This window comes from Rousettus aegyptiacus, unplaced genomic scaffold (genome assembly GCF_014176215.1).
Source record: "Rousettus aegyptiacus isolate mRouAeg1 unplaced genomic scaffold, mRouAeg1.p scaffold_m13_p_18, whole genome shotgun sequence".
Classification (NCBI taxonomy): Eukaryota; Metazoa; Chordata; class Mammalia; order Chiroptera; family Pteropodidae; genus Rousettus; species Rousettus aegyptiacus.
This window is the reverse complement of record NW_023416293.1, coordinates 8,893,142-8,965,230: the sequence shown is the minus strand read 5'-3', so window position 1 is coordinate 8,965,230 and position 72,089 is coordinate 8,893,142. Positions and strand designations below refer to the sequence as shown.

General features: G+C 38.2%; 2 pseudogenes; one reads left to right on the top strand and one right to left on the bottom strand.

The window, feature by feature from the left end:
* Nucleotides 1-25,476: 25,476 nt before the first annotated feature.
* On the top strand, nucleotides 25,477-25,594 carry LOC118613434 (annotated as a pseudogene).
* A 16,275-nt stretch (nucleotides 25,595-41,869) lies between these two features.
* On the bottom strand, nucleotides 41,870-41,988 carry LOC118613407 (annotated as a pseudogene).
* Between the last annotated feature and the right edge of the window lie 30,101 nt (nucleotides 41,989-72,089).

Below are 72,089 nucleotides of genomic sequence, written 5' to 3'. Positions count from 1 at the left end.
GCTTTAAGCTTGGTGATCTGGAGAAAGGCTATTGTAGCTTAGCAATATATTTACTTAACATAATATTATGTTAAGTAAATATATTGCTGTTACTATTGTAAGAGACATTTTAATTAGTTCCAGAAATCATAGATGTAAGGGGATGTATTCCAGCTCAGCTGTGTTTCATGAAAATGATTACTTTGGAAATTTGTGTAAAACAATGATGATATAGGTCTTTGATTTGAAATCTTCAATAAAATTATGTCATTACAATTAAAAGAAAAAAATAGATCCACAGGAAACTGTTTGGAAATCAGTGCCTGAAAATATTCTGTTTGTATGCGTACCGTTAAGTGTTATTAAAACAAACATTCAGATGATGCTAAGAGATCTTACAAAATGCACCCTGGCATTCGCAAAGGCTTATCTAACTAAAGATTAACTGAAGGTTTTCAGAGATGCGTTGTCTGTTAAGACAGTAGGCACTTAGGCACATGGATAGAGTCATTGGATTGTGCCCACTTGGATGGATGACATTCCCTGGGTAGACGTTGACTGAGGGGTCAATGGAATTGCATTTCTAGTAACTAGGTTTTTAAAAAGACATTAAAATGATGTGGCATGTTCACACATCATTTTCATGACCCATTCCTTCTTCTGACACATGCTCTGGTCACAGGAGAGTCGAGTGCATTAAACATAGTAACCTCAATAAATATTTGCAAAAGCAATTCTAAGCAGACGACAATAGGAACGGGAAAATTTAGAAGGGACTGTCATTAGGCAATATTCTGTCTCCCAAGTGAAATGGTAGTGACAGTGATGTCAGAAATAGGAAGATAAGGATGGTGAGGCGGTTCTGTAGTCATATTGTGCAACATATAATATCGTATATGAAAATTAAAAAAAAAAACTATGGACTGGATCGTCGTATCATGTAACAAGTAACTGTGCAGACTTTGCAAAAAGTAAAGTTTTTGTTGTTTTGTTTTTTGTGTATTTTGGCCCTGAAGGGAAGAATTAAGACTTAGCTAGTGGTACAGCTTAGCTCCAATAACAACTTCCTCTTGCTGGGATTTAATTGGGGATGCTTCCAGATACAGTAGTTACCTTGCCAAATAAGAAATGCGAGTGTTAAATTTACATATTATTTCGAAGTATCTATGTAGTGTGAATATGCAAAAACACTTCTTGGGACTGATGTAAAAGTAAATATCATAAAATATCTTAAGTCAATATGAGTTTATTAATTTATTAGAATATATATTAATTTTAACATCACACATATACGTATGCTTTCTTGCATAGAGAACTGAATGCTCTCCATTCTGCTCTGTATTTTGCTCTATGGAAGAAGTATAAATGATATAAGGGAAAATAGTATCTTTGTCAGAATATATCCTGCAATTATTTGTCTGAAAAATGAATTAATACAGGTTTCAAGATAATAGAATTACTATTGGAATCAAAGAAGAATTTTTTTAGCCTTTAAAAGAAGCAGCTGCTGGAGATTAAATGGCTTCCCCTTCGTCCCAGAATTAGCAAACCGTCGATTAAGCACTCGACAGTAGGTCTCTCCGACTCTAAAACCCATCTGATACCTCCGCTGAAACGGAAGGTTCATAAAAGCAAAGGCAGTGACTGTTGTGTTGTTGTGTTGTGTGTTCACCATTCTACCTGCAGAACCTATTACAGTGCCTGGCCTTTAATCAGTACGTATAAAATGAAGAATGACAGAAGACATAACCTACATGCTAATTTTGGCTAAATAATCTGATTGAAACAAACCGACCCGACTCTGAAATGACCATGCTTTGAAGTTCCGTCTACTGATGCAGGGACATTCTGAGTAGCAGGTACTAGAGACAAATATGCTGATTTCCTGAATAATGTAAAACTAACGAGAGTGGACCAGCCGCCCTCTTCCTAGTGGGATTCTCTACCTGCAGGCTTCCTCCGCTCCAAGTTTCTAGAATGATCACTGATTTGAAGAATGGAAGATGTAACCAGTTTCCGTTCTGTTTTTGGAAACACACTGTCCAGTCACTCTTCTTTTGATGTCCAGAAACACAGGACACTTAATAATAGGGGACTCTCGTATATCCACATATTTATGTTTGTATGTTCACTTTTAATGATCATTGATGATGTGCCAGATGCTTTCTTAGGCGCTGGTGGTACAAAGACCATTGAGAATCACTCAAGGCATTCAGACTAGAACTGGTGGGCATACCACGTGAACATATCCTCATGTGTTTTATCTCCTCATTTCACGAATGGTTTGACGTATCAGTATCTGATTTATAAACAGTATAAAGAACTACTAACTACTGCTTAAGGAACACTGTGTGTGTGTGTGTGTATATATATACACATACACATATGTATATAAACTATATATGTACATATCTATGTATATATGTATATGTGTGTGTATATATATATACGTGTGTGTGTGTGTGTGTGTGTGTAAAACTAGAGGGTTTTTTTAGGCAGAAAAGTGAGTTGGGCTTAAACTATAAAAGTTTTATGCTACTGAGTTAAAATTTCATTTATTTCATAATGAGAGTCAACAAAGTCTTTAAAGATAGAAGAAACTTGCTCAAAATTGGCTTTTAAGTAACATTGGCTTTGACAGAAATTAGGAGGCTGGGGATAGAACCTGGTTGGAAGGGTACAAGATAAATGCTTCTTGTAATAATCCAGATATAGGGAATAAGAACCTTCTAAAGAAATATCAGGAGAACTTGGTTAGGAATAAAATTGTGGCATAAGAAGGAAAATGAATCAAGGTTGCTCTGTAGTTATTTCATTGTGTGGTTTTGTGGAAGACAATAACTAATCTAGGAAGGGAATATAAAAAGGACAGTTTATGTTCCTTTGAAAAGCCCAAATTCGACTAGTTATATATGTGTGCAGAACTACAGATATATACATATGTCTGTCTGTCTGTCTGTCTATCTATCTATCTATCTATCTATCATCTGTCTGTCTGTCTGTCTTTCTGTCTGTCTAGCTAGCTATCTAGATGTATGGGAATTTATCAGAAATGTTAAAGAAATACTTCACCTCGTAAAGCGAAGCCATTGGTTGCGGCTCTCTGGAGTAACACACGGAGAAGAGCTATGAGGCTGGGTGGGGATCGGCAGGAAGGAGCGCATGACCAGCAGCGTCTGCCGCGGTGGGAAGGTGGGACAGGCAGCATTCGTGCCGTTTTGTTTCCCGACCCCGGCGGAGACGGTGGCCTCGGTCGTGGGAGTAAATGGTAGCCCGAAGGGGACGAGGCAGCCCTTCCCCGTGCCCTGTGGCTTTCATCTCGGCCCTTTTCCCAAGTTCCTGTCCTGGTTATTTTTGTATCCCTATCGCTCATCCATATATGCTTCAGATCTCTTAAAAATTCCTTTTCTTGAATTTCCATTCAAGCCATCTAGGAGCACCGTTCCTTGCATGGATTACTTTTTTCCCTCTTTTCGGAGAGCTGTCGCCCTTCCCTCAAAGTCCATCCAGTAGTGTGTACTGGCCACCAGCACGTGTATCTCCAAAATACCGACTGCCTCTCGCACTGTTTTGAACACCTTGAGTATAAGTTCTGTTTTCCCATGACAAAACTTTGATATTTTACCTGGTCCTACCTCGTTTCCAACTATATGCTTGAATAAAACTGAAATCGGCCATGTTTTGGGGCGCCGTGTCAACATTATCAGCTGTTGCAGCTGGGACATCTCTTCCATTGCCGGTCCCCAGTTATAACGAGGGTGTCGAGTGCCTCTGCGCCCATTATTTCTCTTTCAGTAAATTGATGTTGTCCTGTGAACTCTGAGCTCCAAAATTAACTCTATGTGGAAAACAAACATTATCAGGTATTGAGCAACTCTTGCCCTAATGTTTAACCAAATAAGATGTTTTATTAGGATCTGTATCTTTATAGCTTTTAACAGCTCTAATAAACCCTTTCAAAGCAATATGTTATAAGAGATCAAAGAGTTATGCTCAATTAGAGTCATTCCTTATTAACGGTAGTCAGAAAAGGAGTAGGACATACATCAAAGTGTGTCCGATTTGTCCTTCAGTAAACAGAGAGAGCATTGTGTCACTGTGATGTGCGGCTTTACACCAAATTAAAAGCCGTAGGAAGCACTGAAGATTCCCAAGCCGTGACAGGGGACCTGCTACGGCCATCGCGTCCCGGTTTCCCGCAGCAGCGCCACCTGTGAGCCCTTCCTAAGAGTCGAGAGATTGAAGATGAAAAGCACATCAACAAAGTCCTAGAAAACAGCCAGTTTACTGTCGCCGGAGAGATGTGCAGCATAAATTGATTGTGCTGATTTCAGCCTGCACAAAGTAACAGCAGGTTTCTTAGTCGCTGTTGTATATTAGATGAAGTGGGGCTATCAAACACAGTGAGGGCAGAAAACGATTTAAACTGCGATTCCCTGAAAAACAACACATCCCGTGGCCTGGCGTGAACCATAGCGACAGAGCAATGCGGTATGTGGCCTTCATGGGTAGAGTTAATCTCTTTAAAGGGGCTCAAAAAGCTGTGTTAATTGTGCTACCATTCTCTCTCTACCCTCAGTTCAAGTGTCCAGCCATCTTTGACTGCTGGCACTTTTTCATGGTTGTGTGCACATACATCTTCTAGATTATTTGAGCCCGTGAGGGTATAAGTAAATGTCTTTTATACTCCTAAATATCCCTCCCATGTTATATTCATCATATCTTTAATTTCTGTGCATTGATGCTTTAACATCTACCAGATGGCTATTAACTCTTCTCAAGTAACATCTGGCTCACCCAAATGCATCCGAAGACTTTAGATAGCCCAAACCGTAGGCTTGAACAGTCGCAGGGAACACGAGCTTGACAGGGGACCGCTCTCACACATCGCTGGCCAGTCCGAAACCTGCGGAGCCCGTCTCTCCCAGAAAGCACAAGGAAGGCGTCTACCCACATTTGGCCTTTCTCCCTCTGCCTCGTGCTTCTGCTCAGGGCCCCTGTGTGGCCACGGTGTTCTCCGCCCCAGGGGCTGTGGACGTAGCGAAACTGTGACACTCTGCTTCCCCTCTCATGACTCCTGCCCTCACCACACCTCACATGGCAATATGCTTAAAACACCGGGATGCCTTTTCTCCTTAGAACCATTTTAACATTTGTTTCGCTTTTTGAAAAATTATGTTTCCAGACAGCTACCATCTGTTCGAATCATTGAACGCAGATATTAAGGTGAAGTTTTACATTTCACTTTCTATAGGTGAAAACTGTGTGTTGAAAAGGAGAAGGAGTAACAGCCTTAGTTTTCCTAAATAGGAGCTGACACAGTGTTGATGAGAATTTATTGATATTTACTTTGATAAATGCTTTAGAGGCTGTTTTTTCTTTGTTGTTTCATTTTGATTCCTTCCTTCCTTCCTTCCTTCCTTCCTTCCTTCCTTCCTTCCTTCCTTCCTTTTCTTTCGTGATCATTTTTTTCCTCTAGTAGTTTGAATGTTACATGTTAGGGCAAAAATTAACATACCCATCACTTTTTGGGAGGTTGTACATATAAACACAACAGCTGCCTCCAAATGTTAACAGTTATCTTACAAATGGATCTTTTACATAAAGGAAGTCTAGGTACTTCTAAAGATGATGAACTTGGATGTATAATCTCTTTTTACTTTTTTTTAAATAAAGTGTTTTACAATATTTTAAAAGATCAGGTATTGCTATAATTATACCTTACAGGAATTTTATTTTAATAGAGTGTGTGGTAAGTTGGGGCTATCATGATAACTAACCTCTATTGAAAATTTACTATCCGTTTGGGGCAGTTGTAAGGTCTTTTCACATGGTTTAATCCATTGAATATTATTATTTTAATGTGTATAAAACTGAAACACAAGAGTTTAAATTAACTTTCCAATGCCGACACCTAATTAGAATTTCAGGAATTGAAGCCAGTTTTTGACTTGGGAGCTCAAGCTCTTAAGTACTACGAAATGCTGCCTCCTGGGGTAGGTAGGTCATTAGCAGGTCATTAGCAGTGACTTTAATCTCAGCATCTGATTTGATAAGACATTCAAAAATCTTTCAATAAAGAGCAAGGTTTAAACATTTTTGGCTCATATCATACCAATTGCAGGATAATTGTTGAGATGTTCACTTTCTTGGTGTAGACACTGGCACCATTACACATATATATAAGGTTCTGATTTTTGAATATACTGAAAACTTGAATTATTTTGTGTGCTAATGAGTCCTAGAGCTCAGAGTAAGTTATAGGGAGTTGCAAATGACCTTATGAATTCAAGAAAGAAGATGCCCAGTTTGTACTTAGGGTACTGTGACTTATTTAGGTAATCGTTAAGTCTGTATTTCTCTTGGCTTGGGTGTCAGCACCTTTTTTGTTTAGACAAGAGACACGCTAAATAAATTATCTTTGGAAATGCAGAGCTTGGAAGCTCATGCTGGGGAAATTTACAGTGCCATTGCAGAATACTGAATTATAAACCGATGATACTAGAAAGTGTTCTCATTACGTCATGATATGACTTCGTGATATATAAACATCAGGAAGCTGTGGTCGATCATGCAAGAGGTCCATGGACAAGGTTAAGAAGTTAATAGTGGAGGCAGGATGCTATTTAGAACTGAATTATTTGAATTATGATGCAGGTCTTCTTCCTGTATATCGGTTACACCAAGAAAAATCAAAAATAAAATTCAAACAAAAGAAACAGGGAAGTATGTCAGCAGCAGTGGTAGGGAACATCAATTTGGTCATGAGGGACATTATGTAGATCATGTGCGTCTGTGATGGTCACTTGTTAGATTGTTTGTTTTCACTGCAGTGATTAATTTTGAGAGGCTCTTCTGCATCAGGAAGTACACTGGAAGATCCTCTGTTTTGATATATAATTGCTCTTAATTTTATCAAAGTACAGTTGGGAGATTTCTTGTGTATGATAAATTACTATGTTAATGGAATAATTTGGTTTGTTAGCTTGATGCTCTTCGTAAATTTTCTTTTCAATTTTCGCTAAGGATATTTCAATGTCAATATCTACTTGAAACCATGACTATATTTCTTTTTTTTTTTTTAATTAAATTATTGGGGTGACATTTTTTTCTTGCAGTATTTGAACAGATCCAATAACTGTGCCATAAACATTTTATTGAACCGAGACAAGATCTTTCTTTTCACTTATTATTGGCTGTTAACGTTCTTGTTAAATTTAATGTTTCACCTGGGAGTTGGCTTTTAGTCAGAGTTCACTCTTATATGTGTCTACCTTTCAACCTTGATGCAAAATTAATGACTTCTTATTATCTCAGTCATAAATGAATCTTCAAAAGACATAAGGGGCTTTCTGTAATCCTGTTAAGGGTTCCTTTCGAGGTAGGTATGAACCGTGCAATTTGTTCTACTGAGTTTAATGGCTTAAAACATTATTTTAATAGCACTTGCCATTTTTTTTTTAAATGAATCTCAGAAATCCTTTTTAATTGTCTTTCAGTACTATTGAAAGTATGATAGCTTATATGATTGAAGCATTTTATTGGTGGTTTAAGTTGTGGGCTTCAAGGAACCCTTTGAGAAGATTCTCATTGCTTTCATAGCTACCAAGATCCAAGAGGAAAGCCCCGCTCAGTAAGAAGAACTTTATGATATCTCTGTCTCAAAAGATTGAGATATATGTCTTTTGTTCTTCACAGCGTGGTTCCAAACTTTAGGTAAACATTATTGGTTTATTCTATATTTAACTAAAAGAATTGCATTTTTCCAAGATCCCTGATGTTATATAGTTATATAAAGTATAAAACTTGCATGAGAATGACACATACCAGCTTTATTTATTTGAAAGATGTTCTGAAGCAAATATAGCAAAATATTAACATCTGTCAAATCTAACTACGCATATAAGGTGTCCATTTATGTTCTACTTGTGGGATATGACAGATAACACAAAAATAAATGAAGATATAGATTTTAACTTACATCTCTTCCTTCACATTGATTTTTTTCTGCTTTCTTTAATACTTATATGTACCACTTTTTATTACATTTTCAATATTATTTCTTATTAATCATTTCATTCATCTTCCAAAAAGACAGTGCATTTATACTTCTCCTATATCTCCTAATGATTCTAATAATTTGGGATTAATTCATTATGTTTTTTTTTAAATTTTATTTTAACGTGGCTGAATGCAAATCCAAACCTCAAATATCATATTTGAAAATTTTATTTCACCACTTAAGATTTTACCGGAGTCCAGTTATTACGTCGCACGCCTCAAATCTTAAATCACCTATCATCCTGGAGACCACTATTCTTATCATCGTAGTCATCACCTACTTATTTTATTTCATAACTCTCCACATACGCAGGGTGGACTATTGGCAGAGGATAGATGGATACAGGTTTCCCTGTATGTCTTTTCCAGATCTTTACAGAATTTTCTCTTAATGGCAGCCCTCAGTTCCTCTTCTCAATTGCTTAGTCTTTCTTTTCCAATCCTGATGTGCTTTCATCTGGCTGAGGTTTTACATGGAATCCGAAATAACTCTCAACAACAAAACTGTGTTTGTACACAAATGATGTGCCTAGCATTATTCTAAGTGCCGGGATTGTAGCTGAGATGAAGATATGCCCTTGGCCTTGAGAAGGTTACAGTCCTTTATGTCTGTGTTTGTGACAAGGGCATCTGTTGTCTTCTGCCCTTCAGTGCCATGACCTGCTCCTTATTTTCTCTGTAGGTAACTTAGTTTGTGCCTCTGTCCAGGTAGATGACTGATGATGTCAGAGCTTATGAGAGTCCTGGGTGATTTGGGGATTTAGTCTTATTCTTGATAAAGATTGTTCTTTGCATAGGCGTGTTTGTAAACCAAGTTTTACTGAGGTAGAGGTTAATGATCAAGATCTGAAAGTACCAGTCAGTTGTACCCTACACAAGCCAGGAGAATTCTGCACTTCAATTGCGCTTGTATACTTTTGTTGAAATTGTGCCTCTGGTCCAGATACTGATCCTTGGTGTTCACTTTCAGGAAGCCCTTCCCTGAGTTCGGTTCCTGGTCACTGATCCAGGCAGGTCTTCAGCTTCAGAGCCACTCAAAAAACTATAACTTAAAGGGGTTAGGCTTTCCCACATCCAAGAAAAGGAGCATCTTGTCCTAGTCTCCCTCCCCTACATTCCTCTCTAAATCCAGTTTCTATTACTCCATCTCGGCCAAACAGAAGTGTTCCAGTGACGTTTCGGTATAAACTTCAAAGAAATAAGCACCATATATATGAGTACTAAGAAGTTATGTAGGACTGTTATTGGTTATATGAAAGATTCCAGCAAAAATTCTTAGGGATTTTTTTTTTTAAATAAAAATTTAAATATTTTATTTTAGAGATTACTTTAGAACACTAGTTATTGGTATGCATTTTATTTTACTTTTTTATTAAATTTATTGGGGGGTGATATTGGTGGATAAATTTATATAGGTTTCAAGTGTATAATTCAATAATACATTATATACATATTTCATTGTGTCAAATATTTAGTGGCGGAAGGAACCAACTTTGGAAACTCGTTTTTTCAAGGTATTGTCAAGCCTCAGCAATAGGCTTTTGAGAGAGTTTTTTCACATAGGCTTTCGGTATAAACTAAGATATACCATAGAGATATTCTGTGACTTAAAGGAGTATCTTTAAGTTCATAGTGTAAGTTATGCCTTGATTTCTGGCATTGAGTACCTTCTCTGTGCAGAGGACCGTGGTGAGCACCGTGATGCATAAGCAAATAAAGCAGGTACGATTCTGGCCCTCAGTATACCGATGTTCAGGCTAACTCTACAGTTTACCAGTTGTGAGACTTTAGAAAAGTGCTTTACCTATCTCAGTCTCATCTGTTAGAAAAACAAACAAACAGTGATCCTAATGCCTGCTCTGTCAGGTTCAAAGGTTGTTTGGTGAATCATGAGCTAACCCATCTGAAAGTACTTTGCAACTAAAATGTGTTAAAATGATTGGTATCCTTTTTTCTTTTAAAATTGCAGTAAAATGCTTTCTCAGAAAACACTAAGAAATTTACTAAGAAAGAAAATCAAAACATAACTGATCAAAATTGAAATAGGATTGATAATGAACCCCTCCCAGTTTTACCTGCCTATTTCTACAGTACAGCTTGGACATGACTGTTATAAAATGTGCTTACTGTTATTGCATATAAATTATATTTCTACCCTAATAATTAAGAATGTGCTTTCAGAATTGAATGGACTAAGTGTCAAGAAAGAATTCACAACTCACGGAGACAAAGTCGGCAGAAATGCTCAAATCATTGGCAAGTGCAAGAATTGAGTTTTTTTTAAAGAAGAAACTATATGAAATAGACTAAAGGAATTTGAAAGCATGCATGTACCATGGATCACAAGATTTACGGAGTAAGCATGCTTATCGTGGGTTCTGTCATAGGGAATGACAAACTTTTATTGCCCCACCGCTTTCATCCAGGGGATGACTTAACATTTATTGCACAGTTTGTCTCTGAGAGTTATCGGTGAAACAAAAAAGTGACTAGGTAAACATCTAATACAGTTGATGAAGATAACTTTAATTACCTCACTTGGAGGTGTGAAATAGTTCATTATAGGAGTTCTTTTCCTAAGTAAACTTTACATACTAAGATGCCTAGTTGATCTCAAAGGAAATTTAAAATAACTTGTATGAAAGACATAAACAGTGGCAATTTGGGAATGTAAATCAAATTGCAGAACAGATTTCGTAAATGAGAGTATTTTTGGACTCTTTTGTTTTCTTTATATAAATAACCTGCCATTTGTATCCAAGGGCATTTCTGTTCAGCCTTGCGTGGGCGGCATAATTACACAGAATATTTCAAGTAAAAGATCTTCATATGAATATTAGATTACAGTCAGAACTTGATGTCACCTATAGTCAGAATCTGATGCATATCCTTGTATTAAATGTCAAAAATAGGATATAAAGTTCTATTTCTAAAAATAGGACCTGGTAATGTAAAATAATTAAGTTTATAATTAAGAGCAGGCATGCTCCTCATCCTTTGTCTTCTTGCTGGTTAACTAGAGCAGGTGACACTTAAAAGCCTTGAACAGTAACTTTTGAAGGTTGCCTTTTCTCTTTCGCGGTCACGAGGTAAATGGGTGTCACCTACAGAGCATGCTTAGAAAGGATGTCTTTCTTCAGCCTCCAACATTGTCTTCGATACGCATTAAATTCCACATGTTCTACACTTTACATCTTGCTTATCTTCACTTTTATGTTGTTGAAAACACCATTCCTTTTCTGAAGAGATGCCTTATTTTTCATGTCCCCAAAACCAGATGTTTAATTCTCTTTTAGTCTCCGGTCAAGTAAGTCATCAGTATTTACTGTGTGCACATTTTGTTGCCTGATACTGTGGCAGGCACCGGAAAAGACACAAAAACTGTAGGATAGTTTTGGCTCTCAAAAAGCTCTGTGGAGAAAGAAATCCTTGTCTGAACTGGTGTTGAGCCAATACAAATTGATTTGGTTTGACATAAAACCGAGATGTAAGAATATATTTGTGTCAAATTTGATGCCGAGTTTTATAATAAGGTATATTAGAAACTGCATTACATATTAGAAATTGTGTTGATGAGATTATATCTATGTTTTCATATTTTGTTATTTTTCTAATATTGAAATAATGCATATTCTTTTGACAAAATATTAAAATTAAAGAGGGACATAAACATTGGGGAAAAAATTCCCATTTCAGGACATAATTATAATCATTGATAACAATTGCTAACATTCTGGCATATTTTCTCATTTTTCTATGCATAGGTTAAAAATATTATAATCACTCTATATACAGTTTTTCTATTATAAAATATTGCTTTTTCAATTCGCAGTCTCTGTAAATCTTTTTCACATTATTGCCTCTTTTAATCACTAATTTTTTAATATAATTGGTCCTCCCTGTTTTTTGAGAATTTACTGTATGCCAGCCTCTAAGGTCCAGGGCTAGTCTTTGTACTAAAGGAGATTATAGACATGACTAGTAGACAAACAAGTAAGTAAGAAATTTCAATCTGGAAGGCTAGGTTACAAGAAGACTAAATCTATTTCAACAGTTACTTTATAGGCACACAAGCTGACTCTTGAGTGTCACAAAATTTCCATAATTTCCACTATATTTTGTCATATCTAGTACTACCGGTGGTCCAGCAGCTACTCTTACGTAAGGAGTATTATTAATTAATGTCACTTGCAAGTATCCTACTTTGGTATTACCTCCTCTCTACTCTTGCCGTTTTATCTTCTCTTTCCCTGAGATAGCTATTTTCTTAGAAATGTTTTGAACTGATCAGATCATTCTAGATATTGACAGACTTTTCAGATTGAGGAGGTTTTGAGTCTTAAGCATATTGTTGGCCAGCATGGGGTGTTACAGATGGTTGGTAGAAATTCCTCTGTTAGTAGGTCAATTTTTAAGTCTTATCAACCGTTTCTATGTAGGATATTTGGTATTCTATGGACACACAATTGCTGTAGAACCTACCCTTATTTGTCTCATCATGAATGAAGGTGGGACAATTGTGTGAATATACGAGATTCTAACATCTACCATTTTTAAGGTTCCTGTCATGTGACAGTCTGTGTAAAAGGTGTTTTAGTACATTTCCACACTCAATCCCTATGAAAACCATAATCTGTTAGGGATTCACTCTGGTTTATAAGTGAGGAAACTGAGAAAAAGATTCCAAAGTTACAAATGACGTGCATAACATCACGAAACTACTCAGTGGTGGTAACTGTTTTGCCTGATTCTATAAATCCTATGAGTTGGTGTTTTTCATAAAATATGGAATATTTATCCATTTTCTTTTGATCTACTTGCCTCAGATTCATTATGTATTCCATGTCTCTTACCTTGTGTTTTATAGCTCTGCCTTTTTCCTCCTTATAATATACACTGGTTCATTTCTTCTAAATTAGTTTCGAGCTCACCAGTTCTCTATTTTTTTCATTTGATGGCATCTATGTCCAATGTATATATTTTTAATATTAGTTGTATACATCTTATTTCTAAGTCTTTTTTGCTTCTTTTTCAGATCCACTGTTGTTTAAGTGACAGTTACCTATAGATAGTTTAAATCTTGTCATTAATTTAAAATAGAATAAGATGATTTATAGTGTTTGATAATTTCAAAGCTAACGTTTATGTGAATCTGTTTCTAATGTATATTTTTTGTATTTATTCTTTCCCATGGCGCCTTGCATGGTCACCTTTAAGTGTGCCAATGTTTACGCTGGGGTGATTGTGTGCCAGGATTCTTGAAAATGTAAAATGAAAGCACATTGCAGGGAATATATGAATTTGCTTCTGCCAGTAATCTAGGGGCACTACAACACAGAATCCCCCTTCCATCAGATTCAGGGGTCACCTGGCTCTTTGAGCTCTGTGTGTCTTGGCTGCATATACTTCTGTAGTTCACTCAACTGGCACTGTTTATCCAGGAGAGTTTTCATTTGTTTCATTTGCTTTGGTCTTCCATGCTATTTCCGCAGCCCCTCAAATGTCTGTGTCATGCACAGTTGTGGTAATCGTGTGGGAGACCAGTTCTGGTTTACTTCTCTTCCGATAGTGTAGATTTGGGGGAATTCCCAGTTTTAGGAGGGCAACAACCTCTCCATGGCTTCTTTCCTACAGTAGCCCACTGAGGCCACAGATCAAAGCCCCAGTTTACCAGATAGACAAGTCAATCTCCTCAGGACATAAAGCACTTTTAGTATTCTGAATATATCCCTGCCTGCTCTGGATTTAGGTTTTAGTTCTCAGAATTTAGCCAGGCAGTTATTCCACTGTCTTTTCAGTTCCTCTATGCTTTAATCTTCCCCCAAAATATATATTTATCTAGTATATTGGTGCCTTTCACAGTACCCCACTCTTCATTCCAGAAAAGAAATTGTCCTTGCTAAGCCCTCGGCTGGGACTCATAACCGTCTCCAGGTTACAGCAGATATCCTCTTATTTTCCTCGAATGTTGCATTCCACCCACCGCAACTGTTTGCTGTCTTTTACTGATAGATTCACATGTTCTTCTTATAAGGGTCAACTGGACACAGCCGTCTACAAGAAGTTAGCGTGAATGATGCGTTCTCCAGCAAACCTAGTTAAAACTTCATGTTCAAAAATCTTTGCAAGTTGCACAGAAGCACGGTTTCACACTTGAAAATTTAAGGCTGCAATGTGTTCTCACCTTTCGGGACCTTGCATTCCTTTTAAATCACAAGATGCGAGAATTTATTAGAGTTTGATGTGCCAGTGATGGCGTGCTTAATATGTTATATGAGCGTGGTGTCCTCTAGCGCTCCCTGGACCAACATAAAAACAAAAAGTTGCATCTCATTGGAGCCGTTGAAACACGCGAAAATTTTTAATAAATAAGAATTACGGTGCAATAAAATTCATCATTCTGTGAGGAATTGGGAGAGCGCTAAACGTCTTTGGAAACTCATATTATTCTTTCGCTCTTTCTCTTCCGACTCTATTCCATCATTGCAATGAATTCTCTAGGTATTTCTCCAGAGGATTTTAAAGTCTAAACGACCCCAAAATCCCCGTTTCTCCAAATTGTAAGATTATTTTTCCTTTTCGCGGTAGGAAACCTGCGTATCCTGCATAGATTTCAGGCCGACCTTTCTCCCTTGTGCTTTGTAGCCGGTGCTGCCAGTACCCTGTCCGCTTCCCCATGCCACTTGCCCTTCGCATGCTCAGTGGTGTCGTCTCCCGCTGGGGGCTCCGTGGCTTCGTCCGTCCAAAGGAGCCTCCTCTTTGTTGGACCAGGCCGGAAGTGCCGAGGGATTTCTGCCATGGAGGAGCAGCACTTGCTCAGTGACTGTTGGCTGCTGGTGAGCCAGGTCCCCCCGCTCTCTCCCTCCTTAGGCGGAGCCACTGAGGCTCGTGTTCTGCACTGGCTCTGAGTTTTCATGAGCACGATTAAGCGGCATGTGTCCGTGGTGGTGACTTGCTTGGTAAACTTGCTTATGGCTACTTTATCTTCCCTTTCTCGCTTTCCTACTTCCCTCTTGAAGTCTCCTGGGACTACCTGCAAATAAACTACCTGTACCCAAATTCTTAGACTAGGGACAGCAAAAGACCTGCCTTTTGCTTCTTCCTCAAACCACGTTAGTATGGAAAAGGCACTGATTAACCAAAGATACGTGATTTAATGCTGAATTTATCTTTATTTATCTTTAGCTTTCTTGAATCATTAGAGAGTTCACAAATATTAAAATTCACATTATCTTTAATAAGCCAACCTAACAGAAAATAAGTTTACTAAATGCTTGTCTAATTTATTTAAATTTGTAGATAAAGGGTGGGAGTAGTGGCTGTTAGTAAAAAGATAACACACAACACTGTGGAACTCATAAAATGTATATTTCATAGGTATTAATACCTTGCAACATCCTTGTTAGATTGGAACTATTATCATCAGCATTTTTAATGAAGAGACAAAGGGAACCCATGGATAAATGACTTGTCTAAGTTTAGCGTTTGTGTTAGATAGAGACTGGCTCATAACCAAGCCGACCCAGACCAGAGGCTGCAATCCTGAACACCATGCTCGCGATGGTTTAAGTGCAGTTTTATTTTTAGGCACGGGCTAAAGGTAAGTCACACATCTATGAGCAAATACACGTGAATCTGAGAGCACATTATTGTTTTCGTAGGCAATCTGGATGAGAAGTGAATCATATTAACTGTGAATCTGACCCTTTTCTTGTCTGTTTACAAAGGTGTAAGTGCTGGGAAATTGAAATTGGTATGAGGGATCTCAGACTCTGGTTTCATGAGTCTCTTTCTTAAGACTAACAACTTGTCTATGCTCATGCTATTCTGAACAAGACTGATCCTGTTTGATCTCGGAAGCTAAGTAAGGTTGGGCCTGGTTAGTACTTGGATTGGAGACCACCTAGAAAGACCAGGTGCTAGAGGCGTAAAAACAAACAAACAAATAAATAGATAACTAACTAACTAACTAACTAACTAACTAACTAAATAAATAAATAAATAAGGGATTGTAAGCTGACAAGGTTCTTGCAATCTGTGAAGTCAACCAAAGGTTGCCTCACCTAAAAAATATAATAATAAATAAAAATAATATCTTGCCTCAGTAATTTTCCCCACAAGCCTTTGATTCAATTTGATCAATCAAAGCAGGTAGGGTTGTTTCATCATCTAGGAAATGTGTACACAACATTTGCCCTCTATTTCTTGCCCACAGTGGAAACACTTCTCAGACATTCATGGTTGTCTTCAGTTTAGGAGCGTCAGTTATACGACTTTGTACCTTCATCTGTGAGGGCGTGTAGAGCTGCAGTCCTATTTAATAATGAAATTTTAGTTTCAAGATCGTAGATTTTTAAAAGCAAACATACACATCACCCTAAGCTTTATCTATTCAGCATTTTATGGATATGTTATTGTCCTACCATTTCTGAGTAATTTATCTTTATAAACATGGATAATTCATTAAATATAGTCTGATAGCTGTGACACATGTAAGCCCCAAAACTAAGACCTAACAAAACAAAATCAAGGCCACCTTTTCACGTTGGATAAAACAACACACAATAGGACAACACATTTAGATGGAAGTTAGAATCCATGAGTTTTGGGCTTGTTTAGAGTACAAAAACAAACACCAAAACAAAGTAAAAACCCAAAAGCTTCCAGGAGTTTTTGGCTGGAAATATTACAAAAGAATTAAAGGTTACACTTCGTGTGGTTTTGAGGGGCATGGCAAGAACTCAGCATTTTTTTTTTCTGAGTGAGATGAGAAGCTCCTGGAGGAATATGAGCAAAAGTATGAAATGACTTCACTTGCTTTGTCACAGAATGACTCTGGGTGCTACTTCGAGAGCAGGCCATAGGGAAGACAGAGTCGGAAGGCCGTTTGGGAGACTGTGGAACAATCCACATGAGAGAGAAGGTGGCTTGGACGAAGTACTAGCCGCAGGCGTGGCGAGAGAAGTCGCTTCCTGGGCGTATTCTATGGTCAGGTTTAGGGCATTTGCTGACACAGTGCATATAGGATATGGGAGAAAGAGGAGTCAAGGTTGACACCAAGGTTGGGGGCTCCAGCAAACCGGGGGATTGGAGCTGCCATGAGCAGAGATGAAGGCGCAAGAGAGAGTCAACTTGGGGACTGGAAAGATGGATAGAGGAGCTAAGTCTCTGTGTTGAATTTGAGATGCTTTCTGTAGCATACTGAGAAAGTCTAGGAAATTGTCCTCAAAAACATTCATAAACTGGCTCTGACACGCTGTATGGCCCTGGCAGTGATGTGGTTTTTAAAACTAGCCCCCCCCCTTTTTTTTCTTACCTTGTGTTAAAGATTTTTGAATGAAAAGTCCTAAGCTGTTCAATAGACTGTTTTCTAAAGGTTTTTATGTGTGTCTGTGTGTGAAGACAAGCCAAATTAAATATGAAAATCCCTCTAGTTTCTCAATGAGATAATCTAATTTATTTTCCCATAGACTTTTCTAACACCAAGAGCAGCAACAACAGTTATCCTTATTTGAATCCCCTTGGCTGGCATTTATTCTACATCCATCATTTGATCTGAAATCAATGCTCATGTCTCTAGTCACCTGTTCAGAGATGCTATTCATTAATTTTTAACAGGCGAAATCTAACTTGTTCTCATTATGAATGGATGAGCATAGGCTTATGTTGCTGTTTACCCTGCCCCCCCCCCCCCCCCGGCCCCTTGTTCTCATGGAGAACCGTTTCTGGCAGTTTTTAAAAAGAAAATGGGCCAAATGAAACTTAAGCTTCTCGTTTCTGGCATGCTTAACACCCAGCGTGCAAACGTGGCCCCTGAGAGGAGCACAGACAAGCTGACAAACAGATGTTTTCGCAGGTAAACCATTGATTTTTAACCTTGAGGAGTTAATAAAGCAGCGCCAGCTCCTCTCTCTCCGCATGAGAGGGAAGTCATCTATCACCCCCAGGGGCTTGTGACGCTCATAAATGAACGGTGGCGGCAATGTCAGTGTGACACTTTCGATACAGTACAGCCTTAGATCTCTCTGAGGTTAGGATCTTGCACTGAGAGACCCAACTAGAAACAGCGTATTTATAGAGCTGTCGCACCACTGTGATACTGAGAGATCTCTGTGCGGATCTTCGAGCCATCTTTCACGTGGCCATCGGCCAGGGCAGCTCCTCTGAGCCTCCAAATCAGTGCCCATTTCAAACTTCCAAAAGTACTTAAAATGGACACATGTTAAAACGGACTTTTTTTTTTTATTTTCACAAAAATATTTTATTTACAAATTATCAGGAAATGACAATAAACAAACAAAAAACAATAATAAAATGAAAGCATCTGTAATTTTCACACCCAGAGGGAAGTTCTATCCACTGCATATTCCTTGAGGCTGAACTCTCAGTATGTGTTTGCATCTCTACAGGATACTCATTCGGCATATACTATTTTTAATCTTTTCCAGTTAAGATTGTATGCTTTGCATCTTCCCATATAAGTAAATATTCTTTTACAAGCTCAGTGTTTTGTGCTTGCTCAGGAGTCCACTGCATGGGTAAATTATAATTTATTTAATCCATTCTGTTGTGGCACCATTAGATTCATTCTAATGTTTCTCTATTTAAAATAATGCTATGGTAAATGCCCTTGCAGGCACATTTATCTATACATATGTGTGTTAGTTGTTGTAGAGGTTTATTGATTTAAAGAAAATGTTATTAAAGTACAAATATAACTTAAACACAGAAAAGAGTACACTATTATAAGTGCACATTTCAAGGGATTTCTACCAAGGGAACAAAGCTGTGTAACTAGTGTCTACCTAGAAGAGACACTAGGCTAATCCCAGAAACCAGCGACCACTTCCCCAGGGTAATGCTAGCTTGACTTTGACATCATAGATGAATTATGCCTGCTTCTGAACTTTTAAAAATGAGTCATACTTTATAGGCTCACATGCCTGTCCCCTGAACACTATTGCCATGTTATTTAGGATCGATAGATGTTTTCTTTAAAGGGACAAATTGTAAATATTTTAAGTGTTAGAGGACACATGTGTGTGCCTGCACGCGTGCACGCGCATGTGTGTGTGTGTGCGCACGCACACACGTGTGTGTGTTTTACAATCCTTTAAAAACGGTAAAACTATCCTTGGTTTTCAAGCCATTTAAAAGCCTCACATCAGAACTGGCTTATGACCTGTAGTTTCTGGCCCCTGCTGCAGAGTGTTCAGTTGTGTGAAAGTACCACGTTTATTTACCCATCTGCTCTGGATGGACATTTGCTTCTAGCTTTTTCTTTTTTAAGAATAGTTCAAATATGAACATCCTTATACATGTCTCTGATGAGCATGTTTATCCCCTGTGGGGAAAAGCATGAGACTAGGATTTCGGCTCCTAAGGGCTGTGTGCATTTGATTCTGCAACCGTTTTCCAAAGTAATTTTAGCAAGTCACAGGCGCGCATGTGGTCCCTGATAGTTACAGCTCACCACTGCTTCAAGCTGGAATTGTGTGTCATTTGCTTTTTAAATTTTAACCAATCTGTGTGCAGTGGTATTATATGGTATTTAAATATTCATTTCATAATGACTTATGAAGCTGAGTATTTCTTCTTACATCAGGTTGTCCTTTTTGATTTCTTTTGTTACGAAGGCCCTGTGTAGGACGACAGTTATTTCTTGGCTTCTATACCATTTTATTATTAATTTGTAGGAGTTGTTTATATATTGTAAGTTTATTGGATTTTAAATATATATATGTATATATAATCCAATAAACTTACTACACACACACACACACGCACACATATAGCAACTATTTTCTCTCATTCTATGACTTGCTTTTTTCTTAATGATGTCTTTGGAAAAACAGAATTTTTCAAAAGTTTAGTCTTTTTACCAATAATTTTGTTTATAGTTAGCACTTCTTCCATCTTGCTGAAAAAATCTTTGGCTATTCCAAGATCATTAAGGTATTTGTGTTTTTTTCTCCCTCAAAGCTCAGTTATTTTACCATTCACATTTATCTGTGATATATTTAGAATAATTTTTTTGTAAACAGTGCAAGGTAGGACTCAAGATAGATTTTTTTTTTCCTACATGGGTACCAGGTTGACCCAGCACTATTTAATGAAAAGACCATCTTCCCTACTGTCACCTTGATGATGATTCAGGTAACCTCATATATCAGGGTCACTTGCTAGATTCTCTGTTCCATTGGTCTTTTTGTCTGGAATAATGTTAAGGATGTTTAAAAGAAAAAAGAGCTATTAAATAAGTGCTTTTAATTTTATATTGTTCATCTTGAAGATGGAAGGTTGATGCATTTTCTCACCTTATGGTCTAGCATTGCAGAACTGCTCACGTACAGGAGAGGATGTGTGTGTGTGGAGTGTGACAAAATTCAGAGAATGTGCGAGTTTTGTTGGGAAGGAAACGAGATGCTCTAGAGATATTAAAGATGATGGAAGAGACAGTGATAAGTTTGAGAAGGGGGATGCTTGTCTGGGAAGAGCATTAAGGTGGTTTTTCTCGCCGAGTTCGTGCTCCTCCTCAAACAGCGTCTCTCCAGCAAGGCCCCCGCCGACGCGGTCGCTTGCTGTGTCTCTCTCTCATTATCTGGTTACGATTTTCCTGGTCGATTCGTTCATTTATTTTATGTCTCTTTGCTGTAGAGCGTAACCCCCTGAGAGTAGAACGCCTTTATAACTTCAGCACTGTTTCCCCCAATGCTTATAAGCACGCCTTTCCTACTGTAAATGTTTCATGCATGTTTGTTGAGTGAGCGGGCCTGAGACCATCAAAGGGCATTTTCGTAACTAGCAGCGAAATCAACTGAAGTCAAACATTCTTGGACTGTGTTTTCTAGGCAGATGTCTTGTTGGAACAGAGCAGCATCTGAAGACAATTCATTGAAAAAAAAAAAGTCAAGATTCTGCCTCTGCAACTAATAACACAAGCGAGACCTTATTACACGATTAAATCGTTGGTGTCAGAACGCATTTATAAAGTGTGGGGAGATTTAACATTTTCATCTGCTGGCAAGGATGCACTTCTGTCATGACAATCATTAAACTCTGTTCCTCCCTAAGGATCAGCATGAGTCTGCTCTTTAGTTTGACATAACCCAGGAAACATGGTCGCTGGAGTGTTTGCGTGTTCATGGAAATGCAGTCCGAGGTAGGGAAGGAGAACCCAGTTGTGGGTTTACAGCGCAGAGGCGGCGGTTCCGATGGTAGATGAAGACCGTTTCTAACCAGTTAATGGGCACTGCAGACCTTCAGTTCTAAAGAATTCAACATGTGTTAACATACACCGAATGTCGCTAGCATCGGCAGGTTGTCCAGACTTCAGCTTACAGCCCACATCTGTTTATACACAACGCGGTGTCATGCCTGGATTTTCTTTTTCAAATTGATGGAAGTAGTGTGCTCATAAGTTAAAGAACTGCCCGGCTGGTGCACTATGTGTGTGTCATGGGTGGGCGTCCTGTGGTGGCATCCCGGGGACAGTCCCACTCACGTGTACTGTCTTGATAGAATTGTTCATTGGACCCTCTTTCACTCTGAAAAGCACCCGAGTTGGACAAGCTCCGTCTTACCCCAGCCGTAGACAGCATGGGCGGCCCTCCTGGGCGACATCGACGCTCACTTTGGTGGAAGTCACAATGATATGGGAGCCCCTTTCAGGCAGAGTGTCCCCCCCAAAGCGAAGCCGCTCGGCGGATGCTGCTGCCAGTCATGTCCTGCCTTAGCATCTAGCAAAGTCTGCAGCATTTTCACAAGTGAAAGGCAGAGACGCCTCAGGTCAATGTGAGAGCTCGCCAAGGCTCACAGGACAGTTACTGTTGAGGGACACTGTTTTGCACGTTGCTTTCTCAGCGTCGGTGGGAGCTTGGCTGCAGCTGGAGTTGTTTTGGCAGCCGACGCAACAGAGCTGCTCATGGCCCAGCATATTTAAAAGCTCCAGGAAGGGGCGGGGGGGGGGGGGAAGAAGTCTATATTCCCCCTCTCTGCCACATAGCACACTTCTGGGAGTCTGAAATATCTTAGCGAGCACTTTATTCAATCTAAATTTAAATAGAACTTTTCACCACTTCCCAAGAGAGAAACAACAGTGAACCAGATGAGAAGGAGAGGAAGTGGAAGAGAGTAATGCCCCGTATCATTTGGTTAATCTATTCTTGTTTATTAATTTATTACATGGAACAGTAAGTTTAATGGCTTTAACTTTGAAGTGGGAAAGAAGCCTCTAAAGCATACTTTCAAAAAATGCAATAACGACTTTAGGAAGATCTAGGACGAGGAGCACATTTAATATTTTAAGTTATTTTTCAAGGCTTACTTTTTCACCTTAGCCTTCAGATTTATCATTTTGCATCAGCCAAAATAAACTACCGCCATAGGAACCCTCATATTATTAAAAATCAGAAGTTTCCTATATTTATTAGTCTTAGTCATAAAATTGCTATTAGAAATAGCATAGAGATGAGTTTGATATCCATAAAATCATTGAAACATAACATGACATTTACTACCTGTGGTACATAATTACACTCACATGCTCTCAGATGCATTTATTTCTGTCACTGAATAATTATTTTCAGCAAGTTGTGCTGCATTTCCAGAAGTGGAATTTTAATTTCCTCATTCTTTTTATACTTCCAGCTTTGAAAAGATGTGATTTCAAGAACGTTTCTTCATGGAAAAACATTTTCTTAGAGTACATATAATTTTAAAATATTAATTTTACAGTAATTTTATTCCTTTTTTGTTTATACTATGAAATCTATCAAATTGTACAGTGGTGTTTAATTACAGATGTGTTGACCTATTGCTATAACTACTACTATACCCTAACTTTTAAAATAAATGCTATAAACCTCACAGTCACATATTGAAATTGTTTAAAATTCTACTTTTGTGATTTTTGTCTTCAGATTTTTTTTTTAATTTTGTCTCCTCACTCATCATGTAGACCCACAATATAGTCTTAGATTAATAGTTTTGTGTCTCTTAAATGCACAGGATATATACTTTGATATGTTTGCTGAGCTATATTTTTTTATTAATACACTGAGGATGCCTATAAATGAATGTGACCATAAGCTACTGAGTGAGCTCAGCCAGTCACTCAATATCCAAATCCAGTGTGGCTTCAGGATTCTCCCCTTCTCATATTTTTCTCATATATTTTACAGGGAAAATTAGATAATCCAATTTGGAAATCGAAGAAATTCTTAAAACACCCCAATTGAAAAGCCCATTTTATTTTGTAACATTCAGACATCTGTCTGCTTTGTCTAAGGGAAAGTATACATCTGAGGCTTGCAGGAAGATGTAGATATAATTCAAGAAAACATTGAAGAACACCCAAGCCAGAGCTGCCTTCTGGATAATTCACGTTGTGGAATACTGCTTTTCTGGGCAAAAGCTTCTCCATCTATAAAAAAAGCAAGATCATATTTGAATATGAAATAAGCATGGCTTGCCTAACACCCCTTGTTAAAGTCTGTGAGTCAACATTGTCAGACACAAATTTATTCAAAGCAAAAAAGCCTGTAGCAAAGTCAGGAAAAGGACGTGCGAGTTAAGACCCTTGCAGAAGCTCCGGTTTCTCGCTGCCCCGCCGCCCGCCCGCCCCAGCATCCCGGCTATGGTGGAAGGAACTTTTTGGGCTAGATACCCTCTCGCCTCCGTTTCATGCTCTCCAAAGCACTGTTTCAGTTTCTCCAGTTTTCTGCAAATATCTCTTGTTTGAGTTACGGCAGGATACTATTCTGAAGTATTAGTTGGTGTGCAGATTTAACCTTTACCCTGTAAAATGGAGAGAAGATGGCAAAGGTGGGAAAGAGAGAGGAATTGTCATGGGAACAGGAGAATGAGAGTCATAAAGTTGAGTCTTGGGCGCTCAGTGTCAGAGACCCACACACATCAGGGCTCAGTGGTCTTCCTCCTGCGATCTGATGATGGAAACTTGCCAGTCATTTTCTAAGAGCGGTGTTTGATTTGCCCAAGATTTCACTTACCTCCCCACCCCCCACCCCCCGACATACCCTTTGAATGATTCAGGATCTACTTCAGACTCTCCAGGGAAAGAAAAGCCCAGATTCTGATAAGGAACTGGCGGAATGAAGGGAAAGTGTAGCTGCATCAGATCAGTGGGACCAAGTGAAACCAACTCAGGCCCCACCAGAAAAGACAGAGCGGGAGGCACGTCCCCTACAACACACGGAAAGCTGTTATTCCGGGCCAAGCCCACTGGCGTCAGACTCATCGCGAAGACAATCCCACTTCGTTTGTTATGTCGTAATGTATATTTTCTACCCTTTTTGGCAACACTGGCTTTCAAACATTGGGCAGTTTCCTTATTTGACACTGAATGACGGTCTTTGTGTATCACTTGGAGGAACTGCCTCCGTGACTCAGCTGCAGAGATGACGCGATCTATTCGTTGAAATCGATGCTGTCGTTTAAGAATGTTTTGATATCAAAACAGTAACTGCACCGCCACAAAATGCAAACATATATTGCGTGAAACGTGAAGATCGCGTGCTTTGGAAATATTTTCGGGAAATATTGCAAGGTTTTTTATGGCATTGCAATTTAATAAACTCATATAAGCCAAAAGAACAATACTGAAATTTTAATATGTGATAAGTCCGAACAGGACTTTCTAGAGAAACAGCACCAGTTGGAGATTCTCTCTCTTTCTCTCAATATCAGTATCTATTTAGAGATCTATAGATTCGTCTCTCTGTCTCTGTCTGTCTATCTATCTAGTATTTGTCTGTCTGGAGAGAAATTGACTAAGAAAGTCTAATTATAGGATTTACCATGAAGTTATAGAGACCAAGAAGTCTCACAATATGCCAGCTCCAAGCTGGAGTGGTGTAATTCAGTCCAGAACTGAATTACCAGGAATGTCTGTGTGCCGGGACAGGAGATGGGCGTCCCAACCATAGCACAAAGCAAACTCGCCCTTCCTCTGCCTTCCGTTCTGTCGGGACCTCACCCGATGGGCAAGTCTTCTCTACTGTCTCCTGACTCAAGCGCTAGTCTCTTCTGGAAATACCATCGCAGACACACCCAGAGGTGATGTTTGACTTGCTCTCTGAGCATCCCTTAGCCCAGTCAAGTTGATATATAAAATTAACCATAACAAACACTGCTTAGGTCTTAAATTATTTTTATTTATATATAACAATGCAATATAATATAAACGTAATTATATGTATTACAAATGTAATACTATATTATTGTTTTAAATAATTATATATAAGACTATATTATGTTAAACTATAAACTAAACTATAATCTATATATATAGTTTAAAATAATAGGATTATTTAAAAAAATTGTAAAGAAAAAAAATACAGATAGTACTGTAGCATAGACAGGGTTATATTAAACAGAGATAATGCACAAAATGTAACACTGAATTTAAATAGATAGGTCTACAGCCATGCTACCCTGAACAAGCCTGACCCGTCTGATTTCGGAAGCTAAGCAGGATTGGGCCTGGTTAGTACTTGGATGGGAGACCACCTAGGAAGACCAGGTGCTGTAGGTGTAAAAAATAAAAAATAAGAGATTGTAAGCTAACAAGGTCCTTGCAATCTGTGATGTCAACCCAGTGTTGCCTCGGCTAAAAAACAAAAGAATTTAAGTAGATGGTCTTCAAATGATTATTTCTTTTAAGTATTTAAAAAAATTTTGGTGAATTTTGTTTTTATTTTTATAATATATGTACTATTAACTATTATGAGCTGGCTTTATTCATAAGAAAGATTAGTTGGGCTTAAATAAATATTAAAAATCATTTTGCTTCTTTACAAGAGAAAAATAGATAAGTATAAAAAGAATAAAATTATGTTAATACAGTATTATATCCCACATCCACTATCTTCAATAAAAAAGACCGACTGTGCTCTTTTATTTGTCGAAAGTGAGTTTTTCTCTCTAGCTTCTCACTTCCATTTCTCACCCTTGGCCCGTATGAAGCAAAACTTTCTGTACTCGTTATTTCGTGAAATATAAAAATGGCGAAATCCGAGGAGCAGAACCGTAGCAATGCAGATGCGAACAGTGCCATCAAAGGGTTCGCATGAAAGCAAAATGCCCTGAAAGGGTAAGAATGACATTGACAATACAGGTAAAGGGAAAGCGAACACCTGTTTGAAGTGTCCCGTTTCGTTCATCTCATTATGTTCTCCATGAGTCACAAAAAAGGGCGTTATGCTATTTTTCTTAAGCTAATGGGAATAAAGATTGCAGTAGATATTTTTATTCAGGGTCTCTGTGTTCGTATCTGTGTTTCCTCGATACTTATATATTAAATGCATTATTTTCTCTGATTAAATCTCGAGGATACTTTTTTTTTTTTAAAAAGCTCAGATTAACACAATTAGGCTAGTGACTTAAAATAAGGGAACTTAAAAGATGTCCTTGTGTTTTTACCCAAGTTAAAGCTCAAAATAAATTTCTATGGCACTTGGACAGCATCAGGATATATTTCCAAATGAAATACCGGATGAGACTTCTAAATGATTCAACCTTATTGATAGCAACTTCACTTGGTGCAAAAGTGTGGGCTCTAATCTGTAAAGATTAGTGGGAGAGTTGAAGCTATTTTAGAGGTCTTTGGAAGCATTGGGACTCAGCTCCTCTATGTATAATCTTTGATTAGAAGGAGAACAAAATTCTGACTTAGACTTTCCTGAGAGAAACCGATGAAGTGAAATGTACATTTTTGTAGGCGTTCAGCAAGGATTTAGCGAATGCCGATTATGGGATAGACACAGGCTCTCTCATACACTAGACTGTTTCCACTTAAAGAAGTGTAGGCAGATAATTTCACCTGAGATATTCTATTGAGAGTATATTCAGGTAGACTAACCAGGCACTTCTACATGAAGTCAGCAGGGAGGGACCTTCACCCAAAGCGTGAGGAACATAGGTATTTTCTCTACCTACTTTATGTAGACCTAATTTCAAAATTGATTGAAATGCCTTTCCTTTGTGCCACCTTCCCGATCAAAGGCTTTATTCTGGGTGATATGATAGGGTACAACGTGGGTTTCTTATCTTCCTTAGAGACTCTTTATCTTGTTCTGGAATTAAGTGAGAGTTGTCATGTAACTGTCACTGTCAGAGTCTGAAGGGATTTCGAAATTCTTGTTATCTGAAAATGTTAACTGGTAGTTGAGAGTATATGTAGGAAGCCGAAGAAAAAGTTCTCTCTGTTTCTCTCTCTCTCTCTCTTTCTCTTGCTCTTGCTTTCTCATTGTGCAGAGGTGACCTTGAGGTCTCTAATTATTGTTGATGCAAGTTGAAGATTGTCGTTACTTCAGATTATATAGTTTTCTAATCTTTCAAATGGCAGTGACACCTTATTGTCCCAAATAGAGCTGGGGATTTCTAATCAAGTGTTGTTACACCATCACAATCTAAAGTCAGTCCTGAAAACGACATTTACCACGAAGATCTGTTGTTCTGTGCCACTTAGAAATATGAACCAGCCAAATCCTTTTATTTGCAATCAATTGAAATTTTACTTTGAGGAAGGGAGAAGATTTTTCAATGCACACAAAGCATGTGCCGCAAAACAAAAATGCTTTTAGACAAGGCTCATAGGGCTATTTCTCATTATTTTTGACATCATTCTTTCTACTGAAACAAGTCACAGGCGTATCTACAGTTGATCAGCTGGCAGATCAGCAGTTCTATTAAGATGGAAACTAACCTTGGGAATGTTTAGAAGGCGAAGGGTGTCCTTTGATTTATTATGCCAGTTTATGCTTGGGCCATCATATTTCCCTTTCAACTATCCGGGCTATGTTAAGTGGAAACATCCAGCATTTTTAATAAAGTGCTTCATTCAAACCAGATATTAACCAGAAGCATTTTAGAAGAGTCTTCTGATTAAAGTAAATGAAATAAAGATCATCCAGTTCTATTCAATAACAGAGAGGAAGGCATAATGAACAGCATGCAGCAACATTCTTGCGATGACAGACTATGCTGTCATTTCTTTTTAGTGCAAGCTGAGGCCTGGTTTTCTTCTCAGAAATTATAGGGACATTTGCTTTTCAGTAGGTGGCAATGCATTCTGGTTATCTCGCATCTTGATAAAAGTTATGAGTGATGCATGATTCATTTGTATAGCTAGGTAAAGTTATTTTGAAAATTATTGTTTTTGCTTAAAGTTAGACTGACAGCTATTTTATATAACTTAAACTTTTAGTTGAAAGATAAATATTCCTATTTCTTTAAATTTCAAAATATCCTCATCATTTCTTTCTTTATCTCTGATATTCCATAATCCATAGTCCTCACCACATTCTTTACAGCCTCTAAATAACTTTTTAAATTCTTTCAGAATTTATATTTTGGTAAAGATATAAGATTTGAGGGAAGGGTTTCTTAGGCAAGGAGAAATGGAAGTTGAAAGGAAAACCGATAATATTAGACATAATTTGGCATAGAATAATCTTAAAATTGCAACAGATCTCCATTAAATTTTAATTTTGGATGTTCCATTGACTAATTCAAACATACTATTTAATTACTATATACTCTTGATTCTGATAGATTTAACTTGTAAAAACAATAGCACTTTAGAATTTTGGATTCATAATATTAAAAAATTATAACTGAATTTCTATTAGTGTCTATAATTTCTATTTCTATTAGTGTGTATAGCATCAGAATTTCTCTTAGTGTCTATATATTAAATGTTGAGTTTGGGGGAATAAAATGATAGTGTTAAAATGTATTTAGTCCTTTTAGAAATTAAAGCTTCTCATTACGTTTAATTATTAATCTTAAGAACAATTAAACATTGTTGGATCAGATGGTTACAAAAAGGGACAATTACACAGCTCCATTAGGAAAAAAAATGAAGAGAACTTTCAAAGATGAGAAAATATTCTAAAACTGATTAAAAGTGGTTGACCTCAGAAATCATCCCATTGGGAGAAATGAGAAAACGTGTGGAGATAGTATAATGGTTAATAAACCAGAAAAAAACGTTAAAGTTGTATTTCCATCACTTGTGAGACAACAATAAACTAAACCTATTTGTTATAACATATAATTATGCCTACACGTAACCAAAATATTAGGAAGGGAGATTTGTTGTAATTAAAGTAATAGGATAAAACATACTGTGTGAATTTTTAATTGTATTTTGGACTATTAATATACTTGGTATTGTTGATATATTTTAAGTGGAGTATTATAACTAACATAAATGTTAATGATTTCAGGGCGTTTATCCCTTGGAGTGGTAGATTTTTTTCTCATGACATTGTATCAGTATCACAAGAATTCCTGAAGTATATTGGTCAAGAAATGTCCATTAGTGTGACTGAAGATGGTTAAAAAAGAAATTGCAGTGCCCATGTGTGAAACTAAAATCAGAGCTTTCTTGTACTCATAGATGAATATTTTTCTCTCTGTATTCTGTACAACATAAAGCTGGAAAAGTAAATAAGTATTCTGTGAAATTTTTAATTGAAATTAATTTCTATTAAAATAAGAGAAAAGGTAATTGATAAGATAGAATGACCATCTCCTTGATTATCCCACTGCGACATCTATATTTTATATATATCTATATCCGTATATAGCTAACTAGTTAACTAGCTATTTGACATCTACCTATCTACATTAAAAATCTATATCCATGTATAATTATAAATAAGATACTTTTCTAACAAATCGCGTCTATACTCATGATTTTTTGATATAACCAATATTATAACACATTTTTGCTTTATTCACTCTTATTTTTGAAGCAAAAATGGGACGATATATGATCTAATTTTTACATAATTATAATTAGTAATTAACTTTTCCACCTGCATTTATTTTTCTTTGTTAGCATCTCTGAAAATGATGTAGTTTAGTTTTAGAAGGAATGTCAGGTTAAAAATGGAAAAATCTAGAGTCAAATGAAAGATGCTAAAATAAAATTTGTTAAAATTTTAAATTCCGAAGACTGTAAATATGTTTCTTAATGGCAGAAGAGCAGAATGCTAAATATAATAACTCATTTATTTCCCACATGCTATCAAATATGAAATGTGGAAACAATTTGAAAAGTTACTACTATCAATATTTAGATATACTTGTAAATGGAATATGGACATTTTTAAACACTAATTCTTCACCTACGGAGTAGTCGATTGTCTCCTAAAATTCTTATTGTTAGGCTTTTAAACTTATTCTTCTATCTTTTTTTTTTCTTTTAAAGTATGACTCCGTAGTGGCATTTTTTCTTTGAAAGAAAAATGATTTGACACAAGCAGAATTGTCAAGGAACGTCACGTGATAAGAAGTATGGTGATGGATGAGAAAGGGCTGAGTCACTCACTCAGTGTGGTGCTGACAGCCAGGGGAGCAGGCACTAAGATGAAGGAGAGGGACATCGGGGGAAATAGATTAAGAGCCCAGTGAAGCATAGTTATTATATGACACAATGATCGGCGAATGTGTTTATGTTCTTGAGAGGGAATTTCTGTATTGTCATAGGCTTGAGTCGATTCTCAAACTAGATACTTTAATTTTGTCAGATGCTTCAGTTTTGTTTTATTTATTTCTGCTTAATTTCAATATGTTGTTATTTATGAAGACCTTGATTTTATCTATTTTAAATTTCTCATACGGCCCTAAATTGCTCTATGAGTACAGTGCCAACTCGAAGAATATATTGCTTGCATTTTTCATGAAGCATAATAAGTGAAATTTTTAAAAAAATTGAATGAAATTTAAACCTATGAAAATAAGACTTTGATAAAGCCAATCAAACTGAACACTTTTTTTAGTTCAAAGAATGTTAAGATATTATGGAGACTATTACATAGAAAATTAGCATATCTTAATCATGAACTAAATTAACTTGGCGATTTTTACTTAAAAATAAGATATTGTTCATATATGGACCTTATCATCTTAGGCTATATAAAATGATAAATTATAAGACAAAATAAAGTATTTTTTCATAGGATTGAACATATGGGAGATATTTTTCAGAATATACGATGCTCCATATATTTTTAAAGGTAAATATTTTGATATCACGGAGCCTAAAGTGAACGCAACCTGAAAAAGTGCAATGTGAAGGACGATTTGCAAACTCTGTTGCTCAAATATTATATTGAGCAACGGAGTTTGCAATATTGATATCTTTATTGGAATATAATATTAATTTTTATAAATATTTTCCCTCTCTTCCCTGAAGCCCATTATTTCCTAGTAATGATGCTAATATATTTAATAAAACACTTATTCTTGGATTTTTTTCATACTCTTGATAAAGGATGCCGAAAGACTTATGATTTTTTAAATAATGTATGCACCAATAAATGACAGTGTCTCAGCCTCACAGGAGTATAGAGATCATATTGCAGAGCTGTCTCCAAATTTCTTATTTACCCAGTTCCTATAATGTGTATATTTCCTAGACTTTGAGGGAAATTTACATTCCTTAAGAATTAAGTGTTTTACTGCCATGGCGATGTACTACAAGCGGGTCTAATTTTCTAAAATGTGCTTTAGCTAAATGTGTTATAAGGACTCTTGTACATCTCCTTCTAGTTTTATAAGGTGTGAAGAGATCACTTCCTGCTTGTGCATGGTCAAAAAATTGATGTTTGCATTCTGATAACTTATCAAGATCACAAAATTCCCATTCAAATACTGTCAGACATTTTGCTGAGACCTGAAGAAATGTGGGGAGTTTTCTATTAACTGTCATTGCTTCTTCACTCCTTACATCCCTGAGGAATTTGAGTAGTATGCTAAAATCATACAGTCATCCTTTCCTTCATCCCAGGTCCTGTCATACCTACACATAACATCAGCTAAGACTTCCTGTACCTAATTGCGATTAATCACTTTACCTCCCTTGTGTTAACTTCAATGTCAGGAAATACTCTTTTTAACAAGTGAAGTGAATTAAGAATCCCAGGTATGTCTACAATTGAATTTTTCCTATCCCAGGAGTGGCTGTAATTTCTCAAAATATTAGGCATCTATGAAGGTTGATTAAACCCAAATCTCCAGCCTGTTTCTTAGCTGTAGCCATGTCCAGTAAATTTATCTAATGCTTCATAAGTCTGTACACTCTTTCTCTAAAGTATTCAAGTTCCAGCAATTAATCTCTTCTATGCTATGACCCAGATATCAGAGCAGTTTCCATAACTTCTGTTGGAAAGACTGCCTTTACTGCTAGACATGCAAAGCCATCTGGATTTAGAGTTTTCTTAGTTGGAAGGTATGTTGCTATGAATTTCATTTCTTTTAATCATCTTAGTCTAATCAGGTTATCTATTTGTTCTTGAGTGTGACTTCAGAGTCTGTGTTTTTGGAAGACTTTGTCTCTTTACAGTTTCCTGTTTTTTCTTATTCAGTATTAGTTTGTTGACCCTCTGATGTATTAAAAAAAAAGTTGTGAATTTGCAGATTTTCCAGTGTTTTCTTATTATACGTATAAGATCAATACTCTTTCAAGCTTTCTACTTCCTAAGTTGAAGCCCAGCGCGCATCAGTTTCTTCTGAATGTTTACCCACAGAAAGTTTTTAAAATCCTTCTGTTAGAATAAGATTTAACAAGCTTTTGTTGGGTCGACAAATGTTTACTGAGCACTTTAATGTGGGAGATACTATTCTGGAGGCAGAAGTGAATAAAACAAACTATCATTAGGATCTTGAAGCTCATATTCTCAATGGGACGCGGAGGACAGAAAATGAAAAATAAAATAATATGTGCATAAATTTTATGGTATTTTAAAAGTCGTTAAATGCTATAGGAAAAGGGTAAAATAGAAGAGAGTAAGGGATCAATCCTGCCATAGGGTGTGCTTTCAATTTTAAATAAGGTGTCAGAAAAACTAATTGAGAAGTACACTTTGATCAGAGACTTGAAGGAGAAAGGGGAGTTCACCCTGTATGTCTCTGGGATAGAAAAACAGCATTTCCAGACGATGAAAAGAGCCAATATCCAAGGTCCTAAGGCAAGGGGAAAGCTTGGCACACGTGATCAGAGCAAGGTGGCCAGTGTGGCTGCAATAGAGTGGCCAAGGGGAAGAGCAGTAGAACAAGGTGCTGGTGGGGGTAGTCGGTGGGAAGCAGATCATGCACGTTGTGTTATGGTGGACTATTGTAATGTTGCTGGCTTTTATTCAGAGAGGAATGTGGCGTTGAGCATCAGAGTAATACTATCTGACTTTCATCTTAAAAAGCATCACTTCAGCCACCGTGTTGGGAATAGCTGGGGTATTGAGCGTGAATGGCATAATCAAATTGTCATGCCGTTTAATAAGGGTGACCTTTAAAGAAGATTTCTCCTTTGAGTCCAATTCAGAGTTCTTTCTCTCTTCCAGTAAAATTGTATTTAATTGTCAAAAATGAAGCATGACTTTATCCTACAATTAATGGGACTTAAAATGCTAAACTGCAAATCATAATGGCTCAAACTACATACCAGTAAAATTTGAAAAAAATATTCTCATATAATTCATATAATCAACTTCTCTGTGATGTCCCTACTTTGCCATTAATCACATGCATTTGGAATGTTCTGAAAGCAATATATATATACTAAGTTTATAATATTGTCATCCTTTTTAGATACCTTAACTTATATTTTCTATATTTCTCAGTCAGTAAAATGGTTCAGATAATTTGAATTAAAAAAGCATAAATGTTCTGCCGCTCATTTCCCCACCTCATCCGTCAGTGTAGACTCATTGTGTATCAAATTTACTGTAACTCGAACTTTCCATGACACTTATTTGTATAGTTCGCCCGTGTGGTGCTGCGATTAGTGGCAAGCTGTTCTAATTGTGTTCGTTGCAGGGACAGACTGAAAGTTATAGCTCCTGATACTTGGAACACAGCACTCATAAACAGTATGTACATGTTCCTGTCAGTGTATTTTAATGTATTCAATTATTTAACAAACAATCCCATCTCAATAATTAATGACAAGTTTTTAAATAATCAAAACATCAAATTCATAAACTTTTTCAAGATATTTTTATTTTTTAGCCTTTTTTTCCCAAGCACCTATGACTCCTGTTTCCACGTAGAACTCCAGCATGCAGGTGTAGTGATCATCTGATTCACTTCTCCATCCTGAGTTGCGAAATGGTGCCTAGAATAACAGGCTCTCAGTTTTATCATCATTGTTCAGCGACTAAAATGAACTGCGATAACACAGTATTTGAAACAGTCTCTTTTTCTCTTCTGTATGTACAATGCGTGTGTTTCCTTGAGCTCTCTACCTACCTGATTTACAAATACCTCGTATTCAATATGTGTATAAATGATCACCCTTCATTTTTTACCTTTCTGTGGTGTCTTACCATAGTCACCATCCACTGGGGTCTTCGAGCCAGAAATCTAGTCTTCATGTTTGACTTCTTTCCTTCCTGCATGCAACCGACCATTCACCAAACAGCGTAACTTCTACATCTCGATCCTCTTTCAAGGCCTTTTAATTGTTCACGTCTCTACCACCCCCACCACAGTAGAAACCATTCTCTCTCCTCTAGATGATGACAACAATTTCTTTGAAACATCTACCCAGGTTTCTCTGGCATTCAGTCTCCGTTCTCCACCGTCTGAGAGATCACTAAGAAATATTCACATTCACGTTCTCACTTCAGTGCGTGAATCATTTTGATAGTCGTCCATTGCTTTTCAGATATGGGCAAAATTACATATGATGGCTGACAGGTCCTGCTTGATCTAACCTCAGGCCTAATCCTTCCATGCTGTGTTCTGCTTTACCCTTTATCTTCCAGCCACACCGCTTCTTCCAGTCTCTGGAGTGGACCCTGCATTGTCCCCATTTGGGGGGCCCTTTTCACTTCCTAGAATGAACCCACACTCCCCTCACTCCACCTCTGGCCCACCACAGTCTCATCCTGTCCTTTGCAGCTGCGTTTTATTCACTTTCCAGATCTTACCTTAAACATTTTGTTTGTGTTTGTATGTGCGATGTTGTTTTGTTTTTATTTTACCATACAAACCAGGTTTTCATCCTCATTTCCAGAGTGCTGTGTGTTTTCCTTTGCCACACTCTTTACTGCTAATTATTGTATTTTTAATATATAACTATCCACTATTATAAGCACCAAGAGATTATAGCCAGGGTCTATACTGTTCAGTGAGTGATTCATTCCAGCTCTCAGTACAATGTTTGAGAAACCGTGCACAGCCAACAAATATTTGTGGCAGAAAAAAAAAAAACAGTAGAAAAATGCAGAAAAAAATGACAAATAAATATTCTTAAGTAATTAAAACATTTTAATAGCTATACTGAAGTAAAACATCATATTTAAGTGTGCGTATCATAAATAGAGTTTATAGTTGCATTTACATGCTGTTCTTTTTTGTTAAGATGCCATCGGTGTTTGTGATGCGAAACAGATACCTAAATTCCAATATTATTAATATATGCCGAATACTACTCCTTTATCTGACACTATATATCACATTCTAATTAATCATCAAGGAAGAACCTGACTATTCTTTTTTAGATATGGACTAATAACTCTTGGGGAAATTAAATCATTTTCCAGAAACATTTCATTTCTTGGCGCTAATAATTCAGTGTAAATGAATTTTCAGAATAGCAGTCAGATCATATTATGTAATTTTCTTTAAGATTCTTCATCTTATGTATGGAAATTTTATTCTGCATTTAAAATCTGCTTTTCTTTCAAAGTCATTCTGCATTTAAAATCTGCTTTTCTTTCAAAGTCATTCAAAGCAAAAGGCCATTCACAAAGTATATGAGCTTCAGTTGATACTAGAAAATGTTAAAGAATATTTTTTGTTTAGAAAGGCAAGAGTGAGTGGATAGGTCTTTGTGAACATGAAAGAAATGCAAGATATCCTCATCCTTTTAGTAATATTTAATCTCATTTTAACCTTTTGTCTTTCCACTATTATACTTGATAACATATTAATGGACTATCTTTTTAAGGATAATTTGCAGTTTACTCCTGTGCTTATTACAGTGCATAAACAGAAAAATGCAAAGAAAAAAAAAAGGTTTTCAAGGCCCATTTACATGCATTATTTTTTTAGATCTATTATCTCTGTGATGGAAAATATACAAAACGAGTAAACTTTGAACGTCATGTAGTGCCATAAAATAAGGAGATTTTTAAGCATGTGTGCTCGCACATGCACTCACGCACGTGCACACACGCGCACATGCGCGCACACACACGCGCACACACACACAATGATAGTGGTATTTTTTTTTAAATGACATAGAAGCCAATTGCAAGAACTCCCCATGGCCAAACTATAACAATTAGAGCAATAAAATAAAATAAGATTGGATTATATCTTAAAGTATGAAATAAATATCCATGAGTCTACTACTGATGGAAAATGATGATGGGATAAATGAATAAAGGGGACAGAATAGGCAAATTTCTCATGCATAAGAATTCTAAATAATTTACATAGATAGATATTCGGCTCTTGGGGGGGTGCAGCATACTCCCCCATTTAAGTGTTGACTGAGCATGTGGTAAGGGCAAGAAGGAAGTACTTTGGAGTAGTCAGACACTGCCTTAGCCAGGTGATCAAGGTTAAATCTAACAGTAATAGGTCATAGTGATCGTACGCACCCTCGATAGAGTGTGATAAGAAATGCACTTTACCTCCTCAGAACCCAGTTTGCTCGTGAGAAACACAACAGAGAAATCCCAAATGAGAGACTCTACAGAATACCAATACCCTTCCAAACTATCAAGAGGTCATCAAAAATAAAGGAGGGGGGGGGGGCGGGTCACGGACATCTGAGAAATTATCACAGCCCTAAAGAGCCTAATGAGACCTGACAACTAAATATAATGTGGTGGAGTCATGGACTAGAAAAAGGAAATTTAGGTGAAAGTTAAAGAAATTAGAATAAAATGTGAACTTCAGTTGATAATAATGTATCAGCGCTGGTCCATGGACTATGACAAGTATACTATACTCGCATAAGAAGTTAGTATGATGCACTGAGTTTGGGGTATGTAGAATCTCTACTATCTTAGCAATGTTCCTGTAAATTTAAAACTGTTCTAAAAATTAAATGTTTTTAATGTTCTTTGACTCTACAGTCAAATAACCACAACGATGTGGACATTTATTAGCTGAAAACTACCCCAATACCAGTACATAAGAATATATTTTATGAGGGTAAATATAACCTAGTGTTTTTAAGTCTTTACGACACTTTTCTCAGATACCTTTAATTTTTTTTATTTTTTCTCTTGAGCACTTCTCAAGGAACTATTGGAAATAGTTTGGAAAATTCTTATTATGTCTCATTAATTTTACATTTTAATCGTTTCTATAATAAATTATTTTAAAACTTTTTTTTTTTTAAATGTGGTATGAAGCATTATATTTTTAGTCCAAAGAAAGTCCAAGCTTTTTCAGTTATCCGTTATGGAATCAGTTTTGACATCATGTTTACAAAGCAAACAACGAGGCGAAATGCTCATGACTCTTTTCTGAATGGTCTAAGCCAAGATGTGATTTAATCCATATGTTTTTCACAAATGGTTCATCAATTATTGATTAGGCTTAATGAGTATGCTAATAAGCAGAACTCAAGTGGCTTCTTGAGCTCTTCTGTGCTTTCCAGGTCCTCATAAATTTTTGAAATGGTGGCTGCTGGAAATAGATTATGGATGGGTGCCAAGAAGCCATAATGCAGACCACATATGGTGTTCAAGGGCTGATGTTTGCCTTTCAGGATAATATCAGAATGTACTTTGTATGACATTTGTTCTCAATGTAAATTAATTTCCAAAGTTTCCCCTTGTGTACTTGCTATATACATCTTGATTCATGTTCACAGGAAATATTAAAATAGAGATTTTGCTTGTTTTAAAGGTTAAACTGTAAAGGATCAAATCCAAGTCATGTTGTCTTTAGAGACACAGTAATAGAGACCTAGATTTCAACGGAAACTTCCATAGATTGGCTTCTGTGTAAGATTTATTATTATCAAAGTCCTGATTATCATTTCCTGAACCTGATTCATTTACTTCCACTCTGTAAAGGACATGGCATTTAGTAATCCATCCTTTTTAACGTGTTAATGGATTCTGGTTATTTTGTCAGAAAGAGACAGTTAAAAGCGCAGTTGCTTTCTTGAGCTAGCTAGTAAAAGGCAACACGAAATATGTTTCGAGCAGAGAGGAAATACAGTCGCTCCCCCTTTATCCAAGCCTTTACTTTCCATGGTTGCAATTACCAAGGGTCAGCCATGGCCCCAAAATATTAAATGGAAAATTCCAGCAGTAAACGATTCATAAATGTTAAATGGGGTGCTGGTCCGGATAGCATGGTGGAACCTCTCTCTGTGTGCCTGCATCCCACCTAAGACGTGAACCGTTCCTTCGTCCGGCATGCCCACACTCTACATGAAGTGCAATAACACATTTTGAGATTGAGAGAGAGAGACTGCATTCACAAAACTTCTATTACTCTAAATGGTTATAATCGTTCTTAGGTATGTAATGAGATCTTTATTTACTATTTCGGGGGTCTTTACACATCAAAATACTATTTTTTTAAAGACGATTTTAATTCAGGAAACATCTTTTATGCTTTCGTTTGGAACATCAAGAAAATGTTAAAATATTTAATTATTTATTTACCTTTAGGATTACTAAGGTTCCGACTGTCATTTTCGATGTGTCATATCAACACTGTGATAAAAGAATAAAACCATTAGAATCAAGTTAAAGGGTAGAAATGCTTAAAAGAAAGCGTAACTGCTTAAGAACAGCAGTTTAGAATGATGAGTAAAAAGTTGGTCAATTACTAAAAATATTTTCTGATAAAGGGGTGAATAATAATTTATACAAACCATGGAAGCCAAGTGTTTATCCAGGTATTCTGTTTGCCAATGCAGCTTAAACTAGGCAGTTTTACCAACTTATGCTAATATTCTCCTTTTACTACCTTCTTTTATTTGAATAAACTAAAACATCATCAAATCAATATTCTAACCCTCTTCAAAAATTAGAGCCACTCAAAAGATATCATTTTTTTTCTCAAAATAATATTCAGTATAGTTATTTAATATGAGTAGATAGGACTACTAAGGAGAGATTTAATGATTAAATTTTGGTGTAATTAAAATTGTGACTGGAAGCTAGCACGCTTTTTAACTTCAAATGTTGTTTATGATGCTATGACACTCTCTCCAGATCCATTGATTTCTGGATGTTATCAATTTTCGTTTAAAGATATTTTACTTTCAAAAATATTAATTCCTTCACCCTCAGAAAAATAAAACTTTACCAGAAAACTATAAATAATCATAGAAATAAATAACAGGATCCTAATTTACATTTAACCTTTGTTTTAAATGATTAATGGATGCTATTTATGTAAACTATTTCTACAATGCAGCATGAAATGAAATTTAAATTGCAGATTTTACAGTGGTGTATTTTAACTAGTGACCCTATACCAACAAAGAAAAATAAAAGAAAACCAATTACATTTGTAATAAAGATGCTAATGCATTTCTTATTTTAAAGTATTTAAGTTGTGACTGGGTGAGACACTTTTATTTTTAATAAACTAGGAAGAGATGTCCTGCTTTGTGGAACTTTATGAGATAAAAATTTCTTGGTTTCTGCTCCAGTCTCAAAGGCAACAGGTGTTCCTATCTGGACCAGCTGCTGCTGGGGTGAGCAAGTGGAAAGGTGGGGATCAGAGCTGGGAGACTCTGTGTGTCCAGAATGAGAGAGAGGTATGGGATTTCTGGTGGGGCGTCCGTCAGCGGAAAGGCTGGACACCTGCTTAGCTTGCTGTGTCGTGGGGATTAGAAGGCAGGGCACCCTGGGAAGAACTCAGCTCACAGGGATCTGTCGCTCTTTCAGTAGGAGGGCAGACACCAGCCCCTCTGAGTGCAGATTGCTTGTCTGGGTCTCTTTGTCAGAGCTCTTACTCTTATTTGGCTTAAAAAATGTTCATCTTACAGATATGCGTTAAATTTTATCAACCATATTTTTACATGTATTAAGACGATTGTTTTATTTTTTTCTCTTCATCCTATTGATATACGATAAATTGTAATGATTGATTTTTGAATGATCGCTAAAACCGAATTCCTGGAGTAAACCCAACTTGATTTTGATGCACTGTTTTTTGTTTTGTTTTCTACTAATATCACTGGATTCATTTCACCAATACATTGTTCAGGTTTTTGGCATATATGTGCATGAGAAACATTGTTTAAAAGTTTTCTTCGTTAAGTTTTGGTGTCAAGTTTGTACCAGTTTCGTAAAAGGAGTTGTGAAGTCAGCCCCGTTTTTTATTCTCTGGATGAATGTTTGCAAAATAAATGTTATTTGTTCTTTAAAGTCTGGAAACATTTGCTAATAAAGGCATCTAGGCCTAGAGCTTTCTTCGATGAAAAACTAAATGCCTATTTTGTGTTTTTGATAGAATTATTCTTTGATTATAAGATATTTTTTGATGTAGCATTATTCATATTTTCTATTTACTCATCTTTTAGTTTTAGTAAGTTGAATCTTTATAGCTATTTATCCATTTCCCAACAGATTTGAAACCCATGGACAGCATTCATTTCTAAGCATCTTGTTATAATTTTACGTCTGTTCCCACAGTGAGGTCGTCTTCTTCATTCCTGATTTTGGAAATGTTTGCCTTCTTTCTTATTTTCTTTATAGGTAGCACCAGTGATTTATCAAGCTTATTAGAATTTTCAAACCATCAAATTTGGCTTAGTTCATTTTCTTTTTCTTTTTTAAGTAATTTTAAGTGATGTGCTCCTTTATTATTTTCATCTTTCCACTTCAATGGTTTTAATTTTCTATTGTTTTTCTAGTATTTTGATATAAACTACTAGATTCTGATTTCGAGCCTTTCCTTTTTCTTTTAAGATATAATTTTAATACTGTGAAGCAAGCACCCTCTAGCTCGGCACATCTAAATGCAACACAGCGTCCTCTACTTACTAATCTTCCTTTTGCATTGTGTGTCTTTCCTGTCTCCCTGTGCTCCAATCTTGTATTTTCCATTGATCCACTTTCCATTTTCCTAATCCCTGGGGCAGGCGATAGCACATAGTGGTAAGATTTCTTCACAAAATAGATGACGTGCCTGATTAAAATATGCAGGTTTTCAAACTCTTTAATTAATTAAATGTACTTTTTTATGAGATTGCCGCAGTGGCGTAGATTTATATTAATATCGCCCTATGCATCAGATTTGCGTATTACTGCCATCATGTTCAAAATACAAGTATAAAACTTTAACATTTTAGGAAAGGTTATGTTACACCGCTCAAGTCACATGGCAATGTGGGAAAATGCTATAAAATTCCATAATGTGTTGATATTTAGTGGAAAATAGAATGTGTAAGGAAACACAATACTTCTGCAAGTTGTTTTTTCATTACAATTTTGACAGATTTTTTTTTTTTTTAAACTCCAACATTGTTTCAGTGTGGCGTTTGTAGATACAATTATGTACACACTGACTTACCTGAGTGCTTGGGAGGTTGGCTAAAAGCCATTTCAAATGCAGGTGCAATTTTATAACTCAAAGACTTAAAGACTCTAAAAGTAATGTTCATGGAACATGACTTGATTTTACAATCTTTGCTTACAGAATTCTTTCAAATAACCAATGATAGCTTTATGTGTGAACAGGATACATGGTTAGTAAGTTATTATTGTTGTTGTTTTTAGGCGAGGCAACCCTTGGTTGACCTCACAGATTGCAAAGACCTTGTCAGCTTACAATCCCCCTCTTTTTTTTTATTTTTTATTTTTTAATGCTACAGCACCTGGTCTTCCTAGGTGGTCTCCCATCCAAGTGCTAACCAGGCCTGACCCTGCTTAGCTTCCGAGATCAGTTGGGATTGGGCACGTTCAGGGTGGCATGGCCATAGACAGTAAGTTTTTAAAGCAAATATAATGGCTTTCTTGGGTTAAAGGTCGTTGGAGTGATCACTTTTGCTTTCTCTGTTTCTTTACCAGATATGCGCCGTGGTGAGACGCAGTGGGTATACGTTTATTTGGATCTTTGCAATTTCCTTTTAGGTCTTTTAGTTAGACAACTTTTGATTTATTTAGATTAATGGTGTATTATATTTACATGACATATATTTAGAACAGGAAATGCCATGCTCTTTGAGAAGGCACAAATTTATGTACAGATAATTTTACATAGAAGAGAAAAGAAACACACTGAACCAATGGATCACAGAATTCTTTCGTAGTTTTACTTTAACAGATCAAGATTGTTGGAACTCTGAAAATTGTATAATGATATATTTGAAAATCTAGTGTTTTCATATTATTAACATGTCATTTTCAAAAATCATGTAGAGGAGTCTGGTGGCATGCATGACAGAATATTTTATCTTATCCTTCAATAAGCTTCATGACCTTTGTTACATTGTAATTTTTAGTTCCAGTTTCTGAATTAAGTTTCTTTTTATATTTTCATTGTGCGTGAGATATAATACTTTAATCATACTCATTTAATCATACTTATTATATTTGATGAATACATTTCTACCTTGGGGTAGAAGGAGCTATCCAGATTCTGGGGTTTTTTGTTTGTTTGTTTTGTGATTTCTAAAAACAAAACAAAACAAAAATGTTTTGCCTTGTTTCCCTTGAACACAATTTTTATGAAATCAAGAATCAGGATACAATTGAGTTTATGTTGAATAGATTGAGACTCACTTGTTGAATTCATAAACAGTTCCGCTCTTTTTATGTGGCCAGTACCGTGTGTTTATGTAGAAAGGTAATTCGTGAAATCAAGACGGAGTGGATGCCTTTGGCTAGTTGCCCTGTCAGGCTAAGTCAGAATGTCTGGACGAGCTTGGTGGACCTGGAAACCTTATGGCATTTTAACTAACTGAAGAAAGCCTAAAACCCGTTTGGTGCTATTTTCTGTATCAGGAGAGGATTCCATGTGTTCGCACTTTCAAGAGGAAGTGTATAAAATCAGATGGACCAGACTGCTTAAGTACCAGAGTGGTTCCTCTGCTGCGGGACAGAGATCTCACTGTAATTTGGATAATAATTACAGTAGCAAGTAACCTTTCTTCATAAGGCCTGGAACTCTTCTTGGCACTCCACACGTATTAATTGGATTAGTTGCCAGCGAGCCTGTGCTATGGGCACTATTAATATATCTTCACTGAATAGATGAGCAAAATGGGACGAACCGTAGTTAAATAACTTGGCCCAGGTAAACTATTTCTTACTTATCTAGTAATATCTGGGTGATATGTCCCTTAAGAGTGTGGGTTTCCTTTGCCCAGGAGACTAAGAGTCCTACAGAATCAGAAATCAGGACCTTATTTCCTTCCTACCCTTTTGCTCTGTTCCCTATACTCATAACCTCAAATGCCTTAGAAAAATAAGTCCTCTAGACTCCCTCCCCCTTTTCGTGGCTTCGACTCTCTGGTCTCATCTAGTTTCTCTGGTGTCTTCTGCCTGTTGCTTCATACTTGGTTGCTTCCTCTCAGCTTAGCCCTCTCTGCGTGATGCTTTTGTTAGAAGTTCTTACTGCCCTTTGCTTCTGATTCCACCGAGAACCTCTCCTCTAAGTATCTCCACATCACAAAATGCCTCTCTGTTGACCAGGGAGGACAGAGGATAATGATTAACTAAAACTAGGAAAGAAAAAGAAAGAAGACTTTTTTGAACTGGATAGCTTGATAAGATTTAAAAAAAAAAAACAAACTGGGTGCATGAACTGGAAGGATAAGAGAACCACATTCCAAGATTATTATATTTGAAATGTAAGATTATAGATCAGGAATAATTGTGGATGATGATATAATCCAGAACGTAGATTTAGGAAGGAGTCAATGAAATGAAATTATAATTTCAGGGCTATATTATTGCAGCTTAAAAGTAGACTCTGGTATAACCATTAATAGTAGCTAGCATATATATTGTGAGAAACTCTGAAATTATGGAACTGGGAGCTTTTATAAGAACCACTGAACAACTTCCCTCCCTTCTGGAGACAGGAAGAGAAGCCTTAACTTTCTAAACCAGTCCTAATGGGGGAAGGGAACAGGAAGATTGATGGAACCCTTTGAAATGTAAATAAGTGGCAAAGGGTTCCCCAGGAGATAATTTGTAAATCTATCTGGAATAACTTAGTATCTCTAATTTCCAAAACATGATTTGATTATCTTTTTATTCAGAAAGCCAAAGATCTTTGCTCAGTAAACAGTAACCATGAAACATGAAAATATTCGTTGTTTCTGAACACTTTTCCCCTATACTCCCTTGTTTTAGTCAATGGAACCATTATTCCAATTTGCCATACTTGATCTTTCTCTCATATATCATATTAATCAATTATCAAATCTTGTCAGTTCTTTTTCCAAAGCAGATCCAGATTTCGACCACGTCTCACTATCTCCTCTACTAACCCATTGGTCCAAGTTACCATGCACATCACTTGGATTAATGTAAATAGCTTCTTAAATGACCTTACCCCCCCCCCCCCCGACCCCACCTGCTGCCCCCCAGTTCTCTTCTCCATGTGGCAGCCCAAAGTAATTCTTTAATATGTCAGTATATTTTATTCTTCTACCTTGGGGTTTTGTCCTATGCCAAGGAAGTTCTCAAACTCTTTTCTCCATGCCTACAACGTTCTGCATGGCCTTGACCTCCACAACTTCTCTGACCCCTTCTGTTGCTCCTCCCCTTATTAGTGCTGCCCTCCCCCGCTGGCCTCCTAGGTTGTGCAGACGCAGGAAATATGCTACCCTCTTCATACTCTGCAGTTCTGGCTTGGAGTACTTTTTCAGCAGATACTCAGAAGGCTTGCTTCTTTACCTCCTGCTTAAATGCCATCCTATCTGAGATGCACACCTGTTCTCTCTCCTGCTTATGTTTTTTCAGAGCACTTAGGGATACCCTAGCTATTACATAAGTATTGTTTGTTTACTGTCAGATTTTTCCCACTAGAACATAAACTCCATGAGAGTAGGGACTTAGTTTTATTCATGGCTGTATCTCCAGATACTAGAACAACAGTTGGTGCAAAAAAGAATATTCTTTCTGTTGAGCGAATGAGTATTAAAAGTCAGAATTTTCAGGAAAGATTAATGATGAATCCACCTGGAAACAGTAAAGTCAGAATACACAGGAAATCTAAAAGAAATGTGGGTGAAAACCTTAAGATGAAATGCACTCTACAGGCAAGCAGAGGCTATAATACCAACATTGGAAAATTTAAAATTTCAATTAGAAATGATAAAGAGAGAAAGAGTTCATACAGTTCGCCTTTGAGCAATGTAAGGATTAGGGATGCTGGTCCCCTGCACAGTTGAAAATTTGCATATAACTTTTGACTTCCCCAAAAATTACTTACTAATAACCCACTGTTGATCGGAATCCTCACCAATAACATAAACTGTCAATGAACATATATTTTGTATGCTATATGTATCATATACTTTATTATTACAATAAGAGAAAAAGTGTTATTAAGAAAATCATAAGGAAGAGAAAAAACATTTACAGTGTTTATTGAAAAATATCCACATACAAGTGGACCCAGGCTGTTTGAGGGTCAGGTGTATATTGAAAAGAAGCGCAGTTCTCAATTGTGACATGATCATCCTGAAATGTCATGGATATTTTGCACTAAATATTATCTTGATTCAAATATGTTTCTATAAAGTTAAAGCTATAAGAAATTAAATGAACACTAAATTTTCACAGGAAATCTTGGGGAGGCATCATGATTTTTTCTTCCATCAATTTCTCTCTCTTCTGCTTCTTAGCAACTGATTTTCTCATAAATCCACAGCATAAAGTGGAGATTTGCTCAAGCAGAGTGATGGAGAAAGAAATTCTCCCTGGAATTTTAGAAAATATACAGGTCTTATGTCATGTTGTCCAACAGTGTCCCTGTTGCCTCTAGTGATAAGTGTTGTGCTTGGTGTTAGGGAGCGTTTACAAACCTGAGAAAGAAGACTTCTGTTTCTTCTCTCTCTCCCTCTGGCCAGCCACTTTCTATGTCAATATATGACATATCTATGTCACATATATAGGCTGGGTCAGCAGAGGTCCAACCTACATACAACGGTACATTCAGTTATTTTCCTTTTATTTTCACCCTTCTAAAATGATGCAGGAACAAAATTGCATGCAGAATTACCTTTCTCATAGCCTGTAATGAGTAAAAGACTGGACTTACGTCATTCGATGTTTATAGCTAACTTGCATTTTTTCCCTTTATCAATCTATTATTTCATCCTTTTTTCTCTAGTTCTCACATGTGAGTGATAAACTATTATTGGGCACTGTGTGGCTTAGATATTGTTCTTTTTTTTTTCTTTCTCAAGGGTAATTTATATTCGTGTTTTCATTCTGGAAACCATCTTTCTTTTTAATCATCTGAAACTAGTCCTTACACTTTTGTTATGTAATTTGATAGTATTTGATATATTGCTGTAATTATTTTAATAATAAAACCAAATTATTGTATGGCTGTTGTCTCAGAAAAATCCTTATGAGATGGAATTTTGAACTAAAGCCTGTATTATAATTAAGGACTGCAGGGGAAATGGCTTAGATTTGCAATTAACCAGCTTCAACATATAAAGAAACCCTCTCATTTAAAAAGGAAGGTTTGGGAGACTTCACTTTTATTTTCCTTCTGATCATGTTAAGAGTGACCTTGAGACATATCTTTCTTACAGCGAATTTCAGTTTTTTTATTCTTGTTACAAATGTCACATCTTTGAGTTAAAATTTCCTTGAAAATTTGAAGCATTCTTAAAATTTTATTCTTACGATTTATGTTATTTGTACATAGAACAGAAAAAAGCATAAAACCAAATAATTACTTAGATAATAAACTGTTATCCCTCACATTACGAAAGGAGAGAAAGAAAACCAAGGACATCCTAATTCGATAAATTTAGCCACTCTTAATTTTCAACGTAATGCTACACACTGATTTTTCTTTAAGCCACTGCTGGCTAATTAATACCTAGGAGGGCAAGAATATGCTGTAGATCAGCGGTCCCCAACCTTTTCGGCACCAGGGACCGGTGCTCCCATGAGACTATGCCTGATGGTCTGAGGTGGAGCTGAGGCGGTGATGCTGGCGCTGGGGAGTGGCTGCAGATACAGATGAAGCTTCGCTCAATCGCCGGCCACTCACCTCCTACCGTGTGGCGGGTTCCTAACAGGCCTGGGTCCTGTACTGTCCGCAGCCCAGGGGTCTCCAACCCCTGCCTTAGATTGTTACATATATTGCTCTCCCCCTACCTTTACAAATATCCCAGTTTGTACATTATTTCAGCATTTCAACTTAATTGTCTAAGTATTTATCCCTCTGCAACTTTCCTGTTATAAATATCCATATTAGTTATCTATTTAATATCTTTTTATCGTGCTATTTTATTCTTCTTTACAGTCAAGCCATGAATGGAAATGAGGTTTTCTATCATGGTCAAATTGACTTTGATCAACAAATTGTCTGTACCACTCATTAAGTGGAGAGAGATTCCAGGGCCTGTCTGCGCTCGGTATGAAAGGCGACAGGGATCGGTTAGCGAAGGTTGCTTTAGGCAGGGCGTGGAGCAAGGCACTCTGCATACACGTGCAAGTCCGCCTCCCCTGCACACTGGGATAAGCGAGCCTCGAAGCATGCTGTAGACGGCTCCACCCTGGTCTCGTCTCCGTCTTCCTTCTTGACGTCGCCTGAGAAGGCGTTTCCCCAGCTGGCACAGAGCTCGCGATCCGTCACCCTCTCTGCCCGCCACACGCCAGCCACTGTTCTGACAATACCTCCCCCTCTGTCTGCGCGGTGAGCTCCAGCACTCCTGCCCAGCTCCATCAGTGAGTCGGCAGCGCCAGGGTCATCGCTCTCCGTGGTGCTGCAGACCTCCCTTCGCTAGACATCCGGGCACCGAGGCCAGCCCTGCGCCCCCTCCACGTTCCCCCCAGGGCTGGTGCTCTAACGCCACACCACTGCCGTGTGAGACAGAAGGCATTTCACCCTGCACTCATTCTCAGCTCTGCAGTAACTACAGGCCCGTGGATCAGTGGACATTTGGTCCTCATAGTGAATATGAATCCCAGTCACCTGCAAAAGGTGAACCCCCCCTCCATCTACCTGACCCCGTGTGTCATCACCAGCTGGGCCCCATAGGAAGCATGTTATTGACAGTGCGACCACAAAATTACTGGACCAATAAAATATGGACAGTATTTTTTTTTTTATGTATTAATTCAATAAACTCAAAGTAGATAGAAATGTTATCAGCAACTTAAATCGAGGGACACTTTCCAAGGGTGGACAGTTTGGACAGGACCAAGTATCAAGCACCTTTGGGCATGGACCAGCTGTCACTGAGGATGTTTTGGATAGGATCAAACATCCTGCAAGGGGCCCATGTGTGTCTTGGGGTTGCTGCCCTGGTACTATTCCTCTTCCCACCCAACGTTGGGAATCACATGACTTTCAGCATCTCACATTCATGGTGCAAGTCACTGTCCTCACAGCCAAGCAGGTTCCCTTGCCGTAGCCTAAGTGTGAGAGGCACGGCATCTACCAAGTGATCCAAGATGTCACACCCGGGTTTTCATTTCACACCTCGCTTTCTTTTTCTTCTAGTCCCCAGATGTGTAAAACTCTGGAGAGACAGGCCGGATAAAATATCCTGGCTCAGGCAAACATGGGGCAGGTGCTTTCACATCTGATCTCTTCGGTTACGTTTTCTTTAGATGCTCCTCACGTTTCCCTGTAAATTTAGAGGCTGCATTTGTATATTTTTAAATTCTGTAGTTATACATTACCAGCTTTTTCCTTCGTTTTCAATGTTCCTTGTCAAATTAAACTGGCATTTTCACTCTTACATTAATTATATAATTTATTAGTTTTTCTATATTATATCTTTGATTTTGAATTTCAAACAATCTCATTTGTCCACCTTGATGTTTTAGAATTTTCCTCATGCTTTTATTAGTTCATTTACACACTGAATTTTTGTTATATAGTTTATTCTTAAATTTAAAAATATCACGTATATCTCATAAAAACACTTGCACTTAAAATTTTTTCAGTGCACATCCACATGAAATAATCCACATTATAACCATTATTATATACAAAGTTAGTGTCAACATTTCACATATTTAGTAAATATTGTCATTTTTAAATAATTTTATAGCAATTATTTATGGGCAAAACATATTACTATATTTACATGTAATATGTATATATTACATGTTGAGAGTAATTTGGTATATGATAATGACTATATTATTCAAACTAAATGCAATTTCAATTTCATATCATTATGAGGAAGCACTATTATAAAATTAACAGTATAATTCCAGTCAATATTAATTTAAATTTCCATCAAGGATTTTTGGGTGCAACTGAGTATACTAGTCTAAAATCTTTAATTTTCAAAGTTTAAGTATAATTTTTTTTATCATCTGAATATTGAATTGTACTTAGCACAGGAAATAGAGATTTTGTTAGCAATCTAAAAATATATTCCTGAGAAAATTGCTTAGAGATGCATACCAAATATACTTGAAACAAAAACTAAGTGGTGAGTAGGTGTTTTAGGTTTAAAAAATGAGATCTGTAAAGAGTTTTATTAGAATAACATGTTGTTTGCACCTTTCTCTAGGCATCTGATATTTATTTTTAGCCTGTTAGGATAAAATCAGAATAAATGAAGCAAGAAGGCCACAGTTATTGATGGTCCGTTGAGTACACATGTTTACAGAGAATTTCCCTTTTTAAAGCCTCCTCATAAATCAATATTGAAGTTTATTTTATCATCCCTAAGTAAACTTGATTTTGGCAAACTGATAATCATTCATTTCCGAGTTATTGTAACTGGCCAAGTTGACACAAAATATATCCTGCCCTGTTGTTCAACTAACATTAATAGATCCACAGCATTCTTTCTTGTACATGTAAAAAGAAAAGTTATAACTATCTCTATGCTTTAGCTTGGTTTAGATGAACCGTTCTCTGATGTGTCCCCACAAATAGGACTAAGTTTGATGATTCTCAGTTGTTCCTCAGAAAAATATCTGGAATGACTGCTCTCAGATACTTTATTGAAATCACTGGTTTCTCTTGTCCTTTTTGGCTTTATTTGCATGAAAAGAATAGTAATCCCTTTTCTATGTGAATATTTAAAACGGTCTGTATAGCAGTGTTAACATATCACAAACCAAAAAAATCAGAGAAAAGAAATAATTGAGTGATAAGCAGAGTTGAAAAGCTGAATCAATATGACTGATGCTTGCTTTTCATAATATTTTAGTCACACCCTACAACTGGGCTTTCCATTTTTTTTCTTCTTTTAAATATGCAAATGCTTTTCTACTTAGAGAATTAGCATAGCGTCCTCTAACTCTTTGGCATGCTTGCTCATTTGCTTCTTTATTTCGTAAGTATTTAGCGGATGCCTAGTATATGGAAGATACTGTGTCGGTACTCCAAGAGAGAAAAGTCTTTGATGTCATAAATCTTATATTCTAGCCAGGGAAGGTAGATACTTAACAACTAAGCAGAGAAAATTATAAAGTCGATTAATTAAAATGGGTCCAAAAAATATAAAACATAGTAATGGGGACAGGCCAGCAGTGTGTTAACTTCAGAGGTAAAAAATCTGTGGGAGGTGGCAGACATCTGCAGCGAGTCCGTGTGTGACGATCGATCGGGGAAGGATATTTCATGCAGAGGGAGCAAAGTGCAGAGATGCCGAGGCTGAACCCACAGTGTCCTTGGTGGCGGCAAAGTGACCACAGGGTCCTTAGGAATAAAATGAGCAGCACACTCAAGTGCCGTTTGATCTGCATAAGTTGTCAAATTCTAGGTCAGCTAAGCGGAGACTTGATTCGGGTAACTAGAGTAGGGATTTGCTGCCTCTTACCCACATCCCAGAGCCCCCTGATTGACAGGGAGGCCAGGTCCTTTTAAGAAAGGTTACCCACCCACTCCCAAAATAGCCACATATAAATCTTCCTCCAAGACTTTAGTGGAGACACTCGAAAAAATTTGCCAGGTTACTGTGCATGAGGGAGATGGAAATGTCTGGAAGCTTCAGGAAATATTAAATACCAGCACTGAACTGATGGAAGGAGCATTGTGGTGCACAGGTCAAGGTGGGTCTGTGAGAGTCAGGTCCTAAAGGGGGTGGCGGCCCACATCCGTCCCACAGCGGGCCCGGTGGGCTCGTAGATCCATTCTGATGCTGTTTCCCCAAGTCCAGAGTTTATAGCGGGCCTATTTTTATCGCTGCGTATTTTTTAATGCATCCTGAGAATTCGGCTCTTTTTTATTCTTACATAACATAATCCAAGACGGTCACCAAGTGCATTCGTGTTTGTTTATTGGGAACAAGCAATTATTTTAGAAAAAGCAAAACGAAAGAAGGCTCTGGAACTCCCCTTCCTCCGTGCTCTGACGAAAACCGTACCTCCGAAGCAGTACCATATCCCCAGGGATAGCACCTGTCAGGGCCACTGTCGAAGAGTCGAAAGATGAAGGGTGTTGAGCCCGCCCCATCGTGATCGGCTCGCCTCTGTTTCAGCAATCACTGCTGTAGTCTGGGGCCCACCATTTCCATTGTTCACTGCTTACCTCTATGCTCCGATCACCCAAAAAAGCGACTCACACTCACCACTCTTTATAAGGCCTCATTTGTACTTTAAGGATACCTAGAACAGCTATTATTATTATTATTATTATTATTATTATTATTTTATTTTTTGGCGACAGCTCCCTCGTATTCATATTTTGAGCTCTGCTTTTCTTTGTCAGTCAACTCCTGTCTGCTTTCCTTCTTTACGTTTCCTCAAAGGCTGCAGTTTTATACTGACACCGTCTCTTAATTTTCCATGGCTATGATGGGCTTCTTAAGCAGCCAGTTCTAGGTATTTGAAGTCGGAAGATAAGGTGGGAATCAAAGTCCTGTCTACGTCTGATTAGGAAATTTCTCCCTAATCGAAGGGAAGACATCTACAAAAGGACTAAAGTTGCAGAAAGCATGCGAAAAGAAAATGTCACACGAGGGCTGAGCTCTCATATGAACAAGAAAAAAACACCGATTGATTAAAATGTGTGCGTTGGAAACCACTCAGCATGAACTCGAGGGCCTCAAAGGGTTCTGTTTGCCCTGCTAAGAGCCAAGACACATCAGTGTCCAAATGCAGTTGCCCCTGAGATAAACCTGTTTATCATCGGCAGCTCAGCTAGTCACTGTTTTCTTATGTGGCTGTGCATTGACTTATATAATTTTGGGGGGATAATGCCCCTCTGTCTCCTGCCATTCCTAGATATTGACAGAGGAAGGATAATGGGCTTGAGTATTTTTGTTGCATGGTGTTAGATTTTGGTCTATAAAAAGAGAAAAAAAGGAAATGAAATACATATATTAAAATCAACATGTGTCCTAAATCAATATTAACTTGTCAGTAGGAAAACGAAAAGTAATAACTGAAAAATACAACCACGCACAGTTGCCAGTGAGAAGCCTGGAGTGGGATAGAGGATGCGATCACCTTCTTTCCTTATTTTAACTTTTGGTTTTGTGTATTCGTTTTTGTTTTCGCCAAGTGACCAATCAATTCGCTAGGTAAATTTTCCAGTATTTGGAAACTGCTTAAAATACCTAAGTACCTTACATCTTTGTTCTTTGTCCCATTGGCAGAATAACACATTACTGTTTTGTACCATGCCATTCTTAGTTTGTATTTAGAAAAGAAAACGGAATTATCTGGCACACCATCTTCTCCAGGGAAGCAGGGGCTGTATGTACATGACTCTTCATCAAAATGTATCAAGTATAGTTGTTTAACATGTAATAGGGGCTCAGTAGATATTTATTACATGACTATGAAACCATGTAAGGTAAAAAACTTAATTTTGAGAATTTTTACTAGGGCCGAGAGTGTATCCAATGTATTTTATTGATAATCAGTAAACTTTACCCCGAATAAACATAAAAGTGGAAATGAAATCAATGAAATAAACTTAATTCTCTAATATTTATTGAAGAGCCCCTGTGTGCAAGAAACCATCCTATATAGATAATGGCACACTGTCTCCCTGCTCACAAAGAGATCAGGCATCTCAGAGCATAATGTCCGTATTTCCTTCAGTACTGCATCCTCAGTGCCTAGATCAGAACCCCTTGCTACACAGTAGATGCTGGTCTATTATTGATGCAGGATTAAAAGAATGAATGACTGTGGATCAGTAATTAATTAACTGCATTTACACTGTGCATGGTATGTGTGAGGGGAGGGAGAGCGAGAGAGAGAGAGAGGAGAAGAGAGGAGAGGGGAGGAGAGACTGCGATTCACTCTCTTTGGGGTACAGTTACCTCTACAGGCATAGAAAGCCTTCTCCCTGACAAAATAGCAAACGCTTGACTTCCCCTTCATGAAAGGGAGAGAAATATAGACGCATCATTTCTTTCCTTTGTTCTTTCTTGGATATACGCTCTGGAATAGGTTAGGGAGATGTTCGTACAAGAACGGCCAACTGTAGGTGTTCAAATAACATTGTCGCAACAAGAAGAGCCTCCTCTTTAAGAAAGACACGTTTGCAAATCCTCCCTTCACGTTCACATTCCATACTCTTTGGGGGTCCATGTCGGCTTGTGCTATTCATTTTAAATAACATGGTGCACATAAAACCAGAGGTAGAGGTAAAAGAATCTCTACTTTTTCTTTACATCGTTTCTCTTTCCATTTGTTTGATTTTTTTCTCTTCTTACTGCTAGTCATTATGAAATTTGCTTGTCTATTCATCTCTCTTATTTTCCGATAAAGAAAAAAATCCCACTAACCTGTAAATTCTTCTGAAAATACACGTACATTTTAATTTTTACATGAATAAATACTCACAACTTTAAAATATCACAGTGGTTTCCAGAGCATAACATGGAATGTCAGAAAAAAAAAGTGTAAAAATAACTTTAGTTTTGTCACCAGATGCCTATTAAACTAGTCTAATGTTTATTGCCTCCAAATTTCTTGAAGAGTAAAAAAAAAAAATAGATTCTGCTTAAAGAGATTTATGCACCTAGTTGTGCATATGATATAATAAAATGTGAGATGCCCAAAGACCTACTCAAGAAAGTTCCTTTAAGTTGTTGGAAACAGTCTTCTTCTCAGTTTCCATTATTATGCCTTGAAAGCTATACCCTCTATTCCTCTAACTGAACCCTGGCATTGAATTTAGAGGTCTTCATTCACCTGACTTAATGAATGAAGAAATTCCCTGCATTTGCAGTTTAAAACTTGTGACTTCCTTGGCTTCTGCTTTCTCTCTTCTAAAATTGTATTGGCTCTCAAATTGCAACTTGCAGAAAGCAGGCATTCCCAGATATTGGGTGAGATATTCTAAGCATTTTATCATAAAATTTTAAGAATCAAAATGGGGACAGGGGATACCTTGTAATACTTTTCTTGAACTGGTGGCATTCTATAGGAAAGGAGTTAAATCTTTACAATTAAATTCATCAGAAGAATAACAACTACATGACAACCCTGAGATTAGATTTCTACTATTATATTTTTTTTTAGAAAGAAAATTATGAAAAGTAAAGATTCTTTCAGTCTTAGACTTTCCCCACTGATAACGTCTCCAACATGCCTGCTTTCTTGACGGATCTACGTGACCTCAATTACCTAATAGCCAATTAGAAGACCACTTCCGCTCTTGCTGTTGGAAATGTATAAATGACTCTGAGATGGCATTTGGGCTACCCATTAAAAAGAGCTTTAAAAGACAGAAAAACGTTTCCAGTAAATCTCTCTTAAGCTCTTCTATAGGCGGCTGTCTAAGCTAGATCTTTTGGCCCAGAGTACAGATGAAATTCTTTAGTTGTTTTTTTTTTCCTAAACTTTCTCACCGCTTGTCAATCAGGATATAATATTCCTAAGGTTGAAACACAAAATCCTCATTTTGGATTTGTGGAAAGGTTGGTTAATCACGTTTCAAAGAACACGATACAAATTAAATACTGGGGAAAAGGAAAACCACCTGCAGGGCTGTGACTTCTTAAAAAAGCATAAATAGGAGAGTTATTTGAAATTTCAGGTATCTCTATTCTCACGTTCAGATCTGGCTAATGAGATAGTGTATATTAGCTGCATATTACATAGTTTAAGGTGCTAACAGTGTCGTACCCGATACGAATCATGCACCCCTGCGTTCACTTACTCAGATAGCCCCTCATATTTTGAATCAAGTGGTTAGAAAAAAAATGTGTTAACTCTGAGGTTGCCTGATGTGTTCACACAACATTGTCAGCCCTCACAAGTCCGCCTAGTGGGGGACCTGGGCGGACAAGGAAAGTGTGCGGTGGCTCTGGATCCAGAATTAGTGGAAAGGACAGTTCCCGCTGCAGAGTCATACAGAGTCGGAAAACGCAGGCTGTATTGAAAATGTCGGTATTTGGTTTTTCATGGATTTTTTTTTTTGCATTCATTTTGATTTCTAAAAAATTGTCGTGTTAAGTATTATTATCTTGATTACTGAATTTTCTGGCATTCTCTTCATTTTGTTTCTGAAGCGGTTCATTCATTTCATCCTAATACCTGGCCCGACAGATGCTAAAGCTTGGGTAACATTTGTGTGCCTAGAAGAGCCTTAAATAATTAAATAGAGGAGACATCAGACAAGCATAGAATAGATTTAGGGGCCAACACGTATATCACTAATGCTGGTTCCTACCTTGAGACCATCCTCTCTTTTGGCGACTTAATCAGGAGAAATTCTAAAATGCTTGAGCAGAGAGAAGCCAAGGACTACCATCGGTTTGTTCATCAATCTAAAAAGTCCCAAATTTCTAGAGTTTTATGCAGCTAAAGGCAACTTGGCTAGAAAGAAACATTTCTCTACTCTGAGACCCTATACTTAAATATTTTCTAAAGTTAACTGACTGATGAGAATTCGTAATCTCATCCTCCGTGGATCCCCATGATAGAGGACTCAATTTAATCTTGCCTTAAGGACAGAGGTTGTTTGTTTAACTTTCTTTTCTCAAGTGGTGGAAACGAAGGCTTTAGTCTCAGTGCAGAAGCAAATTAGCAGGAATACATTCCCCAAATTCTGTCCCTTATTCACTCAGATAGCTCCCTGGGCACGTAGTCACTTGTGCTCTGAAACATCTCACTGCTCCCCTCTCCTTGTGTGTTCAAATAAACCTGCAAAGGGGCCAAGGGGGTGCTGCTATCTTTGCCTCTGATGATGGATAATTGAGCTCAAAATTATTTTATCTCCAGCCCCTGTGATTTCCAAATAGCCTTAACAGGTTGCCCTGTATAAAATTGAGCTAGCAAATGATTCTTTTGAAAATTAACATGTTCAATCAAAATCCAACCGGCTTTCTTTTTTTTCCAAAACATCTGTTGTCATTTCAAACTCACGAACCACTTTAGCACTGTCTGTGACATCAATTGGCTTCTGAGCTGTCAGTTTCTAGTATGTAGCAATATGTGCTCTGCTGAATGTTGGTAAAAGATAGTATCAGCATTTGATGGCTTATCAAAGTGTTTTGATTAAGCTGGCTTTCAGAATCCTCTCTGTGCTATGCTTTGGGGTTTCAGCCTAGGAAAATCCATTCATCTGAAAGAAACGGGGACATACAGTCAGGCAGATCCGAGCATTATGCAGCTTTTGCTTTGTCCCTCACAGAACAGCTGATATCCTTGGGTTGAGAGTTGAGGAGAAAATGGGGTGCCTGTCCAGCGTCTCAGTCACCTCCACAGATCCACGTTCTGCAGTTAAAATTCACAAACAGAATTCTTCCTATGCAAATAGTTAAGATATTAACAATGAAGAGTTTAAATTATGTAAACAATATCTATTTCTATAATTCCATTTATAAAAATTTTCACCTCGAAAGCGGGGATCTCCAGCAACACAGATCAGTGCTTGATGCCGATGTCCAAGCCCCACAGCCAGAGGTGCTGATTCTCATTGAGGAGTCTTAGAGTCAGGCTTGGAATATACATCTCAGCTGATTATGATACCGTTAGTCCCAGGATCTCAATCTGAGGAAAAATTACATACGTTTTGAGGTATGCAATCATCCTTAGTACCTTTTATTTTTTTACCTTTTCTTTATTTCGACCATCAGTTTCGTGACCTTTAAGGCAACATGCTAAAATTAGTGATTCTAATACTCTGATTTGCAATTATACATTAAAGTTACTCATGTATAATGTAGAAAAAAAGCACACTTTTTTCCTAAGGACTAAGTTTGAGTTGACTTGTAATATTTTGCCATACAGTCCTCAAGTTTATAACAAATGTCGAGGTGAAATAGAATGCAAGTATTACAAAAAGTTATTTCCAGCAAATTTTCTAGAATATATCTAATTCCCAAAAGTAGAAACACCTAGAGTAGAAAATCAATTTCTATTCTTACAAAGATAAGCATAAATTGGTAAATGCTCATAAAACCTTAGCCTGTAATAAATAAGCCTTAAAGAAACCAAGTCACAATTGAAGGATTTAAATTTTTTAAAATCATGTTTAAAACATATTTCTTACGTATTTTCTCCAATGCTGCTTATTCCAATTCATATGAATTCCTTTTGTGACATAGTTTAAAGAAAAAGAATTGCTGATTAAAATGAAAATAAGATTTAATTTGAAATTCATATGGAAGGTAAATTTTATCTTGGCCTCAAATATTAATAAACAATACACATTATTAAAGTAGATAATATTGGCATAGCTTCCGGCTTTTTATAATAAGTAATAAACCATGTTTTCTGTGTTAAGAAAAATTGTATTTTTAAATAAATTCATGTAAAGTATTTTCATGTGATCTATATATGATCGGTGTATTATGTGGTCCAGTCAAGAGATCTTTGCCTGGAACTGACTCTCGTTATAGTTATTGCCAATCTAGTTGCCCCTCATCCCTGCCTTATGGATAATTGCTGTTAAAGTCACGGTAGCTTTATAATGCCTTGCTGATCAAGGTGTGTTTTAAACATGTCTGCAGATACTCAGTCCTGCTCAGGACAAGGTCAGAATCCTGGGCCTATGAGGGAGTCCGTATTACGTGTGCAGTTTAGTTAGGGATGCTTTAAAAGTAGAGGGAGTCAGCCTCGAATTATATGATTTCAGAGTCCCAAAAAAGGCATTCACCTGCTATCTGCATTCTGAAATCTCATATATATATATCCATTCCTTTGAGCTTTCCTCTTGCTTTGTTTTTTGCCCCTTTTCTTTTCTTTTCCTTTCCTTTCCTTTCCTTTCCTTCCCTTCCCTTCCCTTCCCTTCCCTTCCCTTCTCTTCCTCCTCCCCTCCTCCTTCCTTCCCTCCCTCCCTCTCCCTGTCTCTCTCTCTGTCTTTCTGTCTTTCTCTCTCTCTTTCCTTCCTTCCTTCCTTCCTTCCTTCCTTCCTTCCTTCCTTCCTTCCTTCCTTCCTCCCTCCCTCCTCCCTCCTCCCTCCTTCCTTCCCTCCTTCCTTCCCTCCCTCCCTCACCCTGTGTCTGTCTGTCTCTCTCTCTCTCCCTGTCTGTCTCTCTCTCTCTCTCTCTCTCTCTCTTTCTTTCTTGGAAAAATGCAAACACCACTAGAAATCACAAAACTATCACATTATAAATGTTATAACTGACATACTTGATATATATATATATATATATATATTTTTTTTTTCTTCCCGAAAGTAATTATTTTCCATAGGTGGAAAGTTGAAAAGCATTGGAAATTGACATCTCTAGGGGGTTGGTGTGGGTGTATGAATGGGGAAGAAGTATAGGTTTGGGAAAGATCTGCCAAACAGAATGGATAGTCTGAATAATATTAAAATCGTTCTACATTTTGTTAATGATTTAGCATAGGAATTGCACCACTGGGTAGCATGCACCCTTTTTAGGTTATTATGAAACTCTCATTTACTTTCAACTATCTAAAAAATATAATTCTGTTTTCCAACTGACTTGGTTAATACCTGCCACTGAGTTGTAATGCAGGGAAATTATTTTAATAAAATACACTTCCAGGCAGAAGAGAGGCGCGCAGTCTCTGTCCAATGAGGAGTGGTGAGTGGCATTTCCGTTTACCGACGTGCGCTTGTCTCCGTTCAGCACGCGGAGTCACCAAATCCGTGACTAGGTGTCCTCACCAATAACAAGCTGTTTTTGCCTTTGCTTGGGAACTGAAGTACTTGGTACAGTTCACCATTTCCTATTTTTAAATTTCATTTCAGTACAATTGACAAATACATGTCTTCTTTTTATTTTTCTAATAAGGTATGCACACACACACACACACGGAAAATAAAATGATATTTTCAGATTCTATTCGTTTTTATTTACTTTTTAGGTTAGAAAATTCTCAAACATTATGCAATAAGAAAGAGGAGTGATTTCTCACAAAGGTAGACAATGATATCGAAAGGTCAGAATAGGAGGCAAGAGGTCATACTGAGGTGGGAGAGAGAAGAAAAAGCAAATGGCCTCTCCTTTTCCTTTTTTTATTTTTAGTACCATGCCTGCAATGAAAATGTTAGGCTGTCTAAAATGCTCTTATACATGTTCAGTATTTTTTTCCCCTATTTTTATTTATTTAAGTTGCTCGCAATGTAAAATAAAAAATTCAGGTGTCAGATGACAGGTGCAAACCCTATGCTGAGGCAGGACAAGGACTGAGAAAATGACAGAAATAGTAGAAGTTTCTTCTGCTGAGGCCATTGCTTCGTTTACGTATCTGTTACTCTTGGAAGAATGCAGTGTGTGTGTGTGTGTGTGTGTGTGTGATGCATGAAAGAGACAGACAGACAGACAGCGAGACAGTGAGACAGCATTGCGGTTCGGAAGTAGTCGTCCTATTTTACAGATAAGAAATGTGAGCTTCGGAACGGTTGAGCACCTCGAGGAAAGTTGCGCGGCTAGTAAGACATGAAGCTGGCCTATCGATCAAACTTGTGTAATTCAAAGGTCTTATTTTCTCTGCACACCCTGCTTCCTCTCTAAACCGAAGTTCATATTGGTTTTCCATCTGTGCCATTAAATTTCTCATAAGATGTTACCTCGTCTCCACATACGATGGGGCACATAACATATCTAACATAACCACACAATCTATAGCACACTATTTTGGACAGTTGTGATGCTATTTCCTAATGCCCTGTTACATGAGCACAAACTACTATTTTAAGGTCAGATAATACTGTCCATCTAGTAGTTAGTGTATTTATAATTGTCAGTTGAGGCACGTTCTCAATGTAATACCATGTAATTCTGAACAATTTCAAGCCAGTGATATTTGCTTCTGTCTTCTTCTTAATACATTTAATATTTCTAAAGAAATAATAATAATGCAAATGTGTTGTTAAGCAACATAAAGTTGTTTCCTCTGCAAAAAATATTTTTACTATCGTAAAAGATTAAAATAAGTCAAGTGACCCATAAAAGTAATTAAGTTCAGTTTGGTCAGGCTTGACAGTGGTTTTCCCAAAGCATAAACATTCTGCTCATGATTCTTTTCCCCTGTATTTCCTGTACTTTGCACATATTCATATTGTGTGTAATGCTCATTTTCTAATAGTTCATGGAGTTTTGCAGTAGATTGTGAGCTCCTCGAAAACAAAGCTTATGTCTCTCTTTTTCTCCCATGTTAATATAGGAATATAGCGGTATTCTTCTCTGCATAGACAGTTAACACATGCAGTTTAAAGGACATGAACAGAGCCATTTACTTTACTTCCCTCTCCCCATAAGGCCTTTGTTTTTATAGCAATGTGATCAGTTGAATGTTTGCATCCCCCCCCACCAAAAAAGTCAATACTTTAAAAACCTAATCCCCAAAGTGTGATGGTATTTTGAGGCACTCAAACTCCTGGTGCCTTGATCTGGGACTTCCAGGCTCCAGAACGATGAGAAAAAAGAAAAAAACAACAATCTGTTGTTTAGACTCTCCCCAGTCTACGGGATTTTCGTGATATTGCCCGGATGAACTGAGGCGGGCGCCGTACTAAGGTTAGGGCAGAGCGTGAGAGCGCGGCAGTCCCGAGGGCCCTGCCGCCCGCCATCCTCGCACCTGTTCTCCGCGCTTCTGCACGTCCCTTTCCTGAGACCCGAGGCAAGCCGAGTGCGGCGAGGGTCCGGGTCGCCTGCGTGGCTCGGCGTGGCGGCCAAGAAAGCGTGCATGTGCGAAAAGCCCCGTGAGATCGCAGGCACATCAGCAGATTAGCAACGGTTCAGCGGGTGAAAGTGGCATGTATCAAAGCCGATTTTTAATAAAATAAAACGAGTGCCTTATCGTCCCCTGTTCGTGGTGAGCGCTCCTAATTGTAAAGTGGCGCGATAGAACCTCAGGAAACATAGTTCCACCGGAATCGGCGTATCATTGACTCAAACTGTAAACCCAAGGCACACTTTGCTCTATGCCATGGGGTTTCGGGGGACATGTTTCCTCATGGACGTCATAGTATAGGGAGGTCATGGCTTCAAATATCCTTTTCCAAGGAAAACAGAAATGCTGTCGCTATGACAGCATTTTTTAGCAACGGTAATGACCGTGCTGAAATTCTCCCTAAATAAGGTTTCTTAATAAGATAGGAAAGACATGCAAATTAAACATTAATGTGATAAATGTTATGAGAACTCTGTAGCCAGAGTTGGGGATGTGTTTGAGATTCATTAATTAAGCATGGGAATTCTTGGCTCAAAAAGAGCTATTTTTGATCTTTGATTTTTACTGTCGTCCCTGACTACCATGTCATCTGCTTAGTCATTGGACAGAAACAGAATTACATTTACTTACCCTTTGATCATCTCATCTTTTTCTTGTTTGCTAGCTAAATCTCCATAGTTTTAGGCACTTGCCAAGATGTCGATATTGGCTTGGGGAGGATGGCTCACGTGGCCGCCTGTGTAACATCCAGATAATTTGGGATTTATAAGGAGAGGATCTGAGAAAAGGAGTGAGGTCGGCAGAAAAACGAAAGGAGGGTTCTCTGGCATTGTGCGTCTTGATTGATCTGTTCATTTTAGGGTTTCGATGGAGGTATCTGTGCCTCGTCTCCGGGTCACAAGGCGTGACGTCTCAGCAACACTCACATCTCCTTAGCTTCTGCGACACATACGGACATTCCCGAAGTGATGTTCCAACCTTTTCCTTGATAGAGGCTGCCCTGCAGCAAAAGGAGCTGAACAGTTTTGTTCTCCTCTGCGTCAAGTGTCGACAGTTAACTATCTTCTCAAAAGAGACATTGCATTATTCTTCTGTTATTTACTTCTCTGGTTCATAAATAGCTTGGAAAAGATGGGCGTTAAATTTAAACTCTCGAATAAGGCTGGGCTGATTTTAAACTTGTTTTGTTCTCTTGACATTGTGGCTCTTTCTTACAATCCCACTTGTTCTTATAACCCTCTTTCCAACGTTTGCATAGATCATTAAAAATTCTGAGTGCGCTGTAAAACTCCCTGTCATTTGCATTAATTTAAGTGCCTTCTTTTTCTCTTCTTCACTGGAATAATGTGTAATTATATTAGCATAACTTTTATAGTCTTTAGGTCTTCTTTGGATTATCAATATTCTTAAGATTCTTAGAACGTAGGGCCATAAAAATATTTTCCTGGGACGTGTTACTGTATTATTATTATACAACCATTTATTAGTTATTAGTAGCCGAGTTACATGTTTTGTGAATTTATGAATAAAAGTCGAGTAGGCCTATAGTCAGTGGACCACAGTCAGTTCTCCCAGGGCCACGGGGTCGGGGTCGGGGAGAGGGGGGAAATGCGTAGCATTCCCGAGTTCCCCAGTGTAAACACTCCTGTCGTGGCCAATGTCAAGCCACCAGCATCGGGTTACTGAACAGGGAGTTAGGGGCAGATGAGAACAGCGGGCTCTGGGGAGCCGGTACGCACGCGGGGGGTTCCCCATGCACCTCTGATTACAGTAGCAGTGGTTTCACGCCCAATACCGCCCCCAGCCCAGTCCCCTGAGTCCTCTCTCCACAGTGACAACTTTAGACTCTCTTAGCTGTTTATTTCTGGCATCTAGGGATCTGTGTGTGTGTGTGTGTGTGTGTGTGTGTGTGTGTGTTGGTGCATGTGGGTGTATGTGCATGTATGTATGTGTACATTAATAAGGTTGTACAGCTCCTTTTGATTTAGTTATTTTAGATATTCTACACTGATTTTTTACTATAGAAGAGGATTTAATTCTCTAACACTGGCTCTCTCATCTGCTCTCATTCTCCTTCCTTTCAATATTTTTGAGTGGCAATTTTTGTTTAATTCAAGATTAAGTTATACTTTACCATGTTTATAAATATATGATTCATATATTGTCATACTATTATTTTTTCCCCTAAGGGTGATGATTACCTTTTTAAAAATTTGCATAGTTTTCTTTGTGCTTATGGCTAATTTTTTCCACATCTTCAAATAGCTTCTCAGTACTTTTCAAAAAGTTCATCATATCATTCTAGAGTCTTCTTGGAATTGTTTCTCCTAGAGACCTTTTCTACCTGGATGAACTACTCTCCTGTCTTACTGAATAACTTCCATTCTGGGACTTTCTTTGATGCTAACCTAAGAACTCTCTTTGCTTTCCTCCTAGTTGGATTGTCCATTTACTCATTTGATGGATCTTATCTGTCTTTCTAGGTTCTCTCTCTCTTTCTCATTAAAGCACATTCTCTTTTAGATTTATCAAAAGAAAAAGGCAGAAAAATAGAAAACATAGTCCTGATGCGCGCGCGCGCGCACACACACACACACACACACACACACACACATCACCTACTTCAGACCAGGTTGACTTTGCCTCACACACACCTGTCATTTTGGGATTAACTTTGATCCTCACCCTAGACGGGAATACTTTCATCTATCCCAAGGGTTTGTGTTCCTGTTTTCTGATTATCCAGTGTCCCACCTTGTATTAGCTTATGACTTTGTTTTTGTGGAGTGCATCTTCTAACAAGTTCCTGAGAAAGGGAGGTAAATATTTAGAGACTATATATATCTGGAAACATCTTTACTTTGCTCTGCCATTTCATTGACTGTTTGGGCATAAAGGTCTGGACTGAAAATCATTTTCCATCAATATTTTGCAGGCAATTTTCAACTACCTTCTCTCATCAGGCTTTGCTAGAACAAACTGATAATTGACAGAGATAACAAGGTGGGTTAATTGGCAAAACATGTGAAGGCGGATAAGAGGTGCAAACTTCCAGTTATGAAATGTATAAGTCACAGGGAGGTGGTGTACAGCATAGGGAATTTATAGTCAGTGGTATCATGATGGTATATAAATGCTGAGTAACTATGTCATACTCCTGAAACTCATGATATTGTACGTCAACTATACTTTAACTTAAAAAAATAAAAAAAAAAAGAGTGGGATGCTAAAAATCCAATTGGCAACTTTGAGCCTATAGGCGATGCTTGTAGCTAAAGACATCACTGGGAGCCGGTTGTTAAAGAAACTAAGGCAAATATGATTAAATCTTCCTTCTTGAGCTTGTCAGATTCTCACAGAAGAGAATCCTCTGATTGTTTCTCACGGAGTAATGGCCAGCCCGTGTTTCTGGGGTCCAACAGGGGGCAAGGCGAGTGGGGGAGGGGGTGGAGGAGATTTGATTATTCAGCATCTAGTCATCTATACTCTAATTTTCCGCTTTGGAATGGTGCTCCCACGTGCAGTCACGGAGGCCTCCTGCAGCCTGTGGAAACTGCGATCTAACCTCCACAAGGAATGGCGCCTTCGTGTTTGCTGAGATACGGCAGCGGCGTCAGACAGTCTCGGGTCGCAAAGGATCCCAAGGCTAGTTTCTCAAACAGCTTTCAGTCCACCGTCAGTGGCTCAATGCTTCTTCCCAGGGATCCTGTGGTACCTGATGTTTCCAGTTCCTGAGCCACCTGAAAATTCTGTGCGCAGATGGAGTTATCTCTTGACTTGTCCCATTGCCGATTTAGCGTCTGGCTTTTTAGTTTTTTGTGTTTTGCTTTGTTTTGTTTTTCCTGCCAGGCCAGCTAGAACTTCTGCATCGCCTTTTCAGCTTCTAAAAGTTTGGTGCTGTTGTTTACTCTCTATTCCCTCCATCCTTGTGGGTTTCTGTCCGGTTAAAAATAAAACGTGCTACTGTGGCGTTAGGGGGGTCGTGGAGGAAAGAGATCAGACGCACAGTTACATGCGCCACCTGGATTCTGAAGGCCTCTCTCCGAACGTTTTGAAATCTGCTTCTCTAAAGCACAGAGCACATTCCTGGTGAGACCCAGACCTTCCATCTGACGATCGTAGACCCTACAAGTGCATGTTCATCGCATCCCAGAGTTCCTGTCATTTCCGCATCACCGAGTCTGGTCTCTCAATTTGCTTCTCATCGTATCCATGGTTACAGTTCGCCTCGTTACTTACTGAAACTCTGGAGAGAGAGAAAATAAAGAGGAAGTCAGAGCATCTTTGTGCAAAATATTCTTCCTTTTCTGGGCAAAAGCTTGATTCAGGGGAAGAGACCGTGGTGGTCGGGTGGGAGACGTGAGGGAATGCAGCAGTGTAAGTGATGCCGATTACAGGGAGTGTGAGCAAACGCCCCCGAAACCAACAGCGACTTTGCTGGGAAACGCTGGCTAACGGTCTGCTTTGGGCTTAATCTCAAAAGATGCGTCTCACTGTCCAGAATTGAGTAGTACATACCTGGCTCCACTTGCATCCAAATTATACTTGAGGTGGAATAGAAATTCTTCCCTAATTCTGAAGACTTTAGGAAATGTACAGAACATTATTCCCCATTGGCTTAGAAAACAAAAACAGTTTCCAAATATTAAAAAAAAAAATCCTAAATAATGTTTTCCCGACCATAGGACTTCAGCACCCCGTGCGTCCTCACTGGTGTGAACAGAGGGGTACAGTGAAATGTCCCCCTGGCCCTCGCTTACTCAGGCATCTTCTTCCTCTGGGCCACAGCATCAAGAACACATCTGGGTCAACTCTCAAGGGCATCTTATTATTTCTCCTTAGCTGGTCCATTCTTCCTGAATAAGTATTTTTTAAAATCTTTTTTTTTTTTTTTTTTAATTTTCTGTGTAGGAATAAAAGAAAATGAAAACTATGATCTCTATATTGTGGCCATGTCTGTATTAACTGCAGTCTGATAGAACAGTAACTTTAGTTTTTAGCAATCAGTTTTCTCAGCCCATTCATTCGCGTCTAGTCAAAGTAAGCTGTTTTCTCTGCACGCTCTGCACCAGCGGTCCCCAACTTTTTTGACACCCAGGACCCGTGCTCCTGTGAGATTCTAACGCCTGATGATCTGAGGCGGAGCTGAGGCGGCGATGCTGGCGCTGGGAGCGGCTGCAAATACTGAGGAGGCTTCGCTCGCTGGCCCGCTGCTCACCTCCTGCTGTGCAGCCTGGTTCCTAACAGGCGACCGACCGGTACCGGTCCTCGGCCTGGGGGTTGGGGACCCCTGCCTGCAGCATGAGTGTGCTCAGGGTGCCATCCCAAGGTCTCTTGTCATTCTCTAACAGACGGAGCAGCCTCCTCCACTCATATTTTCTGTCATCACGGAGGCAAATTCACGTCTCTTGTCCTCTCCCACCACACACCCGTCTTGTCTCGAGCCCCTTCGGTCCCGCTGACAAGGACCCACTGGCATTTCAGAGCCCTTGCCCTAGGCATTTCTCAACCCACAAGGAACCAGTCAGGCCCTCAGATGCAGAGGGGGAATCACTGGCTTTGACGTTGAGGTTTTATCCCCGCCCAGAAAAAGAAAGCATGATTGACAGGTGCCCTGAATAAGCCGCTTTCTACACATAAGACTCGGTTTCTCAGTCCACAAAAGGGGGATAATCCTTCTCTTTTCAGGAGTTCTGAGATTTAGTAACAATACTTGGAAAGCAGGTAGCTCTTCGCCTAGTAAACATGGATGATCAGTTAATAGTAGCTAATATTAGCATTTATGAATGCTGATGCAAATCAAGAATGATAATAAAATATTAAAAAGTCGATAGCCTCCAAATTTCTTTAATAGACTGAATCGTAAAGGGGTATTTTAATTTTGCCACTATGGCAGATTAATATGGCAGACAGCACATTTCAGTCTCTGTGACCAATATGTGAGAGGATATGGTTTATGAAAAATGAGCATAGTTTTGAAAGTTACATGTGTCAAAGAACACATCCATTACCGCTAATGGAGTTCAAAGAGAGTATCTTTTTAATGGTCGTGCTCGAAGCCTTTTCATTAGAAGATTTACTGTCTCATCAGCTGTAGAGTGGATAGCCGTGCATTGTTTTCCAATGACTGATAGTGATAAACACCTTGGACAAAATTTTAGACCACCTAATGCGCCCAATAATGAGAAAAGATAATATTAGTATTTAACTTTGAAACGACCTTTTATTCTGTCACTAGCAGTTCATCACAGTTAAAACTCAATTTATTTCTTGCTTGGCCATGGTGATCATGTAGCATAAAGACCTATAAAACGGAAAGCCGCAGTGGGAGAAGAGGGAGCAAGAAAGGCGGAGGACCAGGCAGGTGCCTTCCAACGTGAGCTCGATGTTTCCTTGTGCTGTTTCTTAGGAGTTTCGTAACCGAGCATGTTGACTGATCTTGAGAAAGAAAACCCTGCATGCACTGAATGCTTACGGCATCTCGTTCATTAGATTAAAAGGCAGAGTAAGACGCAGACCTATCCTCAGAAACTCACTCTTTGGTAAACGAACGGTCACGATGGAGGACGACAGGTGGGCTATAGAGGTGAGTTCCAGGTACTCTGAGGAGTGAGAGGGGGCGGTCCAGGCAGAGCGCTTAGGGAGGGCTTCATAGTGTTCCTGGGGGACCTGAGCTTAAGAAAGCAACTCACTGCATGGATCTGGTAGAAAGCCATGCCAAAAAGTGTAAGTGGCAGCGAAACATGCATTTAAAGAATTATCATCGTGAATCGCTTTGAAAATGTTAAGCGGAAGAGGATTCAGAGTTGATGACTGTACACACTTTTGTTGATTTCCATTTGACTGTCTCTTGCTAGAGGTAATGCAAAATATGGATTTAGTTTCCATCTGGACTCACTGTTTTAACTTTGGCTACTTGGGGCTGCAAACCATGGCTAACAACTTGGCTATCACTGAGAAAGCCATGCTGACTGAAAACAGCCACCTACGTGCTTCCTTTGCTCTTTGAGCACATTTTCTCCAAGTCTGTATTTCCTTCATGGGTCAGACACTTACCGAGCCCCTTCTCTGTTTTTTTTTTAAGTCTCTGGCCCTATTTTTTCCCACTGTGTCTTTCTCTTTCTTTCCTACACTTCTGATATCTGCTTACCTCCTTTTCTTGCATCGGGGGGAGATAGGATAGGCAGTGAATAAAAGGCCCTGTGGTGACCTTGAGCTACACCCAACTAGATCTCCATTTCCACTGTCCTAGCCTTCCAGTGTCCCCTGATTGGGGCTAAGGACACCAAGAGGACAATTAACACCACCCCTGTTGTTGATGGAGGGGAGACGTGAGGTCGGACTCCACTTGCAGAGTGGCGGGCAGCCAGCCAGTGTTTCTGGGCTCCCCCCAGCTGGTTCCATAGCCAACTCTTCTCCCTCCTTGCACACTTTTCTTTCCCTTCCTTTTGGAATCATTGTAAAGCATGTCCTTAAAGAAAACCAAAGTGAGATCACAGCAGCTTTACATATCGCTCCACTTTTGCAGGTCCCCTGACATCAGAAAAAGGTGTCAGCATCAATCTCTCCTCCTCGAATCATTGATTTTTTTTAAATCGCATATTCTTCCAATGGCAGCTACTAATTGCAGCTGTCTGTCATTCCGGCACGGGCAGGAGAACAAAGGCTATCATTTGAGTAAGTGAACTTGATGATAGCAAAGCTGCAAAGAGGTGCCCCAATTGAACTCTGCAACCAGCCAATTTTTCCAGAGATCAAATATTAGACCTACCTATCCGGCTAACATGCCGATGGTTTAGTATGAGGTCGGTGCACAAAGCATGCCTTCTCCTGTTTTGTCCTCTTTTTTCTTCTATTTGTCATGGTCTCTGGGTATTCTGTTTCTCTGCATTATTTAACACTTGAACTATTTTCTCTAGCTTATATTTTTACACAGAAGGCATAGATGAAGTCTTGTAAGGCTCTAACTCTATGTGAAGGAGCTGCATTGAAACTCTTTTGCACGTGAATTTTCCGTAACTGAAGGCAGGGGGTGCTATGTGCAAAGGTATCCGCTGCAGTAATTAGGTATGGTCTCCAAAAACAGACACTGGCTGATACTTATAGAGCCACACCACAGAATTGCGTTAAAGGGTATGATTTCTTTCAGATGCTGCCAAATGTACCATGATGCATGTCCTTACTGAGATACACAGACAGCGAATGTCACACACAGATTCTTCTCATCTAAGGAAGCAGTGTGTTGTAGCTAATAATGATTTCTCCAAATCAGAGATTAATTGGTTTGTATTCATTTGCATATCCTGAGTTCATATATAGCATTAAAACATTTTTTGCAGATAGTATTGCTGCAATGCCCAGCTAACACCCTTCTCAATAAAAGCTCTAGTCTTCCATTGACTAGATGAATGTGAAGTTAGAGAAAATTGACAGAGAAAATAAGAACTACATATGATTTTATTTTCCCTCCAAGTAACTGATATATTTTGGATTTTTTCTTAAATGGCTAAAATTTTCAACTCTCTCACTAGATAATTTGGAAATTGAGAAAAGGAAAATTAAAGTGCACCAAATATAATTCACATGAATTACAGATAAAATATAGTGCAGAGTATTACATAATTTCAAAAGCTTCCTAAAAGAGCTAGAACTACAAACTTTGAAAGGTCAATGTATATTAAAGTGTTTTGGTGTGCCATATGAATAAAGAACTTCAAGGACAGGCAATTTGACTTGTTCAAGAAAAAGTATTATTTCTCTAACATATTCACTTTTGATATTTTCTCATATTATAGTTATCTGTGACTAAATTGTACAGGATAGACACATAAGACACTTCAAAATGCTATTTTGCAGCAACCAAAGCCCAACATTCAAAACAAATTATCCAAGATGACACAGTCATTTTTAAGTGTTCAAGTCTTGCCAGATGTCCAGAAGACACCATAGTAAACTTGAATGTTTGGTGCGACTAACGGAAGGACCATCAGGTCAATGGAAGCGATGAATCTCCAGGGCCAGTTAATAAATACTTAGATTTAACAATCTAAATATGGTCTGATATTCCATTAAAAGTTTGAAGTATCAAGATATAAAATAATTGAAGTCACCAATTATCAGTAATAAGCCAATCAGCTAATGTCGAGCCAGTGATGAAGAGCAATTTGTGTTTAATGATGCTCTTAGTATATGCAAGTTTCTGTTTGGAGAATTCATTTAAAAAAACTATTATATTCAAACCATAAATGCAAATACCTAGTGATAAATTAGTTAAACTATTTACTTAACAGGGGGCCAGCCACAACCCTGCTGACTCAATACTCCGGAAAGTTAAAAGAAAATAGAGTAATAAAGCAAGAGCGGAAAGAAATACATTTCATTCGTGATGACTGCAGCCCAGAGTGCAAGGGAAGGATGCCGTAGCTGCTCCTGACTTTTATTCTTGAGAGCTTCAGAACAGTAATTAGACAAATCAATAAACATAACATACCGTATCTTAAAATATTTAGCCGCGCGTTATAAAATACAGGTTCTCCCGGGGAATGGTTACATCTGCCTGTTGTGTGCATCTCTCGTTCACTCCTTTGAGGGTAGGAAAACGGAAATGGAAAGACAAAGAAGACATGTCCATGTCCTCAAGAGTCTTTATAGTCTTGATGGCGGGAACCGAGAGCCAACCAAACGACACAGCTGCGTGACAGTGGAAGAGAAAGGAGCGGTCCTTCCACTTCGGCTGAGATAGCTGACTGCGAACTGGTGGGAACGGTTGCCGTCTGCGAGAAATAACAGAGCAGAATCAAACATGGCAAGGTCCACGGATTGGATTAGTGCAGCTCCTTCTCAGCTCTGTGATCTTTGGGTTTGTTCTTAATCCTTCTCAGCCGGGTATCTCATCAGTAAAACAGAGACAGAACTGCCTTTAATTTTATCATTCCGAGGATTAACATTAACAAGAACGTGCATGTAAAAGCTCTTGACTCATAGCAAACACGCAAAACTGGTGCCTCTCTCAAAATCTTTGCTATTCACGGTAAATTTCGGAATCCGCTTCTGGGCTCAGAGGCAATGAAGGAGACTCTGGTTGGTTCCTGTTCCTTCTCGATGTTACACACCTGTGGAAAGGCAGCAGTCCAGTGCACGAGTGGGTGGGGGAGAGAGAGTTTTAATGACCACAAGAGGTAGATAAAGTCAAGGTGCTGCTTAAATCCTATGTTGTCAGGGAGACTTCAGTTGAGAAAGGACACTAGGCACCCAGTGGCCAGATGGCGTAAGGGAGAAACTCAGTTCAAAGAAATGGGGTTACAAGGCTTAAGAGTCAACCCAAATAATATAATGCTGAATTCCCAGCTGAATGAAGGCTCTTCAGTTTACTTCTCTCAAGATTTAAGAGGAGGAGCCACCACGGCCTGAGCCTGCAAGCGTGGGCCAGCGGCCCCACTCGTGAGAAGGGAGTGTCTGTGGCAGCTGGGAACGAGAGGCACCGACTCTCACGGAGAGGAGAACGTGCGCACAGAATCGTCCCGGCTGCCGATGTTTACGCGCCGCTCGCTGTTCGAGGTGCTGGGGCTATGACATTAAAAAAAAAACAGATCCACATTCCCGAAACTTACATTCTGGTGGAGGGGCAGTCAAGATTCATGGCAGCACATATACAGGACAGTAATAAAGGACAGGGGATAAACTAAGCAGGGAACGGAAAACAGGCATGTCATAGGGGTACAGAGTCTTAGGTAGGCTGGGCGAGGGAGGCCCCCGTGATGGGTAACATTTGAGTAAACACATAGGCAGTTGAGGGCAAGCATTGTGAAGGTAACTGGGGGAAAGTAATTTTAAGCCCTGAGGTAGGCGCATGCT